This window comes from Nuphar pumila, chromosome 4, assembly GCF_984573655.1.
Source record: "Nuphar pumila chromosome 4, dmNupPumi1.hap1.1, whole genome shotgun sequence".
In the NCBI taxonomy this organism is placed as follows: Eukaryota; Viridiplantae; Streptophyta; class Magnoliopsida; order Nymphaeales; family Nymphaeaceae; genus Nuphar; species Nuphar pumila.
The window spans coordinates 60128497-60200585 of NC_143252.1; positions in this window are offsets into that span (position 1 = coordinate 60128497).

Below are 72089 nucleotides of genomic sequence, written 5' to 3' on the forward strand. Positions count from 1 at the left end.
AGTTTTCAAGATTCCTTCCCTTCTGTTGGTATAATCTGAGCGCATGGGCTGTCAGATTCGCACACTTCCCTGTGTCCCCACTATCCCACCATAGACAGTCCAATTTCAGCTTGAGGTTAAGCCACCAATCATTTTCTCGCAAAAGGTCAGCAATTTCAAAAGTTATTTAGTCTCAACAATGAGGCACCCAAAATCAAACCCCTTTTCAAGCTTTAGGGACCCCAATTTCATCCTTTTGCAAAACCCCTATCGGATTCATTGTGCGAAAATTCGAAGGTTCCATCATGGTTTCTTCCTTCGAGGATTCCATTCATTTTCCGCCCAATCAGGATAAGGGTACAAACCTGAGCCTCCTTTGATGAGGTATTTCATTTTCCGCCCAATCAGGATAAGGGAACAAACCTGAGCCTCCTTTGATGAGGTATTTCATTTTCCACCCAATCAGGATAAGGGTACAAACCTGAGCCTCCTTTGATGAGGTATTTCATTTTCCGCTCAATTAGGATAAGGGTATAAACCTGAGCCTCATTTGATGATGTATTTCATTTTCCGCCCAATCAGGATAAGGGTATAAACCTGAGCCTCCTTTGATGAGATATTTCATTTTCCGCCCAATCTGGATAAGGGAACAAACCTGAGCCTCCTTTGATGAGGTATTTCATTTTCCGCCCAATCAGGATAAGGGAACAAACCTGAGCCTCCTTTGATGAGGTATTTCATTTTCTGCCCAATCAGGATAAGGGTACAAACCTGAGCCTCCTTTGATGAGGTATTTCATTTTCCGCCCAATCAGGATAAGGGTACAAACCTGAGCCTCCTTTGATGAGGTATTTCATTTTCTGCCCAGTCAGGATAAGGGTACCAACCTGAGCCTCATTTGATGAGGTATTTCATTTTCTGCCCAATCAGGATAAAGGTACAAACCTGAGCCTCCTTTGATGAGGTATTTCAATTTCCCTCCCAATCAGGATAAGGGTACAAACCTGAGCCTCCTTTGATGAGGTATTTCATTTTATGCCCAATCAGGATAAGGGTACAAACCTGAGCCTTCTTTGATGAGGTATTTCATTTTCCGCCCAATCAGGATAAGGGTACAAACCTGAGCCTCCTTTGATGAGGTATTTCATTTTCCTCCCAATCAAGATAAGGGCATAAACCTGAGCCTCCTTTGATGAGGTATTTCATTTTCCTCCCAATCAGGATAAGGGTATAAACCAGAGCCTTCTTTGATGAGGTATTTCATTCTCCGGTCAGGTTAAGGGTCAAACCTGAGCTTCTTTTCTACACGAGGTATTTCCCGTCCCATCCAGGTTAAGGGCAAAACCTGAATCTTACTTCTTTTGAAGTAAATTCCTTCCTCTTCATTCTCCATTTCATATCTACCATTTTCATCAGGGCTAATATTTTCATATCCAGTCAGATCCTTCTAACTGGGTCATTTTTATAGCCCAAATTTGGTGTGTTTTTCTTTGCCACTAAGCTCGTCTTCAAGACGGCTTAGTAGCAAAGAGGGGCATCTGTAAATACCCCAAATTTTCTACATCCATTCTCAAACAATCCTCCTAAGGCAGTGCCAACCTTGTTAGGTCAGTGTAGGAGTCAAACCTCGAGTCAGTTTTAGAAAATCACCATTTTACCAACTTTCATTAGGAAAATTACCATTTTACCTTTAGGACATCCCAGACCCCAGTCAGTCGGAGTCAACCAAGCTCATTGGTCAGTTCAGAACATTTAGAATGTCAATCGTCTCAAGCTCATCTGAGCTCACAATGAACAGACCATTTTCATTTCTGACCATTACTGCCAAAATGGGATCATTTCTTCAGAAATGAACTCATTTCTCACTCAAATCCAAGTCAATTGTCTCTGAGTCAGTCATTCATAGTCAGTCATACTCCCCAAAGTCTAACTTGAGCTCACCAGAAGTTCAAGCGCTCCAGTTTCAGTTCAAAACCATTTTCAAGTGTCGAGGAGCCCATTTTAGTCCATTTCAGCTCTTTTAACTGAAATTGAGTTGAGTTCAGCCAATTGAGCTAGTGTTCGAGCTTCGATTTTAGTTCACCTCAGTATTACTGACCTTTGTTTCAGCTCAAACCCAGTTCAGGTTCGTAATTCACTTCATTTCAATGATCATTCCATACCATTTCTCTAAAAATGGCAGCTTTTCTTGAAAATTCAGTTGGAAAGGTCAGTTGAGTCAGTGTCTGGTGAGTTCATTTGAGTTCTGAAACTCTAAAACCCAGCTCAATCTAGCTAATATCAGTTCAATCCAGCTCGAACCCCAATTTTTAGTGTCACTCTGACCCAGTAGAGTCCCGAAAACCATTTCTTGAGCTATTTTGCAAATTTTATCAATTTTAATGCTTTTTAAACTGGTATAACTGCCAATCGTGGTCTAACATCTAAAATTCTTCATTCAGGGTCTGCATTTCGCATGTCATTTCTCATCATTTCATATCATTTCTTAGCATTTCATAACATTTCATCACATTTCATTTTCGAAGTCCAGAACTCCAATTTTATAAATTTCAATCAAGATTGAGTTTTAAAAGTTTTCAGAAATCAATTTCAAACCTCAGGTTTCCAAAATTGACATTTTCACCCCGGGAGTCTAAATTTGGAAATATTTTCTTAAGAAAAATAATCTGGATTTCTTTCAAAATCAAATTTTCAAATTTTACACTGGATTTGCTTCGCAATGAGCTATTGAACTTCAAAATCTGAGCTCGTTTCAAAAACTGCCAAAAATAGCTCGTTTCGTTTTAAAAATATTTTTTCTTGAGAAAAACAATCTAGATTTATTTTAAACACAAATTTTTGAATTCTACACTGGATTTGCTTCACAACGGGGTATTGAACTTCAAAATCCGAGCTCGTTTCAAAAACTACCAAAAATAGCTCGTTTCGTCTGGAAATAAATTTGGAAGTATTTTCTCGAGAAAAACAATCTGGATTTCTTCCAAAATTAAATTTTTAAATTCTACATTGGATTTGCTTCACAATGAAGTATTGAACTTCAAAATCCGAGCTCATTTCAAAAACTGCCAAAAATAGCTCGTTTCGTCTGGAAACTTTCTGAAAAGACTATTTTACCCCTCTAATCGTCAAAATGAATTTCAAAATCAGAATTTGGACCCGCTCTGAGATAACCCACTCATTTACATTTCTACTTTATTAAAAAAATGTTTCTTTTTATTTGTTTGTTTTGTTTTTATTGATTTTTATTTTTTTTATTTTATTTTATTTTAGAGAGGAGGTGGGACCCATAAGGTGGTCACCTAAGCCTCCAGTCCCACTTTCCATTTTTTTTCCTCATTTTTCTTTCCCTTTTCCTTTCTCCCTCCTTTTCTTTCTTTCCTTTCTTTTTCCCTTTTCTTTCTTTTTCTTCCTTTTCTTCTTCCTCTTCTTTCCCTTTTCCTTCTTCCCTTCTTTCTTTCTTTTTCCCAAACCTCCAACCCATTCACGTAAAGGGGGGATTTCCTTTTTCATTAGGTCATTAAGACCTAGGTAAGAGGACAATTAAAACTTAAGTTTAAAAACCAAAAAAAAGGAAAAGAAAGGGAGAACGGCTGCCTCTTCTCTAACCATTCTCTCTCTCTCCTCTCCCCTTGGCTGCTGCAGCCTCTCTCAGCTTCCAGCCATTGAAACAGCCCCACAGCAACTCTTTTTTTTTTTTGTAACAGCCATTGCTCCACCTTGAATCACCAGTCGGCAGCCACTTCCTCAAGCCGTAGTTTCAGCCGGCGCGCCACCATCCACTCCAGCCGGCACCTCCTGGCAGCACAGCAGCAGCCCTTCCTCACACAGCAACTCCTTCCTTGTAGCAGCTCCTTCAACACCACCACTTCCGGCCACCAAAGGGGAGCACCAGCCGGCAGCCACCTCTCACTGCAGCAACACACAGCCACAACTCTCAACTCTTCTTCAACTTCCAGCAAGCCAATAGGTACCCGCCATGCTGTGGTAGCAATTGGTGCTACCTCAACTTCCAACCACCGGTCCAGCTCCCTTTGCAGCCATAGCAGCCACCTGCACCATTCCAGCCGGTACCATAGTTTCCACGACTCCCACAACCCCTCCTTCAACCGGATCAAGCAGAGCTATTCTTCTCAAGGTAAAGTCTCTTTCATTTATTTTTCTTACATGAGTTTAGAATGAGTCCACGTTGTATGGTTGCTGTGGGAAACCCAAATTGGGTTTGTACAAGTTAAAACAGTTTTGTGGAATTCGTGTTTTGGCCATGTGAGAGAAGGGATTCATCCGATAAATGGATTGGATCCCTCTCATTTCAATGGCCCATATAAAGTGTAAACCCTACCCCCTCCCCTTGGATATTTCTTTTCTTTTTAATAAATTCATGTAAGTTGCATGTTTTAGCATTACATTTAGGCTCATTGCATGTCTTAAGTAGTTATTATTTTCATATAGCATAGGTTTTACTAATTTCGTCTAAAATTTCTTAAGCTTTGATTTTTTTGCGTATTCCAGTTATGATGCTATGTTTGATTTTGTGTCAATAAATCTTGAAAAATTTATTATGAAACATCTTTATTTATTTTTGATATTCTATCGAAATCTTGGTTCAATTGGGATTTTGGAATCCTTCTAAACAAATCAAATCTCAAAATCGGGTTTTCTGCCTTCTGGAAAATCCAAATTTAATTTAGCATACAAGAGCCTCTGAAATCACCCTTGTGGGAGATCTGGATTTTCCCTTAAAAATCACAGTAGATTTATAATTAAATCTACTAATGATCTGAAAATTTTGAGATTTTTCCAATTAGTTTTGACCTCTGTAAAAAATAGGATTTCTCAAACCTCTGAGAAAATATCGATTTTCTTTCGTCAGGGTATAGACAGACCCTAATGCACAGAGTCCATCCAATCTGTAACCTGTCTGCAAACACTTTCAACATGAAAGTTGTTCATAACACAATCTCCTGTCATTTCCCAAAATTTGGGAATTTTTGAATCTGTTTCATTATTTTTCCCGGATTTTCCCTTTCTGTCTAACAGATTCCAATGTCCAGAAATCTCAGAGATCTAGGTCTCTGATAACAGTATGGCCTTTTCCAAACCATAACCCGAATCCCTATGGTGTCAAAAGATCAAATTGTCCTTTGTTTTTTAGAGACAGTTTCCCACAAATTCAGCTTTTTTCCCATCTGTCTTATATTTTTCCCATGTTTTCTACCGAAACCTGTCTGTTTTCCCTAATTCCTAGAGTCGCCGAATTCCGATCCGACTTGCCAGAGTGGCATAGCTCCGACCATAGGTTAAAACCAGAAAGTGTAAAACGCAAAAATCCTTGCCTTACTGTCCTATGTCACCCCATAAAATTTGGGAAATTTTTATGGAAATTTGATATCCTAAATCCCCTTTAGAATCAACATTTTAGGCAAAAATCACAAAATTTAGGGTTTTTATTTGAATTTCTATATTTAAAAATATAAAAAAATAGATTTTCGAGCTCCATTATGTTTCTAGGGTTAGTTTTGGTGTCCATGCCAAATTTGGTTTAATTCCAAGTTCATTTGCTCCATGTGTTAGTTTATCTTTAAATTCAGAAGCGAAAATCAGGCGAAAATCAGGTTAAATTTGATATTTATGATATTTTCGCCATTTTAGGGTTTTTATCATGTACATAAGCATGTAGAATCATATTAGGGTTAATTTCAATCTCCTTTGCATTTCATATTTTTCAATTTTGCAAAATTTATTTCAGAAAACCCTGGTTTCAAGGCCATAGTCTTGTTATCCGGGGTATTTTGGTCATTTTGACCTAAATTTCAAAATTTTAATTTCTAATTCTCAAAAATTTCATGCATATCATCATATTTTATCATATTATGTTTGATTTATTTCATTTGATTTTCAAAATTCCAAAATTTATAAAAATTCTTTAAGAAAACCCTGATTTCAAGGTCATCAGGGGTATTTTGGTCATTTTGACCCCAAGTTCGAATTTTCAAGTTTATTTTCGAAATTTATTTATTATTTATCATGTTTATATCAAAGGGGGTATGAATTTGGGTTTATATCTGAATAATATTCGATAATTTCCCATATTTTCGGATAAATTCAGAAAAAACTACATTTTTGTGCTAACCTTGTTTTCTAGTTTTGCAGGAACATTCAACAAGAAGACTTAGCTTTTATTTTTTTTATTTCAATTCAATGTAACCTCAAATGTAATAATTTGGAATAAGAGTTACTTTTCTGCTTAGAATAGGGTTGCATTGCATATAGTTTAATTTATGCAAATTTCAATATATGATGTATGATTCATGCACATTATTTCAAATTCACTATGGTTTACACGAATGGCACGTGCACAAGCTCTTATGGAGTTTATAAACTCGGTGGGATTCGTATTTATGGCCATAGTCAGAATACGAAGAAAACCAAGATTTATGATCTTCATATTAGCCACATTCAGCCTACACACTTAGGCTAACTTCAAAAATGCACTGCATTTTTTTAAAACTTCAAAAGGATTTCTCAATTCCTCAATGAAATTCCCTTTTCAAATTCATATTCATTCATTCATAATTATTCAAATTGCATTGTTTTCAAATTCATTTTCCAATTTCAATTTAAAAAAAAAATAGTTTTCTCAAGAATTTCCAAGTCTTTCTCAGGATCTGATTTTCTCAAAATCCTAAGTTTTCAAATGACATTTCAAAGCATTTCCCAAGTTCAAATCAAGATTTTTCTATGTTTTCAAATTCTCAAATTTCAAAATCCCAAGTTTTCAGAAATCGATTTTCTCATATTTTCTAGTTTTCCTGAGAATTCATTTTCCATTTCAAAAGTCATTTTCCAATGAATTTCTTAGATTTTCTCAGAATTCTCAAATCCATTTTCTCAGAAAAGCAATTCCAAATTTCAAAATTGATTTTCTAAAGTTCAAATTTTCCTGAGAAATCACTTTCCAATGCAAATTTCTGATTTCCAATAAAATTCAATGATTTTCCCAAGAATTCCATTTTCAAGCATTTTCCAGTCCTTTTCTAAATGCATTTCAATTTTCCAAAGCAAACATCATATTTTCTTAAACTTGCATTTTTCAAAATTCCATAGCACAAGCCTGATTCTTTGTGCATTCTAGGAAAAATAGAGCATAATTTAGATATTTGAGTCAAGTTAAAGCACATAATTGGTCCTTGGTTCAATTACCCTTGGTAAAGGCGCCAGGAACGGTTGAACCTCGTACCGACAGGCGGATCTTATTCCATGGAATTTTCCCGCAAATTTTCAAAACGGAGGCGAGTAAATTTTCAAAACAATTTTCAAAACAATTTTCAAAACTTTAGTCGAGTTTGACTCGCAAATTCGTTTCTCTCTCGCAAGGGAGGGGAAAAATTATGCGATGATAACAATGACCTCTCGTAGAAAATACAAGTTTTGACCCTTAACCTGAGTGGGAACGACCATACGGAATCCTTGGATGAAGAAACCATGATGGGACAGGAAGAGATACTTCAACTGGATGAGGCAACTCTTCCTGGAATGATATAAACAACGCTAGGTTGCATCAAAAATGGATATTGAATATTTATTTCATTCTTGGAATATCTAGAGAATTTTGGCAATAAGATAAATTTATAGTTGACTCAAACGCTTGAAAATGTGCACGTATGTGCAAAGACTTTTCCTCTTTTACCTAGAGTATTCTCTCCAACGAGGTTAACTCCTTGGTTTTAAGAGTCAAATTCAAAATTTTAGCGCTGATGATTTTCTTCAACGAAGCTATCCATTTCCCTTATATGAGAAGAGAAGAAATATTCTCAATTTCATAAAAGTAAGTAGTGAGAAGATATTGATAAAAGAATTTCGCATAAGAAAAGATGACTTCTGGCAATTTTGGCAGTTTGATATCTAGGTGTCTTCCCACGATGAACTTTTTGCACTCTTTTTGAGTCATTGGGCTTTTCGGGCTTTTACATCATCCTTCATTTTGGAGATGTCTTGACTTTTCTCTTTCTTTTTTTTTTTGGGGGGGGGGGGAGGGTACGTCACAAACTCCTTCATCTTGGAGATGTTCCGATCATTCATTTATCTCACGAATTATATTGATGATATTGGCTGAAAAGGTCTTTAGATGATAGCAGAAATCAAATATCTTTTAAGGTTTGTCGGTAGGTTCATCACATTCGCCTTTATCTCGACGATGATCTTAACTTTCCCCAGAAGGATCTGTCACAAACTCCTTCATCTCGGAGATGATCCAAATCTTCTTTGGCCCCGGGGGTCTAGCTCGCCTATCCGTCTTCATCTTGACGACAATTGAGAGATCTCTTTTGCGGATATTTGATTGCAGCTTGAATGGATAAGGAGATACAGATTGAGTGGATTCTTTTATAGCTCAGGATATTTCCACTGTCTGATTGCTAGAAAATCATCTTTAAACATAAGTTATAGCCATGATCAATATCAATTCGCTGCTAGCTTTTCAATGTCATCGAAGATTTCTTTCGCCAATCATACCGAGGATATTTCTCTCATCCTTTTGGTTGATCAACAGGAAAAGATTTGAATTTTACCTCTTTTTCGCAAAAAGTTTCACCTTTTTGGAAAGAATACTAGAGGTAATATGAAATAATTCTTTTGTGCAGTAAGAATTTTTAGAATCAACAAATGCTTTTAGCAAATTTACAAAGTTTTCATGAATTCTTTGTGAAATAATCACTCAATATAGATTTTGATGCGACCTTGAGTTGCATTTATGATTTTGGACATTCTGACCAGTAAACTGGGATCTTTCATTTAACGACCAGTGAATGAGCTGGAACCTTTCATTTAACGACCAGTAAAAACTGAGACCTTTCATTTAACGACCAACGAAGGAGCTGGAACATTTCATTTAACGAACAACGAAGTAGCTGGGACATTTCATTTAACGACCAACGAAGTAGCTGGGCCATTTTATTTAATGACCAGCGAAGTAGCTGAGACATTTCATTTAACGACCAGCGAAGTAGCTGGGACATTTCATTTAACGACCAGCGAAGTAGCTGGGACATTTCATTTAACGACCAACGAAGCAGCTGTGACATTTTATTTAACGACCAGCGAAGTAGCTGGGACATTTCATTTAACGACCAGCGAAGTAGCTGAGACATTTCATTTAACGACCAACGAAGTAGCTGGGACATTTCATTTAACGACCAGCGAAGTAGCTGGGACATTTCATTTAACAACCTTTGATTTAATGATTTTGATCTAGGATTCAGACTTTCCGAGAGACAAACAGCACGAGGATTGATGAACTTGATCTTTAGATTTGAAAACTTAACAAAATAACCAGTGCGAGCATCGGATTTTCCTGCTGAGAGTTGGGAAGGAGACCGGCATTCTTAAGACATTTAGAGATCGAAGCAGGAATGATTGCCGGGGTTTTCAGGATTATCCCTTATCCTGAAGGGGAAAGAAAATTTTGTGAAGAGATAACTTGAGAGTTGAATTTAGAAGGGATATGACAAGATTTATGATTTATGATTTAGATGGACCCGATATGCGGTCCAATTTTCAGGATTAAACCATTATCCTGAACAGAGAAAGAAAGAATAAAATTTGAGAAGATAGAAGGAGATAGAATTTGGTGAAAGATTGACAAAAATGGAGGAAATTTGAGGAAATTGATTTATTTAGTAAAAGAATTCTCACAAGTAGCATTGTTGCTCCTATGAGTGATTTCAGGATTATCCCTTATCCTGAATGAAAAAAAGAATAAAATTTATAAAAAGTGAAGAAAAATTGAATAAATTTATGAAAACTTTGTTTTTGAAAAGAATTCTCACAGGTAGCCTTGTGGCTCCTATGAGGGGTTTCAGGACTATCCCTTATCCTGAATGGGAAATAAAATTTAAATGAAGAGAAATTGATATAAATTTAGAAAATCAATAAAGGTTGACGAAACTTGTATTTACAAAAGAATCCTCATAGGTAGCATTATTGCTCCTACGAGAGGTTTCAGGATTTTCTCTTATCCTGAATGGAAAACACCTCGGACAATGAGGGTCAGGTTTATCCCTTAACCTGAAAGGGTAAAGAATAAAAGAACACCTCATTTGAAAAGAGGCATCAGGTTTATCCCTTATCCTGAAAGGGTATGTGAAAGAATAGAATTTTTGGGGGAAAATTAATAAAGAGAAATTGATAGACATTTACAAAATCGAGAAAATTTGAAAAGTTGTCTTTACAAAAGAATCCTCATAGGTAGCATTATTTCTCCTACGAGGGGTTTCACGATTATCCCTTATCCTGAATGGGAACACCTCGGACAACGAGGGTCAGGTTTATCCCTTAACCTGAAAGGGTAAACACCTCGGACAACGAGGGTCAGGTTTATCCCTTAACCTTAAAGGGCAAACACCTCGGACAACGAGGGTCAGGTTTATCCCTTAACCTGAAAGGGCAAACACCTCGGATAACGAGGGTCAAGTTTATCCCTTAACCTGAAAGGGCAAACACCTTGGACAACGAGGGTCAAGTTTATCCCTTAACCTGAAAGGGCATAAATTTTGATAAAATTTAATAGAATAGAGGAGAAATTAATAAAACTTGATAAAAATTGATGTAAAATTGATAAAAATATGAATAAAATGAATGAAACTGATAAAGATATTGAAATTAACTGAAAATTTATAAGATTTGAGAAAAAGGAGTTTTTCTGATCCTGCCTACATATGGGATCTTGAAAGGAAAATGTTCATTTAAAAGATAAGTGAGAAATCATTTTGGGAAAGAAAAATCCATCGCAAGAAGAATGATTAGTGCGAGGACTGATCATTCAAATCAAACATGAGAGATCATCATGAGGGTCAATTTTTGAAGGCAATGGTTTGAAATCTAATTTTTGAAGAAGAAGATCAACAATAGATTTGATTTTGAGAACAATGGTTCGAAACCAATTTTTGAAAATAAGATCAACACGAGGGTTGATTTTTTGAATATAATGTTTTAAAACCAATCTTAGAAGATAAGACCAACACAGGGGTTGATCTTTGAATATAATGATTTAAAATCAATCTTGGAAGATAAAACCAACACAGGGGTTGATCTTTGAATGATTTGAAACCCATTTTGGAAGATAAGACCAACAGAAGGGTTGATCTTTGAATATAAAGATTTGAAATCCATTTTTGAAGATAAGACCAACACAAGGGTTGATCTTTGAATATAAAGATTTGAAATGCATTTTGGAAGATAAGACCAACACAAGGGTTGATCTTTGAATATAAAGATTTGAAATCCATTTTGGAAGATAAGACCAACACAGGGGTTGATCTTTGAATATAATGTTTCGAAACCGATCTTGGAAAATAGGATCAACACGAGTTTTGAATTTTCAATGCAATGGTTCGAAAACTTATTTTTGAAAATATGATCAATACGAGGGTTGATTTTTGACAAAGGTTGGACCAAAGAATATTTAAACTCTTTGGTCATAACGAAGACTTTTTTAAAATTTCATGATTTTTGAAAAGCCCTCATAGGTAATATCATTTCTCTCATGAATGATGTCAGGATTGTCCTGCATTCTGAAAAGAACAACAATTTAAATGCCCCAGCATGGAAAAAGAAAAAAAGAAGTATTGGATATAAAAGATACATAAAGGAAATTGACATTTCATTGATAAGCAAGAGGTCTGATAACAAAAATATTTACAAGAACTTTGAAAGGAAAGGATTCAAAAAGATTGAGCTGACTTTCTCCTACAAGAAGACTAACAAAAGGAAATGACAGTGTAGAAAAACTTGGGCATCCTCAATTCTTGAAGTGATCTGAAAATGGTTCTGTCAGGACTGCTGGGCGCTCTTCTTCCTCGTCCTCTATCAGCTCACTTCTGTCAATGCAGTCTTGTATCATATGCTTGAGGACAAAGCAGTGCTCGGTGTCGTGCCCTGTTGCCCTATGGTACTTGCAAAATTGGTCCTTGAATTTTCCCAACATTACGGGAGGATCTGCGATTTTAGGGAGTTTGTTCATCCCACGCTTTAAAAGGTAATCCATAATCACTTCTAAACTTTGAGCTAACGGGGTGAAGACTCGATCTTTCTCCCACTTGATATACTTGGGCTTCTCTTGAAGATCACCCTTTTGCTGAAGGCCAATTGGAAGCGGTTTGTCATTGTTCTTATAGGATCTCTCCTTCTGCCCCTTGCTCTAATCTATTCTCGGACCACTGCCACTATTGTTTTTGTTTCTTTTGCTGCTACTGCCAAGATTATTGCAGGAGGCATCAACTGAATGGGCAAACTGCGCCTTCTTCTTCTGGTCTTGGATATTCTTGACCAAAGGCATGACCTCGTAAAGTCCGCTTTCTATTCCTGCTTCGAGCCATTCAGCTCGCTCAATCAACTTAATGAAGGATTTTGCCGGGGAAGTGAAGATGAGGCTCCTTATGGGCTGAGAGAAATTGTTGAGGATTACCTGCAATGCGTGCTCCTCTGGAATGGGTACCTTCATCTTATTTCAGGTGCTTCTCCACCTGTGAATGAAATCTCCTGCTCTTTCAGTTTTGCCTTGCTTCAGGCTGTAAAGATGATTTAATGTAGGTGAGGCTTCAGTGTTCAATAAGAAGCGCTCGATGAACAAATTTACTACCTTATAGAACTCTCGTAGTTCGATAGGATTGATGTGGTCAGCATACCACCTGGCTGCTATACCCTCTAGACTGTGGGGAAAACAGATGAACAGAGCCCTGTTATCTTTTCTGAAACGACAACATTCTGCATAAAAGGTGGCTAAGTGGGCTTTAGGGTTGCCAGTTCCATCAAACTTGAGAAATTTACGAGGAAGGTTCTCCAGGTTATCGTCCCCATCTAGACCATCGTAAAAATCTTCGCCAGTGTAGGTCTGCTTGACCTTACCCTTGGCTTGAATGTCCTTGATTGCTCAATTCATCTCCTTCATCTGCTTGCTCATCGGGTCCTCTGCTGGGGTCCCAGACTTGAGCTTGTTGACGGATTCAGGCTCTTTTGCAGCTATCTTTACGGACTGTCTCGGAGGATTCTGTTTGTAAACAATCTGCTCTTCCTCTTCTGACTCTTCCTTGACTGACTCTGATTCCTCAGAAGCAGTGTCTGGCTGTACTTTCTTTCTGATGATTCTGACTTGCTTTTTTACAGGCTTCTTCTTAAGTTTGCTTCTAGGAACTGCCTCTTTCAGATTGGTCTCGGCTTGCTCCGACATCATCCTTGCCATCATCTTTTGGAACATACTGTACATAGCGGGGTCAATGTCATCTCCTTTGTTCTGACCTTGTCCTCTGACCGATTTCGGATAGTCTATTCCTTCTGCCTCACTGTCATTGTGTTGAGGAACTGTTTCTTTTCCAGCTCTTGTCTGAACCATTTTTTGAATATCAGCGCTTCCTGTAGAGGAAAGTGGAGGTTTTTAAACCGAAGAAACTTTTTGAAGAAGTTTTGACAAGAGGAAGGATTAGGTTGAAATCTGTTAAAAAATTTTATCCCATTACTAGGGATTGAATCGCCACAAAAAATTACATTGTTTACTCTACGAGGGAGAGTAACCAACTAAAACACGAAGAAAAGGATATCTCTTGACGGAAAGATATTTTATTTATGAAAATATAAACAAGAATATAAAATCAGAAGAAGAATAATAAGAGAAAAAATGAAATTTGAGAATAAATGGAAAATATTTAAAATTTGAAGAACTTGCAGGCAGGATCAGAAGAACTTTAAAGAAATCAAAAGAAGAGAAAGGAAAATACACCTGGGTTTTAAAAACAAAGAGGAAATTTTGAATAATATATACCTAGGGTTTTTGGAAAATATAAGGAAGATATAAAATATCACACAATCACAGATATACAAGCAAGGATGCACAAACAACACTCCCTAAAGCTGACTCTTAATGAAACATTTTGAAATGACTCATAGGACCTTAATCCTAACTCTAAGATTTAGATCATCTGATTCCAATCAAGGTATGCCGATATACTCAAGCCAAAGCTCGAAGCACGTGACATAAAAATATTTCTCCGGTTCTAAGGTAATGGCTTCCCAACATCCTTGAGCACCTACTGATATACCTCAGACTATGGCCCTTAGGTACGTGGTAGGGGGGTGCTAACCCAAATAAGCGGTCCAGTTGTGAGGCTCTCTCCTAAACTATGGTTAAGTGAGACTGCCCAGCAATGTGAAGACCGAGACAATATAGGTAGGGATGTTTTCGAAAAACATGCTCAACATGCAATAAACCAGAAAGCTCTAATGCAAGTCCTAAAGAGATAGAATTTAAATGAAGAGAAGCACACACTTGCATACATTGTTTGCATTCAATCCCTAGAATTGAGGAGAGTTGTATTTCAGACCTAAGTCTAATGTGAACATGGAATAATCTCCTCAATATGGTCCTACCAAACCATACTTAAATCCTATATGCATTGTGTCAGCTTAGGACAGAGTCTAGGCTCCTAAGGTTTGCATGAAAAATGAAGCTGACATTTATAGAATAAAGACTTAGATAATATTAAAGCAAAGCAAAGGCATAATTCGACCAGACGAAGACCCGTCCCATCACGGTTGCCAAAACTGTGATCATCGCAAAAATTTTCCTTTCTTGTGGTTTCTCTCTCTTTTTTCTCTTTTCCTTTTCTAACCTCTATTTTCCTTCTTTTTGAAGAGAGGAGAATAAAAGACAGAAAAGAAAGAGAGAAGGGAAGAGAAGAAGAAGAATTCTTTTGCGGGGTCTCACTTGACCTTGATTTGAAAATATTTAGAAAATTACTCGCCTCCGTTTTGAAATATATTGCGGGAAAATGGAGAGACGGGATTCGCTCTTCGGTACGAGGTTCGACCGTTCCTGGTGCCTTTACCAGGGGTAATCAAACCAAGAATTAAATTTATGCCTTTTTGCTTTGCCTAAATATTATCTAAGAATTTATTCTAAGTCTAAATACACAAAGAGTCATGCTTGTGTAATGCAAAGATGTATGCTCTTTTGAAAGATGTTTTGAAAATTTCCAAGTGTTCTGAGATGAACTTGATAATGGAGTGAAAAAATAATTTCTGAACGGTAAAATCTAACTTTAGAACTTGAGATAGATTTAGGAAGGATATCTAAGTCTTTGAAATGATCAGAGTTGGGAAAAATAAATCTTTGAATTTTGAAAAGAATGATTGGAAGATGAGTGAAAAGGAAATGAAGCTTCAAAGTCAGAAATGGATTTTGAGTTTTGAATTTAAACATGGATTTAAGAGAAGGAGAAGAAATTTGAAGTGATATTGAATTCTAGATTTAAAGTTTGAAATCAAGATGGAATTTGGATTTGAGATTTGTGGTCCAAGATGGAATTGAATTCTGGATCTTAAATGGAATTTGGATCTGAAATCTGAGATCCAAGATGGAATTGAATTCTGGATCTTAAATGGATTTTGGATCTGAAGTCTGAGATCCAAGATGAAATTGAATTCTGGATCCTAAAGAGAATTTGGATCTGAAATCTAAGATTCAAGATGAAATTGGATTCTGGATCCTAGAATGGATTTGGATCTGAAATCTGAGATCTAAAGTAGAGTTGGACTTTGGATCCTAGAATGGGTTTTGGATCTGAAATCTGAGATCCAAAGTGGAATTGGGTTCTGGATCCTAAAATGGATTTGGATCTGAAGCCTGAGATCCAAAAGGTGAAGATTGTACTTGGAAATCTGGATCAAAGTTGGGATTAAAATCTATCTTTGGATTTGGATTCTGAAAGTCCAAATGAGACTTTTGAAGATGGATCTGGGTTTTGAAAACCCATATTAAACTTAAAACTTAGAAAAAGACTTGAATTCGGAATCAATCTCAAAACTTTTATTTTGAAGATGAGAAAATAAACTTGTTTTTGAATTAGAAGATGAATAAGAGGTTTCAAAGTTTTAAATTGAACTTTGAAAAATGGAATATTAAATTAAATGTGAATTTGAATTTGAATCTTGACAATGAATTTGGAATTTGATTTGAGAATTGAATTTTGAGTATACAAATAAATTTCAAAGTCAAAATTGGACTTTGAATTTGAAGCTTGAATTTCGGAATTTCAAAGTTTGATTTGAACTTTGAAGTTCGATTAAAAATTTTGAAGTTTTGAAATGAATTTGAAATTTCAAAGTCAAATTGGACTTTGAAATCGAATTTTTTGAATCTTGACAATGAGATATTATTGAATTTGAATCTATAGAATAGAATTGATTTGAGAAATGAAGAAAGATACTTAAAAATCACTTGGAGTTTTTGAAAAGAAATTTTGAAAATATGATGCAATTCTGTCCTAAATGATGAATGAATTTAAAGAATTTGATTTTGAATTTTGAAAAAAAGCATATCTCATTCTTTAAATGAATTAAGAATGAGATTAAAGATATAATACATCCCTGACTATGGTCATTGAATCTATTATATAATAACCACATTTAAATTCAAGTGAAGAATAAAATACATTTTTGGTGCTTTTATAGAGTTTAAAATGAAATTAACTCTCAATATACCCTGACTATGGCCATTGGTATATATATTGAATTAATTTTAAATTAAACACTGATAAAAGAGGAAAATATTTAAAGAAAATACGATGAATTTTGAAAAGGATCCAGTGTGGATCCAATGTTATTTTATAAAAAGATAAAAATCCTAAGTTTTGTTTACATTCTGACTCTGGCCATTGATGTAAATCATCAACTTAGGATTTAATTACCTCTTACGAAATGGTGCATGTGCCATTCGTGTTTCACCATTATGAGATTTTGGAAAATAAAAGGGAAAAGCATGAAAACAAGCAATTTATGATTTTTACAATGCTCATTCATTCTATCTAAAACAAGAAATGTAAATTCTCATTAAGATCTAACTATTACAATACATGAAATGGAATTTACAACTCCAAATAATGACCTTTTCCACATATTTACTGCAAAACACTTAGTTAGCCAAATACAGGATATAGGTGAGGATGTGAGATGCTATGTTTGAGCTAAAATGACCATGTTTAAATAAGAAGTGTATGTGCTAAGTGAAATGCTTAAATACATACATACATATATATATATATATACATACATATACATTGATGTATATATATATATATATATATACATATATACATATTGCAAGTGATTTGCTCATGAAAGGAAAATTTAGATGTGCCTTTTATACATGACATGCTTAGGTTAGTGAGGAGGGATATTAAAAAAAAATGCATGTACCAAATGAAGGGATGCACATACCTTGCTTAGGTATAATCTCTATTATATGAATTGAATTACTTTGCTAAATTATAAGCAGCGATATCTTTGTTAAAAAATGGAAATGTAGGAGATTCAAGAATATGATGCAATGGACATGCCAGTGATGACACAGAATGAAGCTAAAACAGCGCAGCAAGATGGTGTTGCATATGTATGACCATGGAGGGCTATAGATGTGAAGCTCGTGCCACTGTAAGGCGTAGCTGAAAACATGGAGTGTGTTACAGCAGCTGCAGAGGCATTGTCAACAAATAAATAATCACTTTACAATTGTCAGATCCATAAACTCCAGACAATTTGATCTGGATTCACACTGGCACCTCACGAGAGTTATCTGTATATCTCTGAATTCCCACCTGTTGTTAACTCTTGTTCAAGAGAGAAAAAAAAGATTTGAGCCTTCAGATTCTCATATTGCAAAAAAATGTTCTCAAAGAGAAATGATCCTGTCAGTGTTTGGAATGGGATATGAGTTGTGCATATACCAACATGAAGTTACAGGAGGAGATAAACTGATGATCTGTGCAGGGTAAGGTGTAGATATTTACCATTGTACCATGAATACACAGAATATTTATGATTAGTAGTGTGTACTGTGAATGGGTGAAAGCAAATGCTGAAATGAAGTGGCGTGTATGATATTTGGATACTGTGCATGAGGGTATGATAAAGTAGATGGTATTGGTAAACATAGTGGTGGTGGTGGAGACATGTTGTTGTGACAACAGTGTTACAAATACAGGGGAATGATAAGTGAAGGTGTTATGTATTGTAAGTGATATGAAGGTGTTGGAGTTAATGTAGGACTTGTACAACAGACAAATAATGGTAATGTGTAGATAGGGCTATGTTGAAGAATATGGTGCAGGATTGACTGAATGGATGGTGAACAGGTGGTCTTTGAATAAGGAGAAAGTGACTTCAGTGATTCATTTATTGTTTATTCTAATGACAAATCACTTTCATCATCTGAAGATGATGATCAACTAAGTTTAGAGGCACCTCTAACAGAGCATGAAAGTGCAAAACTAATTGCAGATTTTTTTTTTTAGAAACTAAGAGCAAAGCAGCAGAAGAAAAAAAAATACTTGAAAAGGTGTTGCCTTTCTCATGTGGAAAATGAAGTTAGATTAGAGTTGGCAGAAAGTCTTCAAAGGTATGATCTGGACATGGCTGTGGAAGATGAAATGAAACATTGGTGGAGCAGTGGGAAGGAGCCCTTGATGATCTGGAGAGGGAGAGTGCCCTCTTATTGGGACATCTCGATGGTGCTGGGGTTGACCTTCCTAGTCTCTTTAAATGGATTGAAAGTCAGGCACCAGAAGGCTGCAACGCTGAAGCTTGGAGAAAAAGGATATACATTAGGTAAGATCCACAATAACTAATGAAGTTAGCGAGGCAGTTTCAGGTGCAGAAAATTATCTGCAAGCTTATCGTCCTGTAAGAGGGCATCATGGTAACATGCTGGAAGAAGGAGCTAGTGGGTTTCTTGCTAAGAAGGCTTGCCATTGAGGATAATAAAGAAGTACTGAAGGATGATGGAGCACAGGACTGAGATTATGTATATGAACTTTTAAAGTCTCAGGATTCCTCTGGTGATGATACTTTGTCTGGCTCTACACAGTGGGCTTCTGTGTACTTAACTAGTACACCGCAACAAGCTGCAAATATGGGGCTCAGGCTACCTGGTGAAATGAGGTGGAGGGAATAGATGGCATTGAAAGTTGCTCCAAAGATCTATTTTATGCTGACGCTGCTGCAAATGAGAAAGAGACTGGCCTTACTGATGAGCAGAAAAGAAAACTTCTGGAAGATTGTAAAAGAGGATGATTTGAATGTTTGCTCGAAAGATGCCAATTCATTTTAAACAGAGATGGCACAGAGATCTTGAAAAGAAACAGGACATTCTCCATAACGATGTCTTGATTGAGCCTTCTGGAATCTGGAAAATGGTGAACTTGACAAGGTGGGACTTAGTATTGATCCTGCTCATGATTTAAACTCTAGAATGGCTGATGATTTGGGGTGCTGCCAATGAGCTCAATGGGGAGAGGGAAAACACCTGCAGTAATATTAACATGGGGAGTCTTTCTTTACCCCTTTTAATTGGAAATGATTCATTGAAACACCCTCTTGATCTTGAAGATCATAAAGACAGAGGCCTAAAGTTTTATACATTTAAAAAAAAAAAATCTCATCCTGTCAATGAAGCATCATAATCTGACCTCCATATGGTGAGATAAACAATAACAAGATACCTGTATCCCTTTTTCTTAATGAAAACCTAATTTTTTCAAACCAGCCTTAATTCATCTAGCCTAAAAGACAATAAAAGACATTCCTGTACTTTATAATTTCTAGCAGCAACTTAAAACATAGGAAATCGATATACAAAAAGGGGAATCTAAATTAATAGATAAAATAGGAAATCGACAATCTAGAAGATGTAAACAGAACATCAGACCAAGAGGAAAGCAAAATACCAACTCGTTGTCAAGATGGAACAGGTCATTAAAGGGATTAAAAAAAATGATGATGCCTAATCAGATCAACATATGCAGGATCGACAAAAGGTGACTACGAAGTAGATCCGATATGATACTAGATCAGATCGGACACTACTATGAGGATCACTTCTGACTCTACATAGTTGATGCATCGTATATTAGAACTAAAAATGTAAAAGGGAGCATGATGAAACGAATAAATTAAACAGATGCATGAGAGCAAACTTGAAACAGAGGGGTGAATAACAATTTAATGGAGAATTTACAAGGATTATAAGTAAGGGTAATGACAAAATAAAACAAAGAAATCATAATACGAAGAGAAGATGATAAAAAGAGAAAAATAACAAGCAACTTGTTGCAAGAATGTAGTCCGGTGCTGCTACAGGCATATCAGACTACCTATCGTGCTTTTAATAGAGCAGGAACAAGAAATTCATGCTAATCAAATAAATAAAAAAAATTCAGAAAAGGGAGGGAGAATTACCGTAGATATCTCAGGTTGAGAAAAGAGGAGTGTCTCCTTGTAATGTTGTTGCTACATTGATTGGGTTCTCTCACGAGATAAAAGGAAGACAAGAGAATAAAGAAGGCCGAAAAGGGGAAAAAGAGAGAGAAAGAGAGAAGAAACATTAAGACATAGACTAGGAATAAAAAATCAACAAGAAAATGAAAGTTGAATGAAAATTGGAAGGCAAAATCCGAAATCCAAGGATTATAAAATAATGACTCTGAGTCGATTCACGGAGGAATCGATGCAAAACTAATGTAATACTTCCTGTGTTACGATGTTTTTGGAATCAAACCAATAATATTGTAAAAAAAAAGAAGGAATTAAACAATATAACGAGAGGCACAAGTAAAGATCAGAACTGAATCTAGATAAATTAACACAGGCTATTGAATCTAAGTGACATAAACTGAAGAACGAATAGCAAAAATTTGAAGAAATCCCAAAATGAACTATGGAAATTTAAAGGCAAATGTCGGGATGGTTCATCCCTTTTACTGTTGCATAAGGATGTGTTTTGAAATCGCTATGAGCGATTCAACGCCATCCATGATGCGTTAACGGGGATCAAAATAGAAAATCAGAAGCAAAACAGAGAGAGTAAGGGAGAGAGTTTCTTACCCGGTTCTTGCAGAGATGCTGAAGGAGGAAGGCGATCGGAAGGCGAATGGTGGATGATATTGACAATGGATGAGAAAAATGCAGTGAAGAGGTGAAAAACGGATCCCGCCTCCCTCCTGCGTGCTCCCCTTTTAAAGAACAAAAGGAGAGTTTGAGAGGGGGAGGCTGTTGGAGATGGATGGAGGAGACTCAGGTGGTTGGTGATTGAAGGTGGAAACCGAGAGGAAGATGTGCGCGGGAGGATGGTCGTTGCCATTTTCCAAAAATTCCCAAGGGGAGGCTCCCTTTTAAGAATTTCCCAAAAAAGGTTTTCAATAGAGGGTTTTAACAAAATAGTTTTCAAAAAGAGTTTTAATTGCATATTTTTCTGAATTTTTTGGAATTTTTCTATTGTTTTCTTTTTCGATTTTCTTATTTTTTTGTTCTTTTCTTGAATTTTCTACATTTTTTTGTATTTTTTGAAAGCAAAACTCTAAAAACTAAGGAATTTAAACTGATTTTACAAAATTTTAAGATATTTACAAAAGAAGGGTTTTTATGAAAAATCTGGGTTATTTTGGGGAAATTCCTTCAGAAAATGGGCTTGGGTCCAGGTTTTGAGAAAATGTTTGAATTTTAAAACTCGAATCGAGAAATACAACGTGATGGATCCAAACGGATGCCGGATGGACTGTCCGAGTTATTTAAAAACTATTTTTGGTATTTTCTGTAATTTTAATTTAAAAGTTGGACAACGAGACTCAGATTTGGATCTGGACCATGGATCCGGGTCCGAAATTAAGTCAGACATATAAAATGAATTTAATTTCAGTAAAACTTGAGAAATGAACTGGAATTTAGATTTAAAAGTGACTCAATTGCTCAGAAAATGAAATCAGGGGCAAAAAGGAAATATTTAAAAGATTTTGAAAAATTTGAGGTGTTGACAATATATTATATCATCAATCTTATCTCAATTCATTTAAAGAATGAAATATGCTTTTCAAATCCAGTTTCAAATTCTTTAAATTCATTCGTCATTTAGGATAGAATTGTATTGTATTTTCAAATTTTTTTTTTTCAAAATCCAAGTGATCTTGAATATATTTGCTTCAATTTTCTATTTCAATTCATCAATTCTATCTCATTTCAAAAGTTCAAAATCCGATTTTTAAAGTCTAATTTGACTTTGAAATTTCAAATTCATTTTATATTCAAAATTCAATGTTCCAATTTCAAAAGTTCAATTTAACTTTGGAATTTCAAATTCATCTCCAAAAATTCAAAATTCAAAATTCAAATTCAAATTCCAATTCAAATCAAATTTCAAAGTTCAAATTGACTTTGAAATTCCAAATTCATTTTTAGGATTTATTTTCAAATTCCCTTTTCAAAGTTCAAATTAACTTTGAAATTCCTGATTCATCTTCCGATTTCAAAACTCAAACTTTAAATCAAGTTTATCCTTTATTTTTCATTGGATCTTGATTCTCAAAATTAAAATCAAAGTTTTGAGATTGATTCTGAACCTCAAAATTTGATTTTTCCTAAGTTTTAAATTCAATCTAGGTTTTTCAAAAACCCAGATCCATCTTCAAAAATCCCATTTGGATTTTCAAAATCCAATTCCAAAATTAGAACCCAATTCCAATTTGGATCCAGATTCCGAATTCAACTCTATTTTGGATTTTAGATTCTGGATTCAGTTCTATCTAGGATTCCAGATTTATAATCTGGTTCCATTTCCAATTCTCATTTCCAAGGCCAATTTTAGATCTATTTCAAAAATCTGAATTCAAATTCAAATCCTATTGTAGGTCTTGAATTCAAAATCTCCTCCAAAATTGATTCTTGAAAATCGATCAAAATTCAAAGTTCATTATGATTTTGAAAATTCATTTCTATTTCAAATTTTCAATTCTAAATTTCCTTTCTCTTCATCTAAAAGACTTATCTTTCCAAAAATTTGATCATTCCAAGACTTGGAATTTCAAGTCTCTTCTTCCATATCTGTTTCAAATTCTAAGTTAGATTCAAAAACTAACTTTTTCAAACCAATTTCGAATCTTTGAATCATTTCTTCATTCTATTATCACATTTATTTCAGAATCACTTAAAAAATTTCAAATTTCTCAATTGTTTTCTCAAAAGCATACATCTTTGCATTCACATTTTCACAAGCATGATTCTTTGTGCATTTTTAGACTTAGAATAATTTCTTAGATAATATTTCAGCAAAGCAAAAAGCATAAATTTGATCCTTGGTTCGATTACTCCTGGTAAAGGCGCCAAAAACGATCGAACCTCGTACCGACGAGCGAATCCCGTCTCTCCATTTTTCCCGCAAAATTTCAAAACGGAGGCGAGTAATCTTTTAAATATTTTCAAAAATTAAGGTCAAGTGAGACCTTCATAAAAGAGTTCCTCTCTTCTTCTTTTTCTTTTCTCTTCTCTCTTCTTTTCTGTCTTTTATTTTTCCCTCAAAAAGGGAAATAGAGGCTAGAAAAGAAAAAGAGAAGGAATACAAGAGGAAAAAATTTGTGATGATCACAGTTTTGGCGACCGAGATGGGACCCGTCTTCGTTCAGTCGAATTTTTGCCTTTTGCTTTGCTTTAATATTTTCTAAGTCTTTATTCTTTAAATGTCAGCTTTATTTTCATACAAACCTTAGGAGCCTAGACTCTGTCCTGAGCTAACATAAAATCATATAGGATTTAAGTATGGTTTGGTAGGACCATATTGAGGAGATTATTCCATGTTCATATTAGACTTAGGTCTGAAATACAACTCTCCTCAATTCTAGGGATTGAATGCAAACAATGTATGCAAGTGTGTGCTTCTCTTCATTTAAATTCTATCGCTTTAGGACTTGCATTAGAGCTTTCTGGTTTATTGCATGTTGAGCATGTTTTTCGAAAACATCCCTACCTATATTGTCTCGGTCTTCACATTGTTGGGCAGTCTCACTTAACCATAGTTTAGGAGAGAGCCTCACAACTGGACCACTTATTTGGGTTAGCGCCCCCCTACCACGTACCTAAGGGCCATAGTCTGAGGTATATCGGTAGGTGCTCAAGGATGTTGGGAAGCCATTACCTTATAACCGGAGAAATATTTTTATGCCACGTGCTTCGAGCTTTGGCTTGAGTATATCGACATACCTTGATTGGAATCAGATGATCTAAATCTTAGAGTTAGGATTAAGGTCCTATCAGCCATTTCAAATATTGCATTTAGAGTTAGCATTTAGGGAGTGTTGTTTGTGCATCCTTGTTTGTACATCTGTGATTGTGTGATATTTTATATTTTCCTTAAATTTTTCTAAAACCCTGGGTATATTATTCAAAATTTTCTCCTTGTTTTCAAGACCTAGGTGTATTTTCCTTTTTCTTCTTCTGATTTCTTCAATTCTTTTTTATCCTGCCTGCAATTCTTCAAATTTTAAATCTTTACCATTTATTCCCAAATTCTTTTCCCTCCTATCTTTCCAATGTATCTTCTTATTCTATTTTTCTTGTTTATTTTTTTCATAAATGAAATCTCTTTCCGTCAAGAGATATCCTTTTCAAAATAGCATTTTCCTTCGTGTTTTAGTTGTTTATTCCCCCTTAGGGAGTAACAACGCAATTGTCATGAATTCTGTGACGACTAAATCCCTAGTAATGGGATATCATTTTCAACCTACTTAACCTGATTCCTTCTCTTGTCAAAAACTTCTCCCAAAATTTTCTTTAGTCTAAAACCTCCACTTTTCTCTGCAGTAAGCATTGGTATTAAAAAATGGTTCAGACAAGGACAGGAAAAGAGACTTTTCAGCAATACAGTGACAGTGAAATCAAAGGAATGAACTCTCCTAGGTCATCCAAAGGACAGAGCCAGGACAAAGGAGATGATGTTGATCCAGTTATCTACGGTTTGTTCCAGAAAATGATGGCCAAGATGGTGTCAGAGCAGGCCGAGGTTAGTCTGAAAAGGGCAGTTCCTAAGAGCAAACTGAAAAAGAAGGCTATGAAAAAGCACGTCAGAATCATCAAAAAAAGATGCAGCCGGACAATACTTCTGAGGGGACAAAATCAGAGGAAGAAGAATCAGAAGAAGAAGAACAGTCTGTGTTCAGCCAGAATCCTCCGCAGCAGTTTGTAAAGATAGCCGCTGAAGAGCCTGAATCTGTCAACAAGCCCAAGTCTGGGATTCCAGCAGAGGACCCGATGCGCGAGCAACTGAAGGAGATGACTAGAGCAATCAAGGACATTCAAGCCAAGAGTAAGGGCAAGCAGACCTACACTGACGAGGATTTTCATGATGGCCTAGATGAGGATGATAACCTGGAGAATCTTCCCCGCAAATTCCTCAAGTTTGACGGGACTGGCAATCCTAAGGCTCACCTAGCCACCTTTTATGCAGAATGCTGCCATTTCAGAAAGGACAACAGGACTCTGTTCATTTACTTTCCCTGCAGTCTGGAGGGTATAGTGGCCAGGTGGTATGTCGACCACATCAATCCTATCGAACTACGAGAGTTCGATAAGGTGGTAAAATTGTTCATCGAGCGCTTCTTATTCAACACTGAGGCTTCACCTATGCTCAATCACCTTTACAACCTTAAGCAGAATGAAAATGAAAAGGCCGGAGAATTCATCCACAGGTGGAGAAGCACCTGCAACAAAATGAAGGTTCCCATTTCCGAAGAACATGTACTGCAGATGATCCTCAATAATTTTTCTCAACCCCTGAGGAGCCTCATTGCCACTTCCCCGACGAAATCCTTCATCAAATTGATTGAGCGAGCCGAATGGCTCAAGGCATGAATGGAAACTGGGCTCTACGAGGGCATGCCTCTGGTCAAGAATATCTAAGACCAGAAGAGGAAGGCGCAGTTCACTCATTCAGCTGATACCTCCAGCAATAATCATGGCAGTAGCAGCAGGGGAAACAGAAATAACAGTGGGAGTGACCCGAAAATAGATCAGAGCAAGGGGCAGAAGGAAAGGTTCTCTAAGAACAATAACAAATCACTTCTGACTGACCTCCAACAAAAACAGGATCTTCAAGAGAAGCCCAAGTGCATCAAATGGGAGAAAGATTGAATCTCCACTCCTTTAGATCAATCTTTATATACAATTTTGGAATACATGTTAAACCATGGGATGATCAAACTCCCTAAAGTCACAGATCCTCCCGTAATCTTGAGAAAATTTAAAGACCAATTCTGCAAGTTCCATAGGACAACGAGGCACAATACAGAGCACTGCTTTGTCCTCAAGCATATGATACAGGACTACATTGACAGAAATCTTCTGGTAGAAGATGAGGAAGAAGAGCAGCCAACCGTCCTGACCGAGCCATTTCCAGAGCACTCAAAGAATTGATAAAGCCAAAGTTTTTCTGCTTTCGTCCCTTTTCGTCAGTCACTTTGTAGGGGCAAGTCAGCCCAGTCTTTTGTGACTTTTTGATTAAAGTACTTGTAAATATTTAGTTTTGCTATCAACTTTGCTTATCAATGAAATGTCAATTTTCTTCATATCTTGGATGTCCAATACTTTTTTCTTTTGCCATACTGGGGCATTTATTTTTGAAAAATTATATTCTCATTTCAAGAATCTTCTTTGTCATCGGCTTCTATTAAGCTGCATTAAATCCCCATTTTTCTTAGCATAAGGGACATTCCGAACATTGTTCATGAGAGAAATGATATTACCTATGAGGGTTTTTCAAAAATCATGAAATTTTGAAAGTTTCTGCAAAATCTTTGTCATGATAACCAAAAAGTTCAAATATTTTTGGTCCAACCTTTTTCAAAGATCAAACCCTCGTGTTGATCTTATCTTCCAAAATTGGTTTCAAACCATTATATTCAAAAATCAACCCTTTGTGTTGGTCTTATCTTCCAAAATTGGTTTCAAACCATTATATTAAAAAATCAACCTTTGTGTTGATCTTATCTTCCAAGATTGGTTTCAAACCATTATATTCAAAAATCAACCCTTGTGTTGGTCTTATCTTCCAAGATTGGTTTCAAACCATTATATTCAAAAATCAACCCTTGTGTTGGTCTTATCTTCCAAAATTGGTTTCAAACCATTATATTCAAAAATCAACCCTTGTGTTGATCTTATTATCAGTTTCAAACCATTGTTCTAAAAAATCAAACTTGTTGTTGATCTTTTTTTTCAAAAAGTAGGTTTTCAAACCATTGCCTTCGAAAATTCATCGCTCATGTTGATTTCCTTTCAAAGATCAGCTCTCACGCTGATCATTCTTCTTGCGGTTGATCTTCTTCCCAAAAATGATTTCTCACTTGTTTTTTAAATGAACATTTTTTCCTTTCACTTTAAAGATTCCATATGCAGGCAAGATCAAACAAACTCGTTTTTCTCAAAATCTTATAAATTTTCAATCAATCTTGTTATCTTTGTTAGTTTCATTCATTTTATTCATATTTTTTTCAAGTTTACGTCAATTTTATCAAGTTTTATCAATTTTCCCTCAATTTTAATAAATTTTATCAACTTTTTACCCTTTCAGGTTAAGGGATAAACCTGATGCCTCTTTTCCATGAGGTATTTCCTTTATTCATATTCCCGCTCAGGTTAAGGGATAAAACCTGACCCTCGTTCTTTGAGGTGTTCCCATTCAGGATAAGGGATAATCATGAGATCACTCATAGGAGCAACAATGTTACTTGTGAGAATTCTTTTAAAAATAAAATTTTCATCAATTTCCTTAAATTTTCTCCATTTTTATCAATCTTTCATCAAATTCTATCTCCTTCTATCTTCTCAAATTTTATTCTTTCTTTTTCCCATTCAAGATAAGGGGTTAATCCTGAAAATTGAACCGCATACAACTAACTGTGCTGGTCCATCTAAATCATAAATCATAAACCTTGTCATATCCCTTCTAAATTCAAGTCTCAGGATATCTCTTCACAAAATCTTCTCTTTCCCTTTCATGTTAAGGGACAAGCCTGAACGTCGGACTTCGAGGTATTCTTTTCCCTTTCAGGTTAAGGGACAAGCCTGAACCTCGGCCTTCGAGGTAATATTTTCCCTTTAAAGTTAAGGGACAAGCCTGAACCTCGGCCTTTGAGATATTCTTTTCCCTTTGAGGTTAAGGGATAAACCTGAATCATTTTTTTTCTAAATTCTCATCAAATGTCTATTCTATTTCTCCTTCAGGATAAGGGATAATCCTGAAACCCCAGCAATCATTCCTGCTTTGATCTCCAAATATCTTAAGAATGCTGGTCTCCCTCCCGACTCTCAGTTGGAAAATCCACTAGTCGTACTGGTATATTTTCAAAAATTCAGTGCTCTTACTGGTATGCTTTCAAAACCCAGTCCTCGAACTGGTCATTTTAAATTTTCGATCTTAGATCAAACCATTTTTTGGAACCCAGTCCTCGAACTAGTCATTTTAAATTTTCCATCTTAGATCGAACCATTTTTCTCGGAACTCAGTCCTTGAACAGGTCATTTTTCAAAATTTTCAAATAAAGAGCAAGTCCATTTGAGGAACCCAGTTCTCGCACTGGTTATTTCTCAAAATTTCCAATTAAAGACCAAGTCCATTTGAGTAACCCAGTCCCCGCACTGGTTATCTCTCAAAATTTTCAACTAAAGATCAAGTTCATTTGGGAAAACCCGGTGCTCGCACTGGTTATTTTGCAAAATTTTCAAATCTAAAGACCAAGTTCATTTGAAAAACCCAGTTCTCGCACGGGTTACCTCTCAAAATCTTCAAATCTAAAGATCAAGCTCATTCACAAAACTCAGTCCTCATACTGGTTGTTTCTCAGAAAGTCTCAAACTTAGATTAAATAACTGAATTCAAAGGTTCCAGCTCCTTTGTTGGTCGTTAAATGAAAGGTCCCAATTTCCACTGGTCATTAAATCAAAGGTTCCAGCTCCTTCGCTGGTCGTTAAATGAAAGGTCTCAGTTTCCACTGGTCGTTAAATCAAAGGTTCCAGCTCCTTCGCTGGTCATTAAATGAAAGGTCCAAGTTTTCATTGGTCGTTAAATCAAAGGTTTCAACTCCTTCGTTGGTCGTTAAATGAAAGGTCCCAGTTTCCACTGGTCGTTAAATCAAAGGTTCCAGCTCCTTCATTGGTCGTTAAATGAAAGGTCCCAGTTTTCAATGGTCGTTAAATCAATAGTCTCAGCTTCTTCGTTGGCCGTTAAATAAAATGTCCCAGTTTTTGCTCGTCGAAATTTCCAAAATCAAAGATTCAACTCAAGGTCTCATCAAAATCTATATTAAGTGATTATTTCATTAAGAATTTTTGAAAACTTTGCCAATTTGCTAAAAATATTTGTTGATTCCAAACATTTTACTACACAAAAAGAATCACCTCTGATTACCTCTAGTATTCTTTCCAAAAATGTGAAACTTTTTGTAAAAAGGGATAAAATTCAAATCTTTTCCCTATTGATCAACCAAAAGGATATAAGAAATATCCTCAATATGATTAGCGACAGAAATATTCAATGATGTTGAAAAGCCAAAAGCAAATCGATATTGATCATAGCTGTAGCACATGTTTTGAGACAACTTTTTGGCAATCAGGCAGTGAAAATATCCTGAGCTATAAAAAGAATCCATTCAATACATATCTCCCCATCCATTTAAGCTACAATCAAATATCCATAAAGGGGATCTCTCAATTGTCGTCAAGATGAAGACGAATATGCGAGTTCGACCCCGGGATCAAAAAATATTTGGATCATCTTCGAGATGAAGGAGTTTGTGATAGATTCTTCCAGGGAACATTCAGATCACCTTCAAGATGAAGGCGACTACGCTGAGCCTCCCGAAAAAACCCTAAAAGATATTTGATTTCTGCTATCATCTAAAGACCTTTTGAGCCAATATCATCAGTATAATTCTTGAGACAAAAGAAGAATCGAAACATCTCCAAGATGAAGGAATTTGTGACGTACCTTTCCCCGAAAAAGAGAGAAAAGTCAGGACATCTCCAAAATGATGGATGATGTAATAAGCTTCCCCCAAAAACCCAAAAAAGCTCAATGACTCAAAAAGAGTGCCAAAAAGATCATCATGGGAAAACACCCAGATATCAAAACTGCCAAAGTTGTCAGAAGTCATCTTTTTCTTATGCGAAAGTCTTTTATCAATATTGTTTCCCTCTTTGCTTTTATGAAATTAAGAATATTTCTTCTCTTCTCATATCAGAAAAATTGATATATTCCTTAAAGAAAGTCATCAGTGCTAAAAATTTGAATTTGACTCTTAAGACTGAGGAGTTAACCTCGTTGGAGGAAATACTCTAGGTAAAAGAGGGAATGTCTTTTGCACATACATGCATATTTTTTTTCAAGTGTTTGAGTCAACTACAATTTTATCTTATTTGGCAAAATTTTCTAGCTATTCAAAAATGAAATAAATATTCAATATCTATTTTGATGCGACCTAGCATTGTGTACATTTTCAAGAAGAGTTGCCTCATTCAGGAGAGGTATCTCTTCCTGTCCCATCAAGGTTTCTTCATTCAGGAATTCCGTATGGCCGTACCCGCTCAGGTTAAGGGTTAAACCTGTACTTTCTGCGAGAGGTCATCGATTTCAAAAGCTGATTTAGTCTCAGCAATGAGGCGCTACCTTGCTTCAGGCTGTTGCACAGGCTGGACGGGCTGTGGCTTAACGAATTTCCCTTTCTGGGCTTTAGAGTTCGTTCTTTCAGCCTTGGAGCTTCCTGAGCTCTTGTTGCGGTTTTTCTTGTTCTTCTTGCTGCTAGAATTGCTGCTACTGCCTGAAAATTTTGTAGAATAAGCAACGTGTGCTTTCTTCTTCTGCTCAGGGTTCCCTTGGATGAACGGGTAACCTTCATAGAGACCATTGTCCAATCCTATTTCGAGCCATTCGGCTCTCTCAATGAGCTTAATGAAGGACTTCGCAGGAGATGTAAAAATGAGATTCCTCAAAGATTTATTCAAGATAATCTGTAACACATGTTCCTCTGGGATGAGAACTTTCATTCTGTTACAGGTGCTCCTCCATCTGTGGATGAATTCGCCAGCTCTTTCATTCTCATTTTGTTTAAGATTGTATAAATGGTTGAGAGTTGGTGAGGCCTCAATATTGAACATGAAACGCTCGATGAAAAGATTCACGACTTTATCAAACTCTCATAGTTCAATAGGGTTGATGTGGTTTGCATACTACCTGGCCGCTGTACCTTCTAGGCTGCGAGGAAAGCAAATGAACAGAGCCCTGTTGTCTTTCCTGAAGCGACCACATTCTGCATAAAACGTGGCCAGATGAGCCTTAGGATTGCCTGTTCCATCAAATTTGAGGAATTTTCGAGGGAGATTTTCTAGATTGTCATCCCCGTCTAGGCCGTTGTAGAAATCTTCACTAGAGTAGGTTTGCTTGCCTTTTCTCTTGGCCTGAATGTCCTTGATTGCCCAAGTCATTTCTCTCTATTGCTCATGCATCGGATCCTCAACTGGAGTGCGTTTGTTCATAGATTCAGGCTCTGCAGTGATTTTTACAAACTACCGTAGAGGATTCTGACTGTAGACAAACTACTCTTCATGTTCTGACTCTTCCGCTGCTGATTCTGATTCCTCAGAAGTGGTGTCAGGCTGGGGTTTTTTTGCTGACAATCCGGACTTGCTTTTTCACAGCCTTCTTCTTTAATTTGCTTTTTGGAACAACCTTCTTCTGACTGGCCTCAGCTTGTTCTGACATCATCCTTGCCATCATTTTCTGGAATAGACCATACATGGCGGGATCAATATCGTCTCCTTTGTTATGACCCTGTCCTCTGACCGACTTGGGAGAGTCCATTCCTTCAATCTCACTGTCACTATGCTGAGGGACTATTTCTTTCTCAACTCTTGTCTGAACCATTCTGACAATGCCAATGATTTCTGCAGAATAAGGGAATGGTTAGAGTGCGGAAGAAGTTTTTAAAACACAACTTTTGAGAAAAGATGAGAACAGAGGAATCAATAGACAATTAAACAGGTTATCCCATCACCAGGGATTGGGTCACCACAAAACTTGTGATAATTGTGTTACCATTTTCGTGAAAACGAAAAATGCGCCTTGTTACCTAGGCGAGGTTGTCCATCATGATAAGAGATTTTAGAAGAAGAATAAAAGAAATGTCCAATCACTAGGGATGAGGTCGTCACGAGAATCGTGGCCATTTATGCTATAAAATAAAAGAATAAAATTTGGCCCAAAAAAAAAAAGCTTTTTAACAGAACAAAAGTTGAACTTTACTGATGACAAATTCAGAGACAAAGAGAAGGTGGGCAGACACTTTGCCACCATTCTCGATATGCAGAAGATACATTGGGTCCAGGAAATACAGACAAAGGAATAAAGGAGTCCCAAGTGTATTTGGTTACATGGTATGCCCCAGACCACTGATCCAACTGTCGATCGAATTCTGGCATGTGGCCCACCAGAAAGTGAGTGTTGACACGAACCTGCCGCTGTGAGAACTATCTGAGACACCTCTATGGCTGATAGTCGACACAGAAGAAAGGACCAAGCAATCTGTAGCGCTTGCTACGAGCATAAGTGTAGCGAGGAACTGATCCTCATCTGTCAAAGTAATCCCAAAGGATCTCCTCGTGATGCAGACTCTCGATCGAAGCTCGATACTGAATGACTGTCTTTGACTTCTTGCTATTGAATCTGAAGGAATTGGCTTTCGATGGTACGTGTCACAGGAACTAAGACAGCAAGGCATAAGTGCATCCTTCTACCAGAATGGTTTCTCCAAGGGCAAAATGAGCTAAGCCTCGGTAGAGAAAGGCTAAAGTTGCCATGGACACTGAAAGTTGACGGGTCTGTTTGCTTCCCCATCTTTGAAAGAGTTGGGCTACTCTGACATCGATGAAATTCTGACCGTCTTGGAAGAATGCTAATCCCACTGTGCATAGGACCATGGTATGCTGGATTCTGTCTTTCGCTGCTTGGGACAAGGTGTCTACTTCTTTGTAAGCTCCATACTTGCGATAGAGTCCAAACAGATCGATGAACTGAGTTCTATTGATCTTAGTGAGAGGCCAAGATCTGCTCTCTGTTGCTCTCGCTAATGCTTCTTGAACATCTACCTCTTTGACGTTGATCAGAAACTGCTGCTGAACCCGGTCATTTGGCTGACCAGCTGGTTCTGGCAATCCCATGATGTCACTGAATTCTTCCATTAGCAGAGTCATCTCTCCCCATGGAAACCAAAATGTGTAGGTATGTGGATTCCACCGTTCTGCCATAGCCTGAATCAGACCTTCGTTGATGGTTCGCTTGTCCACTGTTGATGCCATCTCCAATCCACAGTCATCCAAGTGGTCTGGAAACATACGCGAGAAGGTGGTGAACCAAGAATAATACCACCGGGGGAAGAAGGAATGAGACTTGATAACCCGATAATCTGGGGATCCATTCTTTATCTGATAGAAGACATGATCTCTGGGAAAGATAGCATCGAGGGAATTGGACGCCATCGAAATGATACTGGGGCAAAGAAGAGTGAGGAGAATTAGATAGAATACAAGACTTATAGATAGAATCTGGAAGAAGAGAAGAAAATCCTGGAAACTTTTGAAAAAATTGAGGAAATTTTTTTTTAAAAGACTTTTCCAAGGTTTTAAAGAAAAATTTGATCTAAAAGAGAGTGTAGATAGATAGAAAAAAATATACACCTGGGTTTCTGAAAATAAAGGAAAATTTCGAATAATATACCCAAGGTTTGATATATAGAAGAACACAAGGAAACATCGCATAATTACAGCTGCACAAATAAGGATGCGCAAAACAGCACTCCCTAAAGGCTGACTCTAAATACAATATTTGAAATGGCTTGTAGGACCATAATCCTAACTCTAGGATTCAGATTATCTGATTCCAATCAAGGTACGCCGATATACTCAAGCCGAAGCTCGAGGTATGTGGCATAGAAATATTTCTCTGGTTCTAAGGTAATGGCTTCCCAACATCCTTAAGCACCTACCGATATACCTCGGACTATGGCCCTTAGGTACGTGGTAGGGGGGCATGAACCCAAATAAGGGGCCCAGTTGTGAGGCTCTCTCCCGAACTATGGTTCAGTGAGACAGCCCAGCAACGTGAAGACCAGGAAAATATAGGCAGGGATGTTTTCAAAAACATGTTCAACATGCAAGAAATCAGATGGCGCTAATGCAAGTCCTAAAGAGATAGAATTTAAATGAAGAGAAGCATACACTTGCATACATTGTTTGCATTCAATCCTTAGATTTGAGGAGAGTTGTATTTCAGACCTAAATCTAAGTGAACATGGAATAATCTCCTCAATATGGTCCTACCAATCCATACTTAGATCCTATATGTAATGATGTCAGCTTAGGACAGAGTCTAGGCTCCTAAGGTTTGCATGAAAATGAAGCTGACATTCGTAGAATAAAGACTTAGAAAATATCAAAGCAAAGCAAAAGGCATAAATTCGACCGGACGGAGACGGGTCCCATCACGGTCGCAAAAACTGTGATCATCGCAAAAATTTTCCTCTCTTACATTTCTCTCTCTTCCTTCTCTTTTCCTTTCTAGCTTCTGTTTCTCTTTTTGAAGGGGAAATAAAAGAAAGAAAGAAAATGAAGAGAAAAGATAAAAGAAAAGAAGAGAAAGAAGAGTTCTTTTGCGAAGGTCTCACTTGACCTTAATTTTGAAAATATTTAGAAAATTACTCGCCTCCGTTTTGAAAATTTGTGGGAAAACGGAGAGACGGAATTCGCTCGTTGGTACGAGGTTTGACCGTTCCTAGCACCTTTACCAGGGGTAATCAAACCAAGGATCGAATTTATGCATTTTTGCTTTGCTAAAATATCATCTAAGATTTTATCCTAAGTAAAAAAATGCACAAAGAATCATGCTTGTGTGAATGCAAGGATGTATGCTCTTTTGAGAAAAAAAGTTTAGAAATTTGGAATTTTCCAAGTGATTTTGAAATAATAATGAAGAAATGATTTTTGAAAGTTGAATCTAACTTAGAACTTTGAGATAGATCTTGGGAAGATATGTGGAGTTCTAAGTTTTGAAATAATCAAAGTTGGAAAAATAAATCTTGATTTAAAAAGAATGAAGAAAAGGGGAATTTTGAAGCTGAGATAGAAAAAATGAAGTTTCTAAGGTCAAAATAGACTTTAATTTTTGATTTTTGAATCTGGACTTTGAAGTAGATGATGAAATTTGGAATGGAATTGAATTTTAGATATAAAGTTTGAAATCAAGATGGAATTTAGATTTGAAAAATCCAAATGGCATTTGAAAATAGAATTGAATTTAAGAGGGCCAGATGTGATTTGAAAATGGAATTGGTTTTGAAATCTGGAATCCTAAATGGAATTGGATACGAAATCTGGAATCCTGAATGGAATTTGGATCCGAAGTCTGAGATCCAAGATGGAGTTGGATCCAAAATCTAGAATCCTAAATGAAATTTGGATCCGAAGTCTGAGATCCGAGATGGAGTTGGATCCAAAATCTGGAATCCTAAATGGAATTTGGATCCGAAGTCTGGAATCCAAAATGGAGTTGAATCCGGAATCTAGGATCCTAAGTGGAATTGGGTTCTAATTTTTAGAATTGGATTTTGAAAGTCCAAATGGGGCTTTTGAAGATGGATCTGGATTTTGGAAATCCAGATTTTGAATTTAAAAGCATGCTTTAATTTTTAAGAAAAAATCGGATTTTGAGATTCAGAATCAATCTCAAAACCTTGATTTTGAATTGAGAATCAAGACTCAATCTTTAGATAGAATTTTGAAGATAAAGAATAAACTTGATTTTAAACTTGAGTTTTGAAATCAGGAGATGAATCAGGAATTTGAATTGAACTTTGAAATTGGATTTGAGATGTTAAATTGAATTTGAAATTGAATCCTGAAAATGAATTTGGAATTTCAAAGTTGAACTAAACTTTGAAATTTGATTTGAGCTGGAAATGGAATTTTGAATATAAAAATGAACTTAAAATTTCAATGTCAAATTGGACTTTGAAATTGAATTTTGAATCTTGAAATGCGATAGAATTGAATTTGAATTTATAAATAAGAATTGATTTGAGAAATGAAGAAGGTATTTGAAGAGTTATCTCAAAAATCACTTGGATAATATGAAAAGAAATTTGAAAATATGATGTAATTCTATCCTAAATGATGAAATGAATTTAAAGAATTTGAAACTGGATTTAAAAAGCATATTTTATTCTTTAAATGAATTGAAATAAGATTGAAGATATAATACATCCCTGACTATGGTCATTGAATGTATTATATGGCAATCATGTTTAAATTCGAGTGAAGAATGAAATTGATTTTAGTGCCTTCATAGAGTTTAAAATGAGATCAATTCTCAATATATCCCGACTTTGGCCATTGATATATATCTTGAGTTAATTTTAAATTAAACTCTGATAAAGGAAGAAAATATTTAAAAAGATGATGATTTTTGAAAAGGGATTCAGTGTGGATCCAATGTTATTCCATAAAAGATGAAAATCCTAAGTTTTGTTCACATTTTGACTATGGTCATAAATGCAAATCGTCAACTTAGGATTCAATCACCTTTTATTAGAATGGTGCACGTGCCATTCGTGTTCCCATTTGTGAATGTATGAAAGAAAAGATAAATTGACATAAAACAAACAATTCTAGAAGATATGTATGCTCATTCATTCTAATCTAATGCAGGAAATGAAAATTCTCATTTATAATCTAGCTATTACAATTTGGAATCAAAATTAAAATCTAAAATTCTTTAAACTAAGAAAAGAACAAGCAACATTTTCCATGTATTCCTGCAAAACCGGGTTAGCATACAACCAAAATGCAATGAGAATAAAAATCCCTACAGATGTGTAAAATGTATATATGTAAGATGCTCATGGATGTAATGAAATATGACAATGCATGTATATGAGATGCAAGAAAACTCCTAAGTCTGCCACAGACATACAGGGAGGGATAGAGGTGCAGGGAATGATGATAAGGCTATGGCAAAGCCGTGAAAATTTAGTGATAGGTGTAGGCTAGGTAAAGTATAAAAGGATGTTACAGGTGCAGGAAATGAGAAGGTGTGGCTACAACAGTGGGATAGGAAAAGATGAGGTGTATGTTGTGCATTGGTGAAGGTATGAACATGGTAGGCTGTTGTGAGGGAATGTTAAGGGTGGAAGGTACCTGAGAATATGATGGGTTATACAGAGTATTAGCAAGCTGTAAATAGGTAATGGAGGCAAGTTTTTTTTTTTTGTGAAAGTGAAATGGGTGCTAAAGTAGCAGGAAATGGTGCAATGGCTTGTGAGATGGGGACATGGAGTCTTAACAGAAAGATCATTAGGAAGAGCTATAAAAAAAAAGGGTTCTTTATTTCTTGATTAATTGGAAAATAGCAGACTGCTACCACTCCCGTAGGCAATCATAGAAACATCTACACCTCCACAGCTTCTTGCATCAGTGATAGATGCATGACCAGCACCTGGACCATTTCCAACTGCCTCATGGCTGATGATAACAGTGACAACGACTGCTGAGGCAGCGACCTCAACCTCATCTTCAACATCCTCCAACTGAACACGAGACTCTTCATAATGCTTTGTTTTTGTCAAATAAGATCATCCAATCACCCTCTGTTGCTGTCACTTTTTGTTCAACTAACATGGATTAATTGAGGTGGATCCTTTGCTAGTTTCCAGAACTGAGTTGTTGTGATCAGTTGGAGGAGAAAACCCAAGCATCAAAACATGCAGGCTTCATAGCCTCATCAACTTGGTTCTGTATGTGCTATAGTTTGCATAAGGATGAGAGAGGCAAACCAGTATATTTAGCATGTCGTGAAGGAAGTTGCAGCAACAGTGGATAATGTGATGAGATGGACAGCAAAGTACTGCAAAACTCTCCTTCATCGAACCATTGTTCTCCATCCCGTGCGTTAATACTTGTTACTGCAGGGGACCAGATCTCTTTCGAGTGATTGCAGAGAAATCACCTTGGGAGACCGCTCTTCAGCTCTTGCAGGGGAAGCCTCAGAGAGGGAGAGAGAGAATGGTGCAAATGGATGGGTTGAATCGGTGATCCTGCTCTTTTCGGTTGCTTTGTTTATATAGAGAGGGAGGAAGAATCAAGAAAGGGGAAGGAAGGATCGATTGGTTAGGGATCGATGGGTGATTTGTGAATGAAGAAGCAAAAGTAGCCGTGATCGCCGTCTGATCCCTTGCGACGATTTTTCTAGGGAAAAACCGTTGTAAAATTTGCAACGGGGATCCTTTGAAGTTTTGATTTTTTTTCAAAACAGGGCTCCTCTCAATAGGTTCTTTCTAAAAGGGGTTTTAACAAAGGACAAAAAGCAGGGTTTCTAAAACCACTCTTTCCAGTTTTCCTTTTTCCATTTTTATTATTAATTTTTTTGTTCTTTTTTTTATATATATTTTCTATCTTTTTTTTGTGTTTTTGAAATAAAAACTCCAAAACTAAAGGTTTTTAAACTAATCTTGCAAATTTTCAAAAATATTTACAAAAAAAGTGTTTTTTTTTAGAATTCAGGTTTGAATTTTGGAAACTTCTTCAGAAAATGGGTTTAGATCCAGATTTTGAAGAAATATTCGAGTTTTGGACCTCGAATTGAGAAATATGGAACAATAGATCTAAACGGCTACCATATGGATTGTTCGAACCATTAAAAAAAACTATTTTGGTATTTTTATAATTTTAATTTGAAAATTGGATAACGAGGCTCAGATTTGAGTTTTGACACTGGATCTGGATCCGAAATCGAGTCAGATGGTTAAAGATGGAGCTTATTCCAGAAAATTCGAAGAATAACTAAAATTTATATTAAAATCAACTTAATTTTCTCAGAAAACGGGGTCAGGGACAAAAAGGAAATATTTACAATCATTTTGAAAATTTTGGGGTGTTCACAATCGTTCTCCTGAGAGTTCCAAATTCGTACTTACTGCATTTTCGGAACTAATTATGATTTAACCAATTTTGGATCTTGATTGCAATTTGACCAAATTTGGATCCATTAAGATTCAATTGGATTCTAATTAGATTTCGGATCCATCCAGGATCTGAATCCATATGTCGTATCCAAATCCAAATACAGGGTCCATTTGATCCAGTTTGGATTTCAAGATCCATTTGGATTGACTCTATATCATTTTATTGTATTTATTTCAAAGGATTTTATCATTTACTTAGTTTGATAATTATCAAAATTTTATGGGTTTTACATCCTTTCCCCCTAAAAAGAATTTCGTCCGCGAAATTCGTTACAAGGATTAAACAATTGGATTGGGATATTTTACTACGTGTGTTATACTTAATGAAAATTTTCAAAATCAATTAAAATTTAAACCTTGTGTCTTGTTTAGAGTCTTATTCAGGGTATGCACAATCCCTACCTGGATCCCTATACCAGTGACTATTACATGTGTTATTCCAAATGAAAACTTCAAAACGAATTGAAAATTTAAACCTCGTGTCTTATTTAGAGTCTATAGAGTCCTATTTTGGATATATATATATATATAAAATCCCTTTTTGGATCTATAGTGTCAAAAAAATCTATTTAGTAGGAAGTGATATATGACCTAAGATCCCAATTGACTCAGATAATTCAGTGGTTTAAAAAGGTCATCATGCCTAGCTTCCCACGTCATCTACTCGAGCAACAAAATATATTATGAGTTTCTCTATTTATCTGAACCAAAGTTGTAAGTCTGGTAATATTTTTTTTCTACAACTAGAAAACAAACTAAATACTTACAGAGCTTTTGCAGGGTCGCTGGAAGGGCTATAAACCATATATTCTCGTCCTGCTCTGATACCATAATTGTAACACCCCAAATATTTAGCTTGAAAATTTTAGAATAAATTTTTTTTTCTTCTAAACAACAACGGAAAAGATTTATTAAATCCTTAGTCAAATTATTTGGGCGGGTTACAAGCAATAGCACAGACGCAAGGTATTAAGTAAAACAAACGCTTGCATTGAATTACTACAAGTTTTCAAATTACAACTTAATGACTTTTTTTTTTAAATCAGAGTTCCTCAGGACATCCAAAGAAGATATGGTCACGTGGCACTGTCGCAGCGACGACCGCAATTGCTCGTCATTCAGTTTCTTGAAAAACATTAATTTAGAAAAGGTCAGACTACCACGTCTAAGTAAGAAGTATAATATCCATATGAATGTACAGAGTGCCATGTGTACAAGTATATGTGCAATATGTTTAGATAGAACTAATAACCATTTAACAAGTGCTAAATGTATAGGTCACTAAAGTCAAGTATTTCATGATATATTCCATCAACGTCAACGCAAGATACAACATATGCATGAACCATATTTATATAAGTAATAACAACTTTGGAACTAATATGGATGTACACCTGTCTTAACTAAAGTATTTCATGTAAAGAAAAACCGATTTGAATCATGCGCTACAGGAGTCACAACTTACTCCAACAATTTCAACATCAAGCAGTATGCAACTACTTGAAGATTTTTCTTAATGTACTAACTTTATGTTTCATCTTGTTAATTACCCTGTGAGTATGCATAGATATTCGACATCGTAGTGGACCGAGACCACACGGGGGTTTATTATTTTATAACCTGTGTGACTAGCCATACGGATATCCAAAGGGGACGGTTCACGACTAAGAGAGTACTCCCCAATGGCTAGAACTAGAATTAGGATGCACCCTGTACTTCCGAAGAATACTTGGATCTACCACCTAGGACGAATTGGTAGTCCTGGCCCCCTAACTCCGAGGACTGGGGACCGGGTGAGACGCCTCGCTCTCATAAAAACTAAAATGTCCCACGGAGTTTGTACCATCTACCCTCTTCAAGGTAGACCATGGGTCCAGTAACATACACCGTCTTTCGAGTGTACCCAGAGCTCTGGGAAACTAGTAACATATACCGTTGTTAGGTATACCCAGTATCCCGGGAAACCAGTAACATATACCGTCTTTCAGGTATTCCTAGAATCCCTTAATTATTTTATATGTGCATAATTTTCATTCTTGTTTTGTTTGGATCCAGTAACATACATCGTCTTTCAGATGTACCCAGAACCCTGGGAAACTAGTAACATATACCATCTTTCAGGTATACCCAGAATCCCAAATAGAAACTGGTAGCATATATTGTCTTTCCAATATACCCAGGATATAGACTTTTTATTTATGTCATCATGTATTAATTTAGCTTTTGTTTTTGTACAAGGGTATACATATCGTACCCCACTGGTTATGCTACAACATGACATATCCCAACTTTGACTTTTCAGAAGTGCTCGTATGGCACTATCAGCATTCTACGAAGCTGTAAGCTCAATTTTAAGCTTTCACAAGAGCATGGCATGAAAATGTTATTTATTCTGCAAACCTAAATCAACTGGCACGTAACCATGTCATAACATAAAATCATAATTCGGCTATATGCAATCCACATAGCATCATAAGTGCCCATAAGGCATCACGATTTGAAATGCTCAGTTTCAATTTGTATATCATGCCTCTATAGTTTTTCTTAACTGTACTATTATAACAACACTAAACGTTTAATAATAGGCGGTTTATGCAATGAACATGAGCTACAACATTCATACATCAACCACATACAAAATCATGTACCACATGAATACATCATTGATATCTCATTCATTTGCCATATTCATCAACACGTAACATTCTCTTTATAAGCAGATAATAAAAAACATTATGCTATTTAACTATGTGTACTACAGTGAGTTTTTGCCAAAACCAATGTATGTACATAATAGAAAATCTTAGGCCCACTCTGAGTAGGTGCATAATAGTGAGTCTCAGATGTAACACATATTTCATAAGAAAATCTTATGGCAGCTTCAGGTTCATAGTAGATTTGCATATTATATGTGGATTGCACTGTGACAGAGAAAAACCCACAAATCAATCTAACAAGAATAAGTTTTAGAAATCAAGCTAACAAAATATGAAACTTATTTCTTGCCAACAAAGAAACTGGCATGATTACCATAAACAGCTAAAGACATTCTCAACCCTCAATGGTGTGTAATGGGAGAAACCTAACTTCCTAATAGGATGACCCATGACTGATGCGTTCTTTGCCCAACAAAAACTGTTAAATGACAAATCCATCAGATCCTAAGTAACAGCCACTAATCATAAATCCACTATGGGTTGTGTCTTTAGTACATAAAAATTATGATATTTTGACTCGTGAAGTTTTTTGTACATTGTGGGTCATCGATCTTTGAGTCATTTGGAAAACCAATTTGCATGTAGCAAAGACTTCATCCAAGACTAGTTCCCTACTAAACCAACTACGTAAATCACATCCATAGGGTCCGGTCTACAAAAAAAAGATCCACAGGTATAAAGAAATTTGTGATTCCAGCTCAATGGCGTGGTACCTTCGATAGTAGTAAACATTTTCTCTATAGTGTATATGTATTGTTTTTAACAGTTTCTATATCACCTAGTACATGTGTAATATCCAATACTCTCACCTGTACCTATAATACAATAGGTTACGTTATAACACCATTTTTTTTCATGGCAAGCTGGGGTTAGGTAGACCCCCACCTGTTGCACAACATACCAAATGGGATTTGAACTTGCAACGTCCCAACACCGGGTGACATGCACTAACAGCTCTACTAACAGGAGAAGCACGCATGGGTGTGTGTGACATTAAATAAACTAAATCAGCTACCCAATGTATGACTCACCTAATACTCACCCAAGAAGATTGTTAGGCATGTTAAAGTCTGGCATTTTTCTATTAGGCACTCCATGGCAAAAAAAATAAATTCAGGAAGCAATATGGGGAACATGGATCTGAAAAGATGTAAAATGAGAAGTATTTAAGAAGTCTTCATAGAAGGCAAGTTGCACATGTGAAAAAATGATCATATTGGAGCCAAGGTTGGAAATAAGTTGATCTAGGACTCAGTTTGAGCACACACATTTAACAAAAGATTCACGTGCTCGAGCCTTAAAGGGATCAGCGGAAACTCAGCAACCTCACTAAAAGTTTGTACAGTCAACATAATATTCTTATGGTACCTGTATGTCTTAATTATAATGGAATCACCATTTGTTGACCGTATCATTGTTGTTTTATATTTTATTAATGATACATTTGCATAAATATTCTTATATTTTTTTTTAATGTATTACCTTGATCATATTCTATTCTAGAAAGAGGTACCATTGGTTGCCAATGTAGTTATTCTTCTGTCAGAGATACCATGGAGAGTGGATGTTTTTCTGTGATTGATATGGCAAGTATCATTTTCATTACACATGTTTCTACCTTGGCAAATCTAGGGGTTCAATACGACATTGACATCACCAGTGGACAGTCCAGGGAGAAGAGGTGCTGATCAAATTAAAGAGATGGAGCTTATATTGCATTCCAGACTTAAACAAGCCTTTGACGATTCTCTGTTCTGATCCAAAGACAATGATTATTGTGCTTAGTGGAAGTGATAGGAAGATGTTAGATGAGGTATGGAATATACTAGATGATGCGTTTGTGTACATTTGTCAATTTTTAAACTAGGTTGTTGCCATTAGGGTTCTGAAAATTGCTTCCACAGAATTTTGGTGACTATAATGTGTGCTCAAGTTACCAAGCAACTATGTTATGTGGATATGGCTTCAGATACGACGATATAACCACTTAAAATAATTACATCCAATATCATTAGTATATAAGATGACACGATACGGTGGCCAAAAAATTTTATCAAGTAGTACAAAGGTCCTTCAGCACTCCTGAAGCAAGATAGACCAACCCCTTACTATAAAAACTTTCAGCAACCACTGATTTAACGACCTAACGTCCAATAACATGATGGTTGAAATAAAACTTCTAGACATTCAAGCAACAATAAAATTTCGAACTTTAGAAAAACCATGGCTGCATAACTTCATATTTTACTATTGTTTTTTCTTTTTTTTTAAACAACAAGCTGGATACATGTACTCCATGGCATTGTGCATATACATAAAGAGAATATGCTCTTACCTCGTGAGAGCATGAACCCGACGATAAGATCTTCTCCCTCGTGGACGTCCAATCCTTCCACACTAATACTTCACCGTAAGCAATGGTGGAAAGCTCGATCTAAGTGGCTCATACGGCTGGCTTGAGAGGGTATGCAAGAGAGAAGAAAAATGGTGGAAGCAAACAGGTAGGTCTCATGGCTGGGCTAAGAGAGGATGGGCGTGAGAGAGAGAAGGGGCAAATTCCAAGGGTTCCACTTTGTAAAAACCCCTCCCAAGACTTCCATTTTTTCTTTTTCTTTGTTTTCATTACAGCCTGCCCAAAATGGCAGGCCATCTTCCCTTCTTGATGCCGCCTCTTCACCTTCCTCATTAAGGGATTTTCCAAACATTCCTTCCCTCTCCCAAGTTCAATATTGATTAATTTTTTTTTTATTATTATTATATTTGGTTGGGGTTTTCCCCTTTGGGAAAAATGCCCAGTTCTCTTAGTGTGCCACCCCATCGCACATTTAAAACCGTCTTAAATGGGAATGGGTAACGTCCTCTCTAAATTCAAATTCCAAAAATATAAAAATATTTTTTATTTTTATAAAAATAACCCTCTTTGTTGGCGCACAGGGGGAATCGAACTCAGGTCTCCACCATAAGGAGAAACGTTTCCCACCAGTGCGCCATGACATGTTTCGTTGCAATACCTTGCAACATTAATGTATTTAATCTCATTGTGGCTGAACGATATTACCAACAAAAAACATTTTCTACATAAAAAGCATTATGTTACCTAGGGGATTTGAACCTGTGGCCTCCACTCTGTAAGTCCATTGTCCTGACCAATGCGCCAACTCCTCTTTAGTTGCTCTTTCTTGCAACTTAATTTTTCTTATCCACTTATGACGCTTCGTCTAAATCATAAATGTCTTTCTTAGGCTTTTACCGCGGACAGGGGTCTCGAACCTAAGACGTCCCTTCATGTCTTGCCTCTTGACTCATTAACCTTTAAGTATGTTTTTTTTTTTTATGGTCCTCTCGTTCGATTACGACATCGTTCTTCTGGGAGTTCCAAATTCTTAGTTACTGCATTTTCGGAACTGATTGTGATTTAACCATTTTTGGATCTTGATTGTAATTTGACCAAATTTGGATCCATTAAGATTCAATTGAATTTAAATTTGGTTTCGGATCCATCCAGGATCCGAATCCATACACTGTATCCAAATCCAAATACTGGGTCCATTTGATACAGTTTGGATTTCAAGATCCATTTGGATCGACTCTATATCATTTTATCATATTTATTTCAAAGGATTTTATCCTTTACTTAGTTTGATAATTATCAAAATTTTGTGGGTTTTACAGTTCGAGCTTTGATTTTAGTTCATCTAAGTACTACTGACCTTTGTTTTAGCTCAAACCTAGCTCAGATTTGTAATTCACTTCACTCCAGTGACTATTCCATACCATTTCTCTAAAAATGATAACTTTTCTTGAAAATTTAGTCGGAAAGGTCAGTTGAGTCAGTGTCTTGTCAAGTTTATCTAAGTTCTGAAACCCTAGAACCCAGCTCAATCCAGTTCATTTTAGTTCAATCCAGCTCAAACCCCAATTTTCAATGTCACTTTGGCCCGGTAGAACCCGAGAACCATTTCTTGAATCATTTTGCAAATTTTATCAATTTTAACACTTTTTGAACTGGTGCAACTGCCAATCGGTGTCTAGCATCCAAAATTCTTCATTCAGGGTCTGCATTTCACATAGCATTTCATGTCATTTCTCAGCATTTCATAATATTTCATCACATTTTATTTCATTTTCGAAGACCAGAACTCTAGTTTTATAAATTTCAATCCAGATTGAGTTTTAAAAGTTTTCAGAAATCAATTTCAAACCCTGGGTTTCTAAAATTAACATTTTTACCCCCATGGAGTCTAAATTTGGAAATATTTTCTCGAGAAAAATAATTCGGATTTCTTTCAAACTCAAATTTTCAAATTCTAAACCGAATTTTCTTCGCAACGGGGTATTGAACTTCAAATTCCGAGCTCATTTCAAAAACTGCCAAAAATAGCTCATTTTGTTCATAAATTTTCTAAAAAAGACTATTCTACCCCTATGATCCTCAAAATGAATTTCAAATTTAGAAAGTGAGCCCACTCTTATATGGTTCCTCCATGTACATTTGCATTTTTTTTTTTAAACAAAAAATAAAAAATATATATATATAATAATGTATCTTTTCCTTCTTTATTTTCTTTTGTTTTCTTTTCTTTATTTTCTATTTTTTTTTATTTTTTTTTTATTTTGAGAAGAGGTGGGACCCACAAGAGGGGTCGACCAACCCCCTCTCCCTTCCTCTTCTTTCCTTTTTTTTCTTCCTCTCCTTTCCTTCTCCTCTTTCTTTTCTTTCCTTTCTTTTTTTTCCTTCTTTTCTTCTCTTTCTTCTTCTTCTTTCTTCCCTTTCTTTCCCTCTTTCTCATTCATGTACAACCTTTCCTCTTCTTTTCTTCTTTCCTTCCTCCTCTTTCTTCTTCTTCCTTCTTTCCTTTCCCTTCTTCCCCTTTTATTTCCTTTTCCTTCCCTTCCTTCTTTCCCTTTTTTTTTTTTTCCTCTTACTATTCCCTATAAGGCCATACAGCTGGATAGATTCACGCTGGCCGGTTTTCTCCTTTTCATTATCCCCTAAAAAACCTAAGTTTTGGTCATTATTGAGCCCTAACTTTCCAATTTTCCCATCTCCCAATACACGGCTGAGGCATTGGCCTCTCTCCCAACATCATTCACGCTCATTCATTCACTCTCTATTCATTATTCTCTCTCAACCCTAACTCTCATTTTTTTCTGGATACATCATACAACAACTCCTTTCATTTCACCCTCCCTCCTTCAGCAAGATCTCCAGCCCATCAACTCTTGGCTCCAGCCCATCAACAAGGCACAAATCTTCTTTACCTTGGCAGTTGTTATCATCGCAAAATTTTTCCTCCCTCCCTCTGCGAGAGTGAGAAGAAACGATTATGCGAGTCAAACTCGACCAAAGTTTTTAAAAATGGTTTTGAAAATTACTCGCCTCCGTTTTGAAATTTTGCTGGAAAATTTCGTGGAGTGGGATCCGCCTGTCGGTATGAGGTTCAACCGTTCCTGGTGCCTTTACCAGGGGTAATTGAACCAAGGATCAAATGTGTGCTTTGACTTGACTCAAATATCTAAATTATGCTCTATTTTCCTAGAATGCACAGAGAATCAGGCTTGTGCTATGGGTTTTTGAAAAGATGCAAGTTTGAGAAATATGATGTTTGCTTGGAAAATTGAAATATGTTTGAAAAATGATTGAAAAAGTGCTTGAAAATAGAATTCTTGGGAAAGTCATTGAATTTCATTGGAAATCAGAAATTGGATTGGAAAATAAATTCTAAGGAAAACTTGAATCTTGGGAAAATCGATTTTTGAGCTTTGAATTGCTTTTTTGAGGAAATGGATTTGAGAATTCTGAGAAAATCAGGAAGTTCATCGGAAAATGACTTTTGAAATGAAAAATGGATTCTCAAGAAAATGGAAAATCTGAGAAAATTGATTTTGAGATTAAAAACTTGAAATTGAGAATGTGTAAATCTTGGGAAATCATTATTTGAACTTGGGAAATATTTTGAAATCTCATTTGAAAATCCATAGTTTTGAGAAAATCAAATCTTGAGAAAGACTTGGAAATTCTTGGGAAAATCAGTTTCTCTGAAATGGAATTGGGAAAAGAGTTTGAAAATAATGTAAATTAAATGAATGAATATGAATTTGAAAGATATTTTATTGAGGAATTGAGAAAATTCTTTTGAAATTTGGAGAAATGCAGTGTATTTTTGAAGTTAGCCTAAGAGTGTACGCTGAATGTGGCTAATACGAAGATCATAAATCTTGGTTTTCTTCATATTCTGACTATGGCCATAAATATGAATCCCACCAAATTTATTAACTCCATAAGAGCTTGTGCACGTGTCATTCGTGTCAACCATAGTGGATTTAGAAAAATGTGCATGAGTGATGCATCAGATATTGAAAATTGCTGAAATTAAACTATATGCAATACAGTCCTATTCTAAGCAGAAATGTAAATTCTTATTCCAAATATTACATTGATTTTTACATTGAATTGAATAAAACAAATAAATAAAATGGCTAAGTCTTCCTCTTGAATGTTCCTGCAAAACTAGAAAACATGTTAGCACAGAAATGTAGTTTTTTCTGAATTTATCCGAAAATATTGGAAATTATTGAATATTATTCAGATATAAACCCAAATTCATACCCCCTTTGATTTAAACATGAGAAATAATGAATAAATTTTGAAAATAAGCTTGGAAATTCAAAATTGGGATCAAAATAACCAAAATGCCCCTGATGACCTTGAAATCAGGGTTTTCTGAAAGAATTTTTGTAAATTTTGAAAATTTGAAAATCAAATGAAATAAATCAAACATAATATGATTAAATATGATGATATGCATGAAAATTTATGGAATTAAAGATTGAAATTTTGAAATTATGGTCAAAATGACCAAAATGCCCCTTATAACAAGACTATGGCCTTGAAACCAGGGTTTTTTGAAATAAATTTTGCAAAAATGGAAAATTGAAATGCAAATGAGATTTAAATTAACTCTAATATGATATGACATGCTTATTTACATAAATGAAACCCTAAAATGGTGAAATATCATAAAATATCAAATTTAACTTGATTTTCGCCTAATTTTCGCTTTTGAATTTAAAGATAAACTAACATATAAAAAAATGAACTTGGAATTGAGCCAAATTTGACATGGAGACCTAGATTGACACTAAAAACATAATGGAGCTCGAAAATCTAATTTTTGTATATTTTCTTAATATGGAAAACAGCTAAAAATCTTAGAAAATTAGAATTTTACCTAAAATATTGATTCCAAATGGAATTTCGGATATCAAACTTCCATAAAAATGTCCCAAATTTCATGGGGTGATAAAGGACAGTAAGGCAAGGATTTTTTCCTTTCTGGTTTTGACCTATGGTCGGAGCTGTACAGCTCCGGCAAGTCGGATCAGAATCCGGCGACTCTAGGATTTGAGGGAAACAGACAGGTTTCGGTAGAAAATGTGGGAAAAATAGCAGACAGATGGCAAAATGGCTGGAATTATGGGAAACTCTCCCTCACAAATAGAGACAAATTTAATTTTTTTACAGTATTGGGATTTCGGTTACGATTTGGAAATGGGCACACTGTTATCATAGACCTAGATCTCTGAAAATTTTGGATATGAGAATCTGTCAAACAGAAAAGATAATTTATAAAAAAATACTTGATTAATCCAAAAAATCCCAAATTTTGGGAAATTACAGGAAAAGGAGTTAGGAACAACTTTTGTGTTGAAAGTTTTTGTATTCAAGCTACGGGTTAAGCGGACACAGCACATTAGAGTCTGTCTATACCCTGACAAGGAAAAATCGAGATTTTCTCAAGGGTCTTGAAAAATCGATTTTTAACAAAGGTCAAATCTATTTATAAAGATCCCAAAATTTTTAGACAATTATTAGATTCTACCGTGAATCTACCCTAATTTTTAGGGGGAAATTACGATCTCCCATGGGGGTGATCTTGGATGCTCTTGTCTGCTAAAACTGGACTTAAAATTTCGGAAGATGTGAAAATAGATGCTACTATCTTATTTTTTTCGTAAATCTCCGAATTTCAAATTAATCCAGATTTTTTGCCGGAGTTTAATGACAGAGAATCCTAATGATCATTAAAATACCAAAATTTATTGACGAAGAAAAGCACATGAAATAATATATGAACTTTGCATATAAATGAAAATCTATAAATTCTAAATTAAGCAGTACTAAAACCTATATAAAATGAATTAAATGATTAATGAATTGACCTAATTGCACTTTTTAAATGTGAAATAACATGAAATATATGACAAAACCAAAAACTAACAGGGATATGATTCGCCTTAATGTTGGCTCGCGAATGAACGATCCAATCCATAGAATGGATGGATCATCCTTCCTTAGCCATGACCGTGGCACTCTTGTTGCCAGTTTTGTGGAAGCACAACTTTCTAGCCATGTGGATCCAGTTTTAAACTAGATTCACATAGTAGTTTCATAGGGAAAAAACTGAAAATGTGTAAAAGATGTCACCTTGGGTTCACATGGACCGGCTAGAGGAGGAGGTCTTCACTTGCTGCACAGGTTGGAGGTCTTGAAGGTAGGTGGTTCAGCTGGAGCTGCTGGGACTTGATTGATGGTAGCACCAATGGTGAAGAGCTGCTACAAGGAGGGTGGCTGAAAGGAGGTTGATGGCTGCCAAAGAGAGAGAGACCCACCGTATCCTCTCCTCCCTTTTCCTTTTTTTTTTGTTGAACTTAGGAAAAAAAACATTATCAACTTAGGGCTTAATGACACAATGAAAGAGGGAGAGAACCCTTTACGTGAATGGTTGGGCAAGAGGGAAAGGAAGGAAAGAAGGAAAGAAAGGGAAGAAAAAAATAAAAGAAAGAAGAAGAAGAAAAGGAAGAAAAAGAAAAAGAAAAGGAAAGAAAGGAAGAAGAAGAAGGAAAGAAAAGGGGAGAAAGAAAAAGGAAAGAAAAGAAAGGAGAGGGGCTGGAGGTTTGGGCGACCACCTTGTGGGTCCTACTTCTCTAAAACGCAAAAAAGAAAAAGAAAAAATAATAAAACAAAAATGAACAAATAAAAAGAAATTGAAAGGAATAAAAGAATATTTTTTTTTAATAAAAAGGAAATGCAAATGAATAAGCCATCTCAGAGTGGGCTCATTTTTCGAATTTGAAATTCGTTTTGAGAATCATAGGGGTAGAATAGTCTTTTTAGAAAGATTTTCGACGAAATGAGCTATTTTTGACAGTTTTTGAAACGAGCTCGAAATTTGAAGTTCAATACCCCGTTGCGAAGCAAATCCAGTGTAGAATTTGTAAATTTGAGTTTAAAATAAATCCAGATTGTTTTTCTCGAGAAAATATTTCCAAATTTAGATTCCCGAGGGTAAAAATGTCTATTTTAGAAACCCAGGATTTGAAAGTGATTTTTGAAAACTTTTTAAAACTCAATCTGGATTGAAATTTATAAAACTGGAGTTCTGGACTTCGAAAATGAAGTGAAATGTGATGAAATGTTATGAAATGCTATGCGAAATGCAGACCCTGAATGAAGACTTTTGGATGTTAGACCCCGATTGGCAGCTGTATCAGTTTAAAAATCATTAAAACAGATAAAATTTGCAAAATGGTTGAAGAAACTGTTTTTGGACTCTACTGAGTTAGAGTGACACTAAAAATCAGGGTTTGAGTTGAAATAAATTGAAATGAGTTGAATTGAGCTGGATTCTAGAGTTTTAGAACTCAACTGGACTGACAAGGTACTGACTCAACTGGACTCTCCGACTAAATTTTCAAGAAATATTGATATTTTTAGAGAAATTGTACGGAATGGTCACTGGAGTGAAGTGAATTAGGGATCTGAGCTGGCTTTGAGCTAGAACAAAGGTCACTAATACTGAGATGAACTAAAATCAAAGCTCAAACACTAGCTCAACTGACTAAACTCAGCTCAATTTTAGCTGAAAGAGCTGAAATGGACTAAAATGGGCTCCTTGACACTTGGAAATGGTTTTGAAGTGAAACTGGAGCACTTGAACTTCTGGTGAGCTCAGACTAGACTCAGGGGAATATGACTGACTGTGAATGACTGACTCGAAGACAATTAGCTTTGATTTGAGTGAGAAATGAGCTCATTTCTGAAGAAATGATCCCATTTTGGCAGGAATGGTCAAAAATGGAAATGGCCTTCTCACTGTGAGCTCAGATGAGCTCAAAATGACTGATATTTTAACTGTTCTGAACTGACCAATGAGCTTGGTTGACTCCGACCGACTGGGGTCCGAGATGACCTAGGGGTAAAATTGTACATTTCCTAATGAAAGTTGGTAAAATGGTGATTTTCTGACACAAACTTGGGGTTTGACTTTTACACTGACCTAACAGGGTTGGCACTGCATGAGGAGGGTTGTTTGAGAATGGATAAGGAAAATTTGGGGTGTTTACAGATGCCCCTCTTTGCTACTAAGCCAGCTTGTTAACGAGCTTAGTGACAAAGAAAAACACACCAAATTTGGGCTATAAAAATGCCCCAGTTAGAAGGATCTGACTAGATATGAAGAAATTAGCTTTGATAAAAATGATAGATATGAAATGGATAATGAAGAAGAAAAATTTGCTTCAAAAGAATTGAGATTCAGGTTTTGCCCTTAACCTGGATGGGACGGGAAATTCTTCGTGTAGAAACGAGGCTCAGGTTTGACCCTTAACCTGACTGGGAAAATGAAATACCTCATCAAAATAAGGCTCAGGTTTAACCCTTAACCTGACCAGGAAAATGAAATACCTCATCAAAATGAGGCTCAGGTTTAACCCTTAACCTGACCAGGAATGAAAATAATGAGATTCTCGAAAAAAGAACCCATGATGGAACCTTCGGACTTCCACACAATGAATTCGATAGGGGTTTTGCAAAATGATGAAATTGGGGTCCCTAGAGCTTGAAAAGGGGTTTGATTTTGGGCGCCTCATTGCTGAGACTAAATAACTTTTGAAATTGATGACCTTTTGCAAGGAAATGATTTGTGGCTTAACCTCAAGCCTAAATTGGACTGTCTATGGTGAAACAGTGAGGACACAGGGAAGTGCGCGAATCTGAGAGCCCAGGCACTCAAATTATACCAACAAAAGGAAAGGAATCTTGAAAACTCTCGTTATCAAGTCCTAAAAGGGATAACAACTGATGTCAGGATGCGCCAAAGATGAACCTCAAGCTCTCGCTTCACGCCAGGACAACTAGAAAATATTGTCAAAATGTTGAAAATTGTTGTTGATTCAAAATGATTGAAAATGATGCACATTGGTGCAAAAATATTTCCTCTTTTCTACCTGAAGTATTACCTCCGACTGGGCTTAACTCCGTAGAATCAAGATTCGAATTCAAATTGCTTGCGATTGGCTTTTTTTCAAGGAAGCTATCAATTTCCTTGATATGAACAGAAAAGAGAGTATTCTTGATATTGTGAAAGCAATTGGTGAAAGAATATTGATAATAGAATTTCACAAAATTTAAAGAGGATTCTTGGTAGATTTGGCAGTTTGATATCATGGGATTTTTTTCTCATGATGATCTTTCTGCCCATTTTTTTTTATTGGCAGAATTAGAGATCTCTTGGGTTTTTGGGGATTACATCATCCTTCATTTTGGAGATGTCCTAACTTTTTTCTCTCTCTTTTTTTTTTTGGAAGGGTATGTCACAAACTCCTTCATCTTAGAGATGTTCTGATCCTTTTTTTCTCTCAAGGATTATATTGACGGTTATTGACTCATTGATTGGAAATCTCTTGGTGATAGCAGAAATTAAATATCCTTTAGGGTTTGTCGGGAGGCTCATCGCAGTCGCCTTCATCTTGACGGTGATCAGAACTTTCCCTGGAAGGATCCGTCACAAACTCTTTCATCTTAGAGATTATCCAAATCTTCTTTGGCCCCGGGAATCTAACTTGCATAATTCGTCTTTATCTTAACGACAATTGAGAGATCCCTTTTGCAGATATTTAATTGCAGCTTTAGATGATTGAGGAGATATGACAATTGAATAGATTTTTCTGTATCACCCATGATATTTCGACTGCTTTATTTTCCAAGAATGATCTTTAAAAATGTGTCATTGACTGCGATCAATACCGATCACTTATGGCTTTGCAACAACATTGGATTTTCTTTGCTGGCCATATCAAGGATTTATTCTTCATCCTTTTGGTTGGCCAATAGAAAGATTTTGAATTTTGAATCCTTTTTCACGAAAGCTTTGACCTTTCGGAAGTAATATTGAAGGTATTCTGAGGTAATGTTTTTGTGCAATAAAAAATTTGAAATCAACAAATATTTAATGACAAATTGGCAAGATTTTCTTGAAATCCTTTGTGAAAGCGAGCATTTGTAGCATGACTCAACACATCCATGACAAAAATTTTCTTCTTCTTTCCCCCAAAGAGAAGATTCAGAAATGGGAAATGAAAATTACTCATCTCTTCCCTGAAGAGGAGGTGTTTGCAAAATGAACTTTCGAAGAGAAATTAAGCTTTCGTCAAAACTTCCTAACATTAGGCTTCTGTTATGGAAAGGGGGGCGGTAATGGTGAGGTTGGTGAATTGGTCATAAAGGAATGAGTCCATCACACTCTCTCTGAAAAGAGGGTCCTCCATGATGAAATGGCCTAGTATGAAATTGTAGTCACAAGGAAAGCGAACTTCCGTCGAAGCTCTCTTTGAACTAAGGGTTCCTTGTATGAAATTGGAAATTTGTTTTGCAAACGGTTCACAAAGAGACGGGTCCCTTCAAACTCTCCCTGAAAAAGGGCTAAGTGAACAAAGGGTAGCATGCGAAAAGAATGAGCTCCCTCGAACTCTCCCTGTAAAAAGGGTCTCTCACAAGAGAAAATGACTGAAATTGGTATTGAGTGACCGAAAAGATTGAAATTGGAAATTGGAAATTGGAAATTGGAAATTGGAAATTGGAAATTGGAAATTGGAAATTGGAAATTGGAAATTGGAAATTGGAAATTGGAAATTGGAAATTGGAAATTGGAAATTGGAAATTGGAAATTGGAAATTGGAAATTAGAAATTGGAAATTAGAAATTGATTGACCCGAAGATCAAAATTGAAAATTTGGAAATTGATTGACCCGAAGGTTGAAATTGGAAATTTGGAAATTGATTGACCCGATGATCGAAATTGGAAATTAGTTTACTAGGAACGACATGGGTTCAATTGCGAACGACATTTCTTCACTAGGAACAACATGGGTTCAATAGGGATTCAGCCTAAGAACGACATTGGTTCAATTGAGAACGACATTGGTTCACTAGGAACGACATGTGTTTAATAGGGATTCAGCCTAAGAACGACATTGGTTCAATTGAGAACAACATTGGTTCACTAGGAACAACATGGGTTCAATAGGGATTCAGCCTAAGAACGACATTGGTTTAATTGAGAACAACATGGATTTAAAAGTGATTCAGCCTAAGAACGACATTGGTTCAATTGAGAACGACATTGGTTCAATTGAGAACGACATTGGTTCAATTGAGAACAACATTGGTTCGCTAGGAACGACATGGGTTCAATAGGGATTCAGCCTAAGAACGACATTGGTTCAATTGAGAACGACATTGGTTCAATAGGGATTCAGCCTAAGAACGTGGATCAGGAGAGCTTCAACCTACAAATCACATTTCTGAAAAATACCAATCCAAAAGGGGTTCGACCTAGGGACTGTAAAGAATATTGGATCAGGAGGACTTCAACCTACAGATCAAATTTTTGAAAGTGAGATTAGTTCCAAAGGGGTTCAACCTAAGAACCGGGGATCAGTAGGAATTCAACCTACAGATCGAATTTTTGAGAATGAGATTGGTTCAAAAGGGGTTCAACCTAAGAACCACTGGGTTGAGAAGGACTTTTGGTTTATAAAGGGGTTCAACCTATGAGTCGTATTGGTTTGACAGGCGTTCAACCTACAAATCACATTGGTCCCGCAGGGGTTCGACCTACAAACTATCAATTTCATAGGGATTTAACCTAAGGACCACATCGGTTCTGCAGGGATTCAACCTACGAACTATCAATTCCATAGGGATTTAACATAAGAACCACATCGGTTTCGCAGGGGTTCGACCTACGAACTATCAATTCCATAGGGATTTAACCTAAGGATCACATCGGTTCCATAGGGTTTCGACCTATAAACGATTAATTTCATAGGGATTTAACCGAGGGACCACAATTTAAGAAGGAAGGGTTCAACTTGTGGGCTTTGAATGAACCAAGTGCTAAACTGGGTTTTGAAGGAAGATTCAAATCAGAATTCAAATCTTCAAGGGAAAACTAAATGAATTGGGTTTTGAAAGAAAATTCGAGTCAGAACTTGGATCTTCTAGACCAATTATTAAATTGGAGAAAAGTTTGAGTAGGAGTTCAAACCTTTAAAGGAAAGCTAAGCAAATCAGATTTGGGAGAAAATTCAAGTCGAAACTCTAATTTTCTAGATCGATTCTAGCCATTTGAATTGGATTTGGAAGAAAATTTGAGACGGAACTCTAATTTTCTAGACCAATTCTAGACATTTTAATTGGATTTGGAAGAAAATTCGAGTCGGAACTCTAGTTTTCTAGACCAATTCAGAAGGAAAAGAAAACTCGGGTCGGAACTCAAATCTTCGATGAAAAACTAGATCCATTGTGGAAGGAAAAGAAATTCTAGTCGGAACTAGAATCATAAAGAAAAGTAGATCAATTTGGAAAGAAAAGAAATTCGAGTCGGAACTCGAATCCTGAAGGAGAAGTAGATCAATTTGGAAGGAAAAGAAATTTGAGTCGAAACTCGAATCCTGTAGGAAAAGTAGATCGATGAGGAAGGAAAAGAAATTCGAGTCGGAACTCAAATCCTGAAGGAAAAGTAGATCAATTTGGAAGGAAAAGAAATTTGAGTCGGAACTCGAATCCTGAAGGAAAACTAGACCAATGTGGACGCTGAATTTTAAAGTGTACCAGTGTGAACACGGAATTTTGAAAATATACCAGTGCACGCATTATGTTTTGAAAAATTACCAGTACGAATACTGGGTTACTGAAAAATTATCAGCACGAACACAGGGTTTTGAAAAATTACCAACACGAACACTGGGTTTTTGAAAAATTACCAGCACGAACACTGGGTTTTTGAAAAATTACCAGCACGAACACTGGGTTTTTGAAAAATCACCAGCACAAACACTGGATTTTGGAAAATTACCAGTACAAACACTGGGTTTTTGAAAAATTACCAGCACAAACACTGGATTTTGGAAAATTACCAGCACGAACACTGGGTTTTGGAAAAGTACCAGCACAAACACTAGATTTTGAAAAATTACCAGCACGAACACTAGTTTTGGAAAATTACCAGCACGAACACTGAATTTTGAAAAAATACCAGCACTAACATTGGTTTTTTAGAAAATTACCAACACGAACACTGAATTTTGAAAAATTACCAGCATAAACACTGGATTTTGGAAAATTACCAACACGAACACTAGGTTTTGAAAAATTACCAATTGATTCTGATAGAAGATTTTCAGTTTTCACCCTCACAACGACTTGGATAACTGTCGGGGTCTCAGGATTTATCCCTTATCCTGAATGGGCAACTCAGGTTTATCCCTTAACCTGAAGGGGAAACTTGATGCAAATGCAAATTGATGCAGATGAATGCAGATGAATGTGAATGAATGCATGCAAATGCAAATGATGTAAATGGGTGCACATGCATGCAAAATGAGAGATTTGTTTGATCCTGCCTACATACAAGATGTTTTAAAGGCAATTTTTAAAATAATGCCCCAGTGTAATAGGGGAAAGAAATTTTTGATAAAGGGAAGATAATTGACGTTCGAAGAATGCTCTCTGAAGGTAACAAAGCAACTGACTTTTGATTGATTCAGGAGAGACTCTGAAGAATATCATTCCTCGCGGAAGGACATGATACAGAGAAGGAGAACAAGCTTATGAGATAAATTGATAATTTTATTGATACATTGAAGAAAATGTTACAAATCAAGGAAAGATAGACAGGATTATATCATCCTTTGAAGGCAAAACGAGAAATTGGAAAATGCTAGCATTGTCAACTTTTTGAGTAATCGAGGAAAGATGGTTAGTCCTCCTTTTCATCTTCAACGAGAAGATTCTTATCAATGTAATCTTGAACAATGTTCTTGAAGATAAAATAGTGGTCAATATCGTGTCCTATTGCCCGATGGAATTTGCAGAATTGGTCCATGAATCTTCCCATGAACATGGGAGGATCTGTGGCTCTTGGGAGCTTTACCATTTCTTTGGTCAACATATATTCAAGGATTTCATTGAGAGGTTGCTCAAGAGAAATAAACTGACGATCGTCACCCCAACCATCCTGTTTTATCTTTTCTTTCTGCTGACTCAATTTTTCATTCTTCTTTGAAGAATTTTTCATTCTTCTTTGAAGAATTTTCTTTCTGACCTCCATGATTGCTCTTGCTATTTTTGTAGTCGTTGCGGCCGACATTGGCAGAGAAGGTGAAATTTTCCTTCTTCTTTGAATCTTGATTATTCTTGACAAGGGTGATGCCATCATAGACCCCATTCTCTATTCCCATCTCGAGCCACTCGGCCCATTCAGTAAGCTCAATGAAAGATTTGGAAGGCGAGGTAGAGATAAGACCTCTCAAAGGTTGTGAGAAATTGTTCAGAATAATCTGGAGTGCGTACTCCTCTAGGATGGGATTTCTCATTTTATTGCAAGTGCCCCTCCATCTGCGGATGAAGTTTCTGGTTTTCTCATTATCTCTTTGCTTTGTATTGTAGAGATGATTTAGCATTGGCAGCGCTTCGGTGTTGAAAAGGAATTGTTCAATGAACAGATTGACCACTTTATCGAATTCCTTCAACTAGATGGGATTGATATGTTCTGAGTACCACTTGGCGGCGGTGCCCTCCAGACTGTGAGGAAAACATCTGAACAAAGCACGATTGTCTCTCTTGAATCGATTGCACTCCGCAAAGAACATAGCCAGGTAAGCCTTGGGATCGCCAGTCCCATCAAATTTGACAAATTTACGGGGGAGATTTTCTAGGCTATCATCCCCATCTAAACCATCATAGAAATCTTTGCTTGTGAAAATCCTTTTGCCCTTGTCGCGGGCTTGCAGATACTTAACCATTTTGACCACATCTCTGAGTTGTGACAGGTCAGAGTTATTAGCAGACTGATCTTTTAGCTTATTGGCTGACCCCCGCCCTTGAGTCATCTTCTAAAAAGCTTGTTGAGCCTCACACTCTTCATCGTTGTCACCTCCTGATTCTGCTTCATCAGATGTATCCTCATGTTGGATATACATATTGGATATCTTTAGTTGTTTCTTCAATGTTCGGCCCTTGATCTTTTCCTTGGTAGGAATCTTGTCTGAACTGGCCCCTGTTTGCTCTGTCATCATCTTATTCATCATCTTTTGAAACATGGTATACATCTGAGGATCGACATCATCATTGGCTTGTTGACTTTGGTTCCTAGCAGATCGCAGAGAATCCATCTCTTGCTTGTTGCTACTGTTAGGGTGCTGAAGCGACATTGTTTTCTTCCTGGATCTGGTATGAACCATTCCACGATGCCAAAACTCTCTGTAAGATAAATGGGATGATTAGAATAAGGGAAAATTCTTGAAGGCAATGACTTGGAGAATAGAAGGAAAATAATGGATGAAGATCTGAAATTAGGTTGACAATTTGAAGGATATCCCTTTAACAGGGATGGGATTATTGTTGGGATTGTGACAACTGCATTGTTATTTCATGAGAGGAAATAAACAATCGAGATATACCTTGTTACCTAGGCGAGGTCGTCAACCATGAAGAAAAAGATATTTTGGAGGGAATATAACAAAGAATGCATAATTGGTAATGAGCTTCTCTGCAAACTTGAGAGATTATCTGAGAAGGAAGGCAAGAAGATTTTTTTCAGGGAAAAGCATTCATCACAAAGGGCATATTGCATGAGAGTTCAGAATATGAATAAAATGACCTCCAAATATAAGGAAAACTGATAATTTTATTAATGTTTTGGAGGAAGGATGACAAATTTAAAGAAAGCAACTGGAGACTACATTTATTCACAGAAGCAAAAGCAGAAATGATGAAAATGAGAAAGCATTGGCATTTGTCATCTTCATGAATGATCAGGGAAAGGATCGGTCAGAACAGATGACTGGTCTTCCTCTTTAACGGGGAGATTCTTGTCAACACAGTCTTGAACAATATTTTTGAAGACGAAGCATCGCTCAGTATCATGCCCTGTAGCTCGGTAGAATTTGCAGAAGCAATCTTTTCATTTCCCTAGGGTGAGTGGAGGATTAGCAATTCTTGGAAGCTTAACCACTCCTTTACTCAACATGTATTCAAGGACCTCTTCGAGGGGCTGATCTAGAGGAGTGAGCTTGCGGTCATAACCCCAACCTTCATGCTTTGGCTTCTTTTGACTGCTTGCTTTCTGCTGGGAGCAGGATTGAAGGGATTTGGTCAGGATAGCCGACTGGTCTGCTGTTTTGCTTTTCCCCAGAATATCCTTATCAATGTGATCTTGGACGATATTCTTGAGGATGAAACAATTTTTTGTATCGTGTCCTATTGCACGGTGAAACTTACAAAATTGTTCTTTGAATCTACCCATGATTGTCGGGGGATCAACGACTTTTGGTAATTAAACCATGCCTTTTGCGAGCAGGTTTTCTAAAACAGTCTCGAGCTTCAGGTCCGGAGGGGTGAACTTTCGATCAGTGCTCCAGTCTTTGTTTTTTGGTTTTTCCTGCTCTTTCCCTTGATGCTGGGGACTGGACTGGAGGGGTCAGGCATTCTGACTATCCATTTTATCCTTTTGACCTGTGTGGTCCTCTCTACCTGGATTTGGGTTTCCTGATCTGACAGTATGATTTTTCCTGCCACCCCTTTTGCTTTTGCCATTGTGGTTGCCCTCGATATTCACAGAAAATGTGACTGGTGTCACTTCCTCAACTGGCTCCTTTCTGATGCTTGACTTGGGTAGCTCCAATAGCGTCTTTGTCATCATTTTTTGAAACATCCTGTACATGACTGGATTAATCTCATCTTCACTTGTCTAGTCCTGCTTCTTGACTGGCCTCGAAGAACTCATCTCTTCGACACTGCTTGGTACTGTTCTCTTTCCTGACTTTGTTTGAACTGTGGTGAAATGCCAATGCTTTTTGCAGAATAAAGGAATGGTTTAGAGTGAAGGATTTTTGGCAGAAATAGAGATGATGAAGGAGATGTCTAAGGACTCAAAAAGAGATGGAAATCTGGCAGACCTGGAGAAAAGAAGTTTGACAAGATTTGAACATTTGAAAAATTGCAGGCAAGATCAAAATAAGGTTAGAAATTCGAGGTCCAGAGGAAAGGTAAGAAAAGGGAAATCACCTGGACTTTTGAGGAAAAATATGAGGTTTTGAAAATCGTCCAGGGTTTTGATAAAATTGTTAAAAAAAATAGATGAAATTTGGAAAATGATGTAAAAGGAAAATAAAAGAGAATTGAGAAATAAATGAAGAATGCATTCAATCACATCCTGCACAAACAATTATGCACATACAACATTCCCTAAGAAGCTGACTCTAAATGCATCAATTTTGAAAGAGTTGTAGGACCCTAATACTGACTCTAGGCTCAGATCAACTATGTCCAATCCAGTTATGCCGATATACTCGAGCCGAGGCTCGATGTACGTGGCATAGAAATTCATCTCCAGTTCTAGGCTTGTGTTTTCCCAACATCCTTGAGCACCTGTCGATATACGTTGGACTATGGCCCTTGGTACGTGGCAGATGAGCGTTACCCCAAATAAGTGGCCCAGTTGTGAGGCTTTGTCCCGAACTATGGTTCTGGAAGAGAGCCCAACAACGTGAAGACCGGGTAGACATAGGTGGGGTGGTTTTTGAAAAATGATCACATGCAGACAAACAGAGGGCTCTAAAACCTAAAAAGATAGAGATTTTGAATTTTTTTGAAGAAGCAAACATTGTTTTTATACAAATCCTAGATTGAGAAGTGTTGTATTTCAGACCTAAGTCTATGTGAGCATGAATAATTCTCCTCAATTGGTCCTACCAAACCATGCCTAGTCTACATGCAATCCATGTCAGCTAGGTTCAAGTCTAGGCTCCTAGGTTCACATGATATCAGAAATTAAAAGCTGACAGTTCATAGAGCACGATTTTGATAATTGAGCTAAGTCAAAGCACATAATTGATCAGGCAAAGACAGGTCCCATCACGGTCGCCAAACCTGTTATCATCGCAAAATTTTTCCTCCCTCCCTCTGCGAGAGTGAGAAAAAATGATTCTGCAAGTCAAACTCGACCAAAGTTTTTGAAAATGGTTTTGAAAATTACTCGCCTCCGTTTTGAAAATTTGCGGGAAAATTCCGTGGAGTGGGATCCGCCTGTCGGTATGAGGTTCAACCGTTCCTGGCGCCTTTACCAGGGGTAATTGAACCAAGGATCAAATGTGTGCTTTGACTTGACTCAAATATCTAAATTATGCTTTATTTTTCTAGAAGGCACAGAGAATCAGGCTTGTGCTATGGGTTTTTGAAAAGATGCAAGTTTGAGAAATATGATGTTTGCTTAGAAAATTGAAATATGCTTGGAAAATGATTGAAAAAGTGCTTGAAAATAGAATTCTTGGGAAAGTCATTGAATTTCATTAAAAATCAGAAATTGGATTGGAAAATAAATTCTAAGGAAAACTTGAATCTTGGGAAAATCGATTTTTGAGCTTTGAATTGTTTTTTTGAAGAAATGAATTTGAGAATTCTGAGAAAATCAGGAAGTTCATCAGAAAATGACTTTTGAAATGGAAAATGGATTCTCAAGAAAATGGAAAATCTGAGAAAATTGATTTGATATTAAAAACTTGGAATTGAGAATGTGTAAATCTTGGGAAATCATTATTTGAACTTGAGAAATGTTTTGAAATCTCATTTGAAAATCCATAGTTCTGAGAAAATCAAATCTTGAGAAAGACTTGGAAATTCTTGGGAAAATCAGTTTCTCTGAAATGGAATTGGGAAAAGAGTTTAAAAATAATGTAAATTGGATGAATGAATATGAATTTGAAAGATATTTTATTGAGGAATTGAGAAAATCCTTTTGAAATTTGAAGAAATGCAGTGCATTTTTGAAGTTAGCCTAAGAGTGTACGCTGAATGTGGCTAATACGAAGATCATAAATCTTGGTTTTCTTCATATTCTGACTATGGCCATAAATATGAATCCCACCAAATTTATTAACTCCATAAGAGCTTGTGCACGTGTCATTCGTGTCAACCATAGTGGATTTAGAAAAATGTGCATGAGTGATGCATCAGATATTGAAAATTGCTGAAATTAAACTATATGCAATGCAGTCCTATTCTAAGCAGAAATGTAAATTCTTATTCCAAATATTACATTGCTTTTTACATTGAATTGAATAAAATAAATAAATAAAATGGCTAAGTCTTCCTCCTGAATGTTCCTGCAAAACTAGAAAACATGTTAGCACAGAAATGTAGTTTTTTCTGAATTTATCCGAAAATATTGGAAATTATTGAATATTATTCAGATATAAACCCAAATTCATACCCCCTTTGATTTAAACATGAGAAATAATGAATAAATTTCGAAAATAAGCTTGAAAAATCAAAATTTGGATCAAAATAACCAAAATGCCCCTGATGACCTTGAAATCAGGGTTTACTGAAAGAATTTTTGTAAAATTTGAAATTTTGAAAATCAAATAAAATAAATCAAACATAATATGATTAAATATGATGATATGCATGAAAAATTATGGAATTAAAGATTGAAATTTCGAAATTATGGTCAAAATGACCAAAATGCCCCTGATAACAAGACTATGGCCTTGAAACCAGGGTTTTCTGAAATAAATTTTGCAAAAATGGAAAGTTGAAATGCAAATGAGATTTAAATTAACTCTAATATGATATGACATGCTTATTTACATAAATGAAACCCTAAAATGGTGAAATATCATAAAATATCAAATTTAACTTGATTTTCGCCTAATTTTCACTTTTGAATTTAAAGATAAACTAACATATAAAGAAAATGAACTTCAAATTGAGCCAAATTTGACATGGAGACCTATATTGACACTAAAAACAGAATGGAGCTCGAAAATCTAATTTTTGTATATTTTCTTAATATGGAAAACAGCTAAAAATCTTAAAAAATTAGAATTTTACCTAAAATGTTGATTCTAAATGGAATTTTGGATATAAAACTTCCATAAAAATGTCCCAAATTTCATGGGGTAATAGAGGACAGTAAGACAAGGATTTTTTCCTTTTACACATTCTGGTTTTGACCTATGGTCGGAGTTGTACAGCTCCGTCAAGTCGGATCGGAATCCGGCGACTCTAGGATTTGAGGGAAACAGACAGGTTTCGGTAGGAAATGTGGGAAAAATAGCAGACAAATAGAAAAATGGATGGAATTATGGGAAAATGTCCCTGACAAATAGAGACAAATTTCATCTTTTTACAATATTGGGATTTCGGTTACGATTTGGAAATGGGCACAATGTTATCAGAGACCTAAATCTCTGACAATTTTGGATATGAGAATCTGTCAAACAGAAAAGATAATTTATAAAAAAATACTTGATTAATTCAAAAAAACCCAAATTTTGGGAAATGACATAAAAAGTAGTTAGGAACAACTTTTGTGTTGAAAATTTTTGCATTCGAGCTACGGGTTGAGCGGACACAGCACATTAGGGTCTGTCTATATCCTGACAAGGAAAAATCAAGATTTTCTCAAAGGTCTTGGAAAATCGATTTTTAACAGAGGTCAAATCTATTTATAAAGATCCCATTTTTTTTTGACAATTAGTAGATTCCACCGTGAATCTACCCTAATTTTTAGGGGAAAATTCCGATCTCCCATGGGGGTGATCTTGGATGCTCTTGTCTGCTAAAACTAAACTTAAAATTTCAGGAAATGTGAAAATAGATGCTACTATCTTTTTTTTTTCGTAAAGCTCCAAATTTCAAATTAATCCAACTTTTTTGCCAGAGTTTAAAAACATAGAAGCAAAATTATCATAAAAATACCAAAATTTATTGATGAAGAAAAGCACATGAAATAATATCTGAACTTTGCATATAAATGAAAATCTATAAATTCTAAATTAAGCAGTAATAAAACCTATATAAAATGAATGAAATGATTAATGAATTGACCTAATTGCACTTTTTAAATGTGAAATAACATGAAATATATGACAAAACCAAAAACTAACAGGGATATGATTCGCCTTAATGTTGGCTCGCGAATGAACTATCCAATCCATAGAATGGATGGATCATCATTCCTTAGCCATGACCGTGGCACTCTTGTTGCCAGTTCTGTGGAAGCACAACTTTCTAGCCATGTGGGTCCAGTTTTAAACTGGATTCACATAGTAGTTTCATAGGAAAAAGAAGTGAAAATGTGTAAAAGATGTCACCTTGGGTTCACGTGGACCGGCTAGAGGAGGAGGTCTTCACTTGCTGCACAAGTTGGAGGTCTTGAAGGTAGGTGGTTCAGCTGGAGCTGCTGGGAATTGATTGATGGTAGCACCAATTGTGAGAAGCTGCTACAAGAAGGGTGGCTGAAAGGAGGTTAATGGCTGCCAAAGAGAGAGAGAGAGAGAGATAGAGAGGAGACCCACCGTATCCTCTCCTCCCTTTTCCTTTTTTTTTTTTTTTGTTGAACTTAGGAAAAAAAGCATTATCAACTTAGGGCTTAATGACACAATGAAAGAGGGAGAGAACCCTTTACGTGAATGTCTGAGCAAGAGGGAAAGGAAGGAAAGAAGGAAGGGAAGAAAGAAAGAAAGGGAAGAAAAAAAGGAAAGAAAGAAGAAGAAGAAAATGAAGAAAAATAAAAAGAAAAGGAAAGAAAGGAAGAAGAAGAAGGAAAGAAAAAGGAAAGAAAAGTAGGGAGAGGGGCTGGAGGTTTGGGCGGCCACCTTGTGGGTCTCACCTCTCTAAAACGCAAAATAAAAGAATTTTTTTTGATAAAAAGGAAATGCAAATGAATAATCCATCTCAGAGTGGGCTCATTTTTTGAATTTGAAATTAGTTTTGAGAATCATAGGGGTAGAATAGTCTTTTTAGAAAGATTTTTGACGAAATAAGCTATTTTTGGCAGTTTTTGAAACGAGCTCGAAATTTGAAGTTCAATACCCCGTTGCGAAGCAAATCCAGTGTAGAATTTGAAAATTTGAGTTTCAAATAAATCCATATTGTTTTTCTCGAGAAAATATTTCCAAATTTAGACCCCCGAGGGTAAAAATGTCAATTTTGGAAACCCAGGGTTTGAAATTGATTTCTGAAAACTTTTTAAAACTCAATCTGGATTGAAATTTATAAAATTGGAGTTCTAGACTTCGGAAATGAAATAAAATGTGATGAAATGTTATGAAATGCTGAGAAATGATATGAAATGACATGAAATGCTATGCGAAATGCAGACCCTGGATGAAGAATTTTGGATGTTAGACCCCGATTGGCAGCTGTACCAGTTTAAAAAGCATTAGAACTGATAAAATTTGCAAAATGGTTGAAGAAACGGTTTTTGGATGAAATTCCACTAGAGGGGGGTGAATAGTGAAATACGATAAAGTTTGATAAAATAAAATAATCAGGCAATAAGGCACAACACATAAAACACAGAATTTATACTGGTTCGGTCAGTATCCAGACCTACATCCAGTCCCCAAGCAAACCACTTGAGCTTACCACTATAACATCCGAGTCACCGGATAAATAGTACAACACCCTCTTCCTCAGAGGTCTTCTTCTCTCAACAGAGAAGGGGCACACCCTCTTCCACAGAGGTCTTCTTCTCTCAACAGAGAAGGGCAACACCCTCTTTCACAGAGGTCTTCTTCTCTCAACAGAGAATGGCAACACCCTCTTTCACAGAGGTCTACTTCTTTCAACAAAGAAGGAATACAGTGAATAACAGAGTTACAATACTTCCTATAGAACCTTCAGAATGATATGAATGCACGAATGAAGGATTCTCAGAATGTTCTGTTTGTCACTCAGAGGATGCTCTTTGTCAAAGAGCTGGACTTGACTTTTTCTCTTTTCTTTCTTTTCTTTTTCTCTTTCTTTTTCAAGGCTCTCTTTTCAAATATCGAATAGGAATTTTTCTCGTTGTAAGCTCACACGTCTATTCCATTCCATTGTTTGAATAGTTTATTTGAGTGTGTTTATATAGCTTTTAAAAAGTAGTCGTTACATTTTGGAATTGTAACTTTTTGAAATGTGAAATGTTATGTCATTTCAAAAATATCTTTTAGAGAAGTTCGAGAATGCCTTTTTCCATAAAAGTAAAATAGAGGGTACACTAGTCGTTGTAATATTTTAGGTAATACATATTTTATGTAAAAAGTCTATTTCTTACAATAGTACATTGAACGTTGGGTTGTAGTTTTGTCTTTATTCTAATTAATGATTTGAGGTACATAAGTACTTCTTTACTTTAAATGAGTGTAAGTACAATGAGTGCTTTGAGATATTTATTTGTACATAGTCATGTCAAGTATTTTCTTTATGTTGTATTTTTCAAAGTCTTCAGAGAGAATGAGGACCAAAAGAAGGTCGACATTCTTTGAGAAGGATATTAACAAGGATTTGTTACAGGAGGTATTTAATGCTTTGTAAAGAGAATGATGACTTCTAGTAAGTCGACATTCTATGGTTTTGTAAAAAGGTAACTAGAGTCCTTTCAAAACATATTTTATTTGTTTTTCTTTTGTGTAGCCGATTTATGTTTTTGTCTTCTTCTTATATTAGAAACATTTCTTTAAAGAAGGTAACTAAAGTCTTTTCAAAAACATATTATATTTGTTTTTCTTTATGTAGCCGATTTTATGTTTTTGTCTTTTTCCTACATTTCTTTTTCATGTTGTCTTGTATATAGTGTAAGGTACAATTATTACATGACAAAATATCTTTTTCATAAAGGGTTATAAGAAGGTACAATTATTGGTTTTCAAAATAGAGCTTTTTGAAACTATCGTATACTTTTATGATATAGTGTTTATGAATGAGTATGTAATATGCAATATGCAAGTTCCTGAAGGTTCTGTTACATATGACTCTAAAGAAGAAAAAAGTCTTCATCTTGAGGTAGCCGATCTCTTTATTTGAACTTTAGGAATGCATGGCTCATCAAGCTTTTTCTTCAAGGAGTATGATTGCACCATAGTTGTACTTGAACAGGAAGTCTCCATCCTTATTGGGTGAGATATCCTTGCATCAAATACTCGTTAGATTTATGGCAAAACATATTGAGTCATAATATAACATTTTTCAAGAGGACATATTATCATATCATATAAAATCAAATACGACAGTGTATCATATTATGTGACATCAAAACAGAGTTTCTCAACATTGGACTCTACTGAGTTAGAATGACACTAAAAATCAGGGTTTGAGTTGAAATGAATTGAAATGAGTTGAATTGAGCTGAATTCTAGAGTTTTAGAACTCAACTGGACTGACAAGGTACTGACTCAACTAGACTCTCCAACTAAATTTTCAAGAAATACTGATATTTTTAGAGAAATGGTACATAATGGTCACTGGAGTGAAGTGAATTAGGGATCTGAGTTGGCTTTGAGCTAGAACAAAGGTCACTAATACTGAGATGAACTAAAATCAAAGCTCAAACACTAGCTCAACTGACTGAACTCAGCTCAATTTTAGCTGAAAGAGCTGAAATGAACTAAAATGGGCTCCTAGACACTTGGAAATGGTTTTAAAGTGAAACTGGAGCACTTGAACTTCTGGTGAGCTCAGGCTAGACTCAGGGGAATATGACTGACTGTGAATGACTGACACGAAGACAATTGGCTTGGATTTGAGTGAGAAATGAACTCATTTCTGAAGAAATGATCCCATTTTGGCAGGAATGGTCAAAAATGGAAATGACCTTCTCACTGTGAACTCATATGAGCTTGAAATGACTGATATTTTAACTGTTTTGAACTGACCAATGAGCTTGGTTGACTTCGACCGACTGAGGTCCGGGATGACCTAGGGGTAAAATGATAATTTTCCTAATGAAAGTTGGTAAAATGGTAATTTTCTGACACAAACTCGGGGTTTGACTCTTACACTAACCTAACAGGGTTGGCACTGCATGAGGAGGGTTGTTTGAGAATGGATGAGGAAAATTTGTGGTGTTTACAACAGCCTTCCTCCTTTTGCTACCTCCACTTCTAGCAAAAGCTTCAAACTCCATCCAGTCACTAGTACAAGCTCCTCCAAGGTGGCCTCACTGTAGCAACCCCTTTCCAATTGGCGCTTCAGCTCTAATAAGGGAGCAGACTTCCAACCTCTCCACCATAGCAACCTCCATCAATAGGAGGTCCAGACCTTCAACTTGTATACATACCTTTATCCGATCCAAGCTGCTGCAACTTTCTCTGGTGGCCAGCACTTCCAGCGCCATCACCTTCAATCTCCATTGCCCCAACCACCAAGTCCTTTGCTTCCTCCAACCAGCGCCATAAGGAGACAAGTTGTTGTAGCCTCTTTAAAGCTCTCTCTAGTAGCCCCAATCAGCACCATTGCTCCAACACGTCAACACGCCAAGGTACGACCTCCCTTTGGTTGTTTTAAAAATCCCTTGCTAGTCATTTTTTTTTCTTAATCCTATGTAATGCTCCCTCTTGCCGCATCTTGATATGAGCCCCTAAGCTTCATTTTCATAAGGGTGACGTGTATCTGGTCCAAAAACCAGATTCATTGTGACATAAAGATCCCTCTATGGTCTTAAAAGATAAAAAAAAGAGAAATATATAAAGAATCATGTATTTGGATTAAACGAATGATGATATCCATCCATTTGATGGATCAGATCTCTCATTTTGAGAGTCAAATCAAGAATGGACCATGTCCGCCTGCTATTACTGTTTTATTTTCGTATTTCGTATATATTACATGCTTAAATCTTGCACTTAGTTTAATTAGATGATGCATATGTTCATTTCCTATAGTTTTTCTAGTAATTGATTTAGAATCTATAGAATTTTAGTTTTATGCAAAATTTAATTGGCATTTCATGTACATATTTTTGTTCAAAAATACAAAAAAAAATCATGATAGCCTTAGTTATTTGTCTTTGCTTTCCTGCCAAAATTCTGGATTAATTTGGGTTTCGTAACCCTCTCTAATAAATCAAATCTCAAACTGGGATTTTTCCCTTTTCGAGATTTCAAGTTCTATCTTAGCAGACAAAAACTTTCAGGATCTCCTAGATGGACGATATGAATTTCTTTAAAAAAAATACCATGAGTCTTGTTAAAGTCTACTATTTTCTAGTAAGTTTTTAGATTTTTCCAGTGAGATTTAGGATCTGCTAAAAATCAATTTTCCCAGACCACTAAGAAAACCTCACTTTTTCCTTGTCAGGGTCTAGACCGACCCTAACCCACTGTGTCCGTTCAACCAATAGGTTGGATGTCAAAACTTCCAACATAGAAGTTGTTTCTGACCCTTTCCTCTACTAGTTACCAAAATTTGGGAATTTTTACAATAGTCTTAAGTATTTTTCACGGATTTAAATTCCCTGTCTATCAGATTCCAATGTCTGAGAATTTCAGAGATCTAGGTCTCTGATAACCCTATGCTCTCTCCCAAACCATAACCCGAATACTAGTACTGTAAAAAGAGGAAACCTTTCTATGTTTGTCAAAGACATTTTCCCATAATTTCAGACATTTTCTCATCTGTCTACCATTTTTCCCATAACTTTTTTCGAAAGTTGTCTGTCTGCCCTAAATCCTAGAGTTGCCGGATTCCAATCTGACTTGCTGGAGCTGTCCAGCTCCGACCATAGGTCAAACCCAGAATCTGTAAAAGGAAACAATCTTTTCCTAACTGTCTTCTATCACCCCATAAAATTTGAGAAATTTTTATGGAAGTTTAGTACCCAAAATCCAATTTATAATCAACATTTTAGGCAAAATCTTGATTTTTAGGATTTTTAGTTATTTTCCACATTAAAAAAATAACAAAAAATAGATTTTCGATATTCAATCTATTTTTAGTGTTAGTCTAGGTGTCCATGCCAAATTTGGCTCAATTCCAAGTTTATTTGCTTTGTATGTTAGTTTACTTTTAAATTCAAAAGCGAAAATCAGGCAAAAATCAAGTCAAATTCGATAATTTGTGATATTTTTGCCATTTTAGGATTTTTGTCATGTGAATAAGCATATAGAATCATATTAGGGTTAATTTCCATGTCATTTTTATTTCAATTTCCCATTTTTGCAAAATTTATTTCAGAAAACCCTAGTTTCAAGGCCATAGTCTTGTTATCAGTGGCATTTTGATCATTTTGACTTAAATTTCAAAATTCCAATCTTTAATTTTCTAAATTTTCATGCATATCATCATGTTTCATCATATTGTATTTGATTTTATTTCATTTGATTTTCAAATTTTACAAAATTTCTCTCAGAAAACCCTGATTTCAAGGTCATCAGGGGCATTTTGGTTATTTTGACTCGAATTTTGAATTTCCAAGTTTATTTTCGAAATTTATTCCTTATTTCTCATGTTTATATCAAAGGGGGTATGAATTTGGGTTTATATCTGAATAATATCCGATAATTTCCAATATTTTTGGATAAATTCAGAAAAACCTACATTTCTGTGCTAACATGTTTTCTACTTTTGCAGGAATATCCAGGAAGAAGATTTTTACTTTATTTTATTTCAATTCAATGTAACATCAACTTGTAATAATTTAGAATAAGAGTTACTTTTCAGCTTAGAATAGGATTGCATTATATATAGTTAAATTCTTGCAATTTTCAATATCTGATGTATGATGCATATGCACATTTTTCAAAATCACTATGGCTGACATGAATGGCACGTGCACAAGCTCTTAGGGAGATCACGAATTTGGTGGGATTCGTATTTATGGCCATAGTCTGAATACAAAGAAAACCAAGATTTATGATCTTCGTATTAGCCAAATTCAACCTACACTCTTAGGCTAACTTCAAAAAATGCACTGCATTTCTCAAAACTCAAAAGGATTTTCTCAATTCCTCAATGAAATATCTTTCAAATTCATATTCATTCATTCAATTTGCATTATTTTCAAACTCATTTCCCAATTCTACTATAGAAAATTCAATTTTCCCAAAAATTTTCAAGTCTTTTTCAAGATTTGATTTTCTCAGAATTCTGAATTTTCAAATTAGATTTCAAAGTATTTCCCAAGTTCAAAATCATCATTTTTCAATATTTCCACATTCTCAATTTCATTTTCAAATCCCAAAATCAATTTTCTGAAAAACTTTGAATTATTTTTGAAATTGATTTTCTTAGAATTCTCAAATACCCTTCAGAAATTGATTTTCATTTTAAACCCAAATTTCAAAAATTGATTTTCTCAGAGTT